At 32.6% G+C, this 72089-nt stretch overlaps 4 protein-coding genes, 1 long non-coding RNA gene and 3 pseudogenes across 5 annotated transcripts in view; 5 read left to right on the top strand and 3 right to left on the bottom strand.

The window, feature by feature from the left end:
* Positions 1-2651: 2651 nt before the first annotated feature.
* On the top strand, positions 2652-7270 carry LOC128159352 (N-acyl-phosphatidylethanolamine-hydrolyzing phospholipase D-like). Its single transcript, XM_052822411.1, has 6 exons — positions 2652-2881; positions 3475-3626; positions 4167-4655; positions 4865-5013; positions 5451-5565; positions 5652-7270. Exons 2-6 carry the CDS (start codon positions 3477-3479, stop codon positions 5772-5774), a joined length of 1026 nt encoding a protein of 341 aa, XP_052678371.1. The 5' UTR covers positions 2652-2881; positions 3475-3476; the 3' UTR covers positions 5775-7270.
* A 5275-nt stretch (positions 7271-12545) lies between these two features.
* Positions 12546-18906, top strand: LOC128159353 (uncharacterized). The gene is made up of 5 exons (XM_052822412.1): positions 12546-12604; positions 12833-13003; positions 13813-13938; positions 15567-15684; positions 18658-18906. Exons 1-5 carry the CDS (start codon positions 12550-12552, stop codon positions 18896-18898), a joined length of 711 nt encoding a protein of 236 aa, XP_052678372.1. The 5' UTR covers positions 12546-12549; the 3' UTR covers positions 18899-18906.
* Positions 18907-25443: 6537 nt separating this feature from the next.
* On the top strand, positions 25444-31384 carry LOC128161254 (protein asteroid homolog 1-like). The gene is made up of 2 exons (XM_052824496.1): positions 25444-25528; positions 29520-31384. Exon 2 carries the CDS (start codon positions 29588-29590, stop codon positions 31247-31249), a length of 1662 nt encoding a protein of 553 aa, XP_052680456.1. The 5' UTR covers positions 25444-25528; positions 29520-29587; the 3' UTR covers positions 31250-31384.
* A 2200-nt stretch (positions 31385-33584) lies between these two features.
* LOC128161256 (protein asteroid homolog 1-like) lies at positions 33585-40956 on the top strand (annotated as a pseudogene).
* A 2901-nt stretch (positions 40957-43857) lies between these two features.
* LOC128161255 (uncharacterized) lies at positions 43858-45150 on the bottom strand (annotated as a pseudogene).
* Positions 45151-49752: 4602 nt separating this feature from the next.
* On the bottom strand, positions 49753-52880 carry LOC128160280 (uncharacterized). Its single transcript, XR_008240265.1, has 3 exons — positions 52814-52880; positions 52534-52671; positions 49753-49876 (listed from the first exon to the last, which is right to left on the bottom strand). It is a non-coding gene; the product is annotated as an uncharacterized LOC128160280 (long non-coding RNA).
* Positions 52881-54729: 1849 nt separating this feature from the next.
* Positions 54730-57505, bottom strand: LOC128160279 (protein asteroid homolog 1-like; annotated as a pseudogene).
* Positions 57506-71079: 13574 nt separating this feature from the next.
* Positions 71080-72089, top strand: part of LOC128157912 (protein asteroid homolog 1-like) — an 11965-nt gene continuing 10955 nt past the window's right edge. Inside the window, exon 1 of the mRNA XM_052820570.1 lies at positions 71080-71242. The gene's annotated coding sequence lies outside the window, so the exon portion shown is untranslated. The remainder of the gene's footprint in view (positions 71243-72089) is intronic.

Below are 72089 nucleotides of genomic sequence, written 5' to 3'. Positions count from 1 at the left end.
TTTCTTTTTAATAATGATCATTAAAATCAGTGAACAATAAATTGCGTGTCTGTGTTATTTCTCATTTTGTTCCCTGTTGTAATCTTTGTTTTAATTATTTTTCTCTATGACATCAATTTTTTTAAAAATCTTTTTATTTTGGACGCTAAATAAGCGTTGTTGACATGTGTGCCATTGCCCTTTTTAGTGTGTGATATCCAATATTATTTAAAGGTTTGACCACATATGCAACTATAACAAATACATGTACATGTATATATTTTAACAGTTTAGATTTTTCTTTTATTTATTCATTAAAAATGACGTGGTTGCAGGAAGATCTAATATTATTTAGACTATTCTTTTTAAATGATTTTTTGTCGCCTATCTAACGTATGCATTGATTGGATCAATATGACAGTAAATTAAGCATTGAACTTGCATGTGTATTTACTGAGCAAAAAAAATATCAAATAAAAAACTAATCAGCCGAAGAGTCACCGTAAACACTGACACTGAATACTTCCTACAAATTACATCCAGTACACATGCCTGATACACCTCTATACGCTGGAAATTTATAGCCCGAGATCGATGTGACGTCATACTTAACTTTTTTATGCGCTCGACAGTTTCCGTAAATTGTCTGACAAATTCGGGGAAGGAAATGACGTCATATGTCAGCAAAAGTTCAGATAGGTACAGCGTTTTTGGGAGTTGATGTTAATCAACTCTCCTATGCAGTTACTCAGGCAAACCGAAAGTGAAACAGTGTTGGACCTAAGCACAAATCAACAACGCTGACAACATCTATTCTAATCAATAAACTCGATGTAATGAGTTCTTAAGCATTGTTCTTCAAGGAAACTCATTTATAGATACCTTGTAAATAGTCAGATTTTAAATGGTACGAACAATTTAGATATTTTTTGAAATCGTACATTTTATGTATTCCTACGCCAGAGTTCAATATAGTCTCGTTCAACCAGACGCTCGGCTGCCTCCGTAAATCTCCGACAAGCATAGAGTCTCTCTTGCTTGTCGGAGATTAACGGATACAGCTGAGAGTCTGGTTGAACGAGAGTAGAGTTCAATTTTGCTTGCATCCATACAACCTTTCATAACTATTTCGATTACTAATACGTAGTTTGATGGAATAATTATTTGAATATTAAACAACATGATTGATATTGGATTTTCACGAAATCCCTGTAGAATTTATGTTATAAAAATGTGCGTAATTTAAATACTTATAGGAATTTACTTGCCAGGCAAAATAAAATATCGTTGATTTTAAAATAACAATCGATAAAATCAACTCCCGTCAATACTTCAGTACTTTGATTTTTTACTAAGCATATGTGTAGTTCACTAAAACTTTTTCACGCGGGTCCACACAATTTTCTTTGAACAATGTGCATATTTCAATTCGAATTTCTTCCGTTCGCACACATTATCTATGGAGCTCGCTACGCGAGCGGCGCTTCGTGCTGCCTCGCTGCGCTCGCTATTACAAATTATTTTAAAAAGACAACACTTTAATTTAACTTTTCTTTTAAGAAAACAAAGAGTCATACATCACAATAAAAAGGGCAGAAATCGAATTTTAACTCACCTAACTCTTCTTCATAGGAAACTGACAACCTTGATTCTGCTACGAGAGAGAGAGAGAGAGAGAGAGAGAGAGAGAGAGAGAGAGAGAGAGAGAGAGAGAGAGAGAGAGAGATAGGTAGATAGATAGAGAAAAAGATTGAGAGAGAGAGAGAGTTAGTTAGTTAGTTAGTTAGTTAGTTAGTTACATGTAATTAGTTTAAAACTCGGAAGGGAGGAGAGGAAGATCAGATTTGTAGTAAATGTACGTTTAACTCCAAGATAACACAGTACGAGAAGAGAATTATTTTGTGTATACACTTCTTAAAAGTCATTGAACGTAATAATTTTACTGTACTGTGAGGAATGAAGTTTTCATTAAGTAGCAATAAAATGTCCATTGTTTATTATAAATCAATTATGACCTCATATAGATCATTTATGTAAAAACTTCGTTTACAATTGAACAGTGTCCTGCAAGTCTTCTTAATCATAAACACCATAAACTTTATTTTCAAAAATATTTAAGGGTATGTTCAATAAAGATATCATATCTCCAGAAAAAGATTTTTACATTATATACTAATACCCTTGAAATAAATCATAGAAAACTAATTCACATGGAATAGACCCCCCCCCCCCCCCCCCCGATAAATCGCGCTCGATACACATGCGTCAGTTATTTAACATCTTTATCGAGATTTGGTCCAGCTACATTGTAACAATATCAAAAATAATTAAATTTAACAACACTTACTCGGCTGATTAAAAAAAACAACCTCATAAAGCGTTCTAAAATACACATGTTTATACATTATTCATATCATAAAAATATTACGCAAACCTTGCCACTTTTTAATCCACGTTTGAACATTATATTAAAAGTATTTTTTTTTTGGTCAAAATACTACAAGGAAACAACATTTTGGTAAATGGAGATTGGCATTTGTTTGAATAAATTTTAGCATACGAAAAAATAGTTACAAAGCATCTACGAGCTATGAAAACCAACATCTGGATAAATTGAAATTAGTTTTGTTAAATTATAATCCTCCTGTGCTTCCGTACAGGTTGACCTGTACGTTTACATACACCCGAGTTGTTCTAGATAATGGCACCCGGTATGAAAAATCCATGAAAACTGTCGTTAGATATCGCAGATCATCGCATGATGTATGATATTGCGTAATTATCCTGGATTTCCAAACTAACTTTGAGGGTCGCTAATTAGAACGCGGATCGCTCGAAAAAATAGATTTATCATCTTCTGAGGTCTCTAATTATTAGCCTAAAAGCCTGTCAAAATCCTGAGGTAAGTTGATTTTTTGATTATACCATTTGTATGTCTTTCAATAGAACAGGGCAAAACCACAATGATTAGTTTTAATATCGCTTAAATCAACAAATTTTTACCTGTTTACATAACAACTGAAATTTAAGTGAATTATAAGCTACCAGCTGTATTAGCTAATGAAATCAAATATTAAATAACAAATACATTGTTCTATTTCTTTTACAATGTTTATTCACAGAGAGTATTTATCTGTCACATCCGTGTTTTGTGTACAATAAATAGATGTACATTACACGTTTAGCTTGTAATCTGTCAATATAAGGAAGGACATTATGGTGGGCTAGAACACCAATAAATACATTGATTACAACTTCAGCAAAATCAAACCTTCTAAGTCAATATATATATATATATATATATATATATATATATATATATATATATATATATATATATATATATATATATATATCAACCCCAGTCAATATTTGTATAATATTAACTTAGAAGGTTTGATACTGAATTCGACAGTGTGCTATTGTTTATACGAGTATATAAGTGTATGAAAAACAAAACAAAAACAATGCATTAAAATGATGTTATGAATTAAGAAATGGACAGTACAGAGGAGGACTTGATCCGCCCCATATTTAAGAACGGCAGGTACCAGAACCCCTTTGACACCTGGGAAGACACCCCAGGGATGGGAACATTTCTGAAACTCATGAGAAGTGAAGATCACAGCAACATTCCGAGTCAAAGGGTACGTTCAATTAAAGAAGCAAATCATGATTCCAAATCTATAGTCTACAAGAACAGAACACTGAATTTAGTACTGACATCTTACATAAGATAAGGAATCATTCTTTGAGTATTATGAGGTGATAATTTCGGTCGGGGCGTGATCAAATCCAGTAAAGCCCGAAGGGCTTTATGATAGATTTGATCACGCCCCGACCGAAATTATCACCTCATAATATTCAAAGAATGATTCCTTATTACTTATATTTATATAACTTTAAGCCATCGTGCGATTAAATATTAAAATTTAAATAAGCAAACCCCGCTGGCGCCTCCATTTGGCGTCATTTGTATTATGGGTTATATAGTACAAAATCGATTTGTAGTGTTATCACAGGCAAAGACACTGGAAAATGTAAATATAAGAATGTCACTTTTAAACATTTTGAATTTTATTAATGTTTTTTGTGTCGAAAATTATCATATGAAGTATGCAACAAATTAAAGTGTTCAATTTTATTTTATTTAAAAAACCTGTTCTTCTTTATTTGTTTCATCACAGGAATTGGACAAGACTCTCCCCGTAGAGACCCCTGATTTCCAGAAACTGAAAAACCCACCAGAATCGGACATTCAGATCATGTGGATAGGCCACGCCAGCGTTCTAGTACAGATGGATGGACTCACAATTCTCGCAGACCCAATATTTAGTGACAGGTGTTCCCCCGTGCAGTTTCTGGGACCCAAACGATATCGACCCCCACCCTGCAAAGTTAAAGACTTGCCCCACATAGACGCAATCATCATTAGCCACAATCACTACGATCACCTAGATCATGGAAGCGTTAAGAGCCTCAATTCCAAATATGACAACACGATCACGTGGTTCGTTGCCTCGGGAACGAAGGAGTGGATGATCAACGCAGGTTGTAAAAATGTGGTGGAGCTGTCGTGGTGGGAGGAGGCAGAATTCCCAGGGAGACCCGATTTTAAATTCGCTAGTGTACCATGCCAACATCGTTGTGAACGAACCTTGTGGGATTCAATGAAGGTACGTTATTTCATGTGGCAAGATATATAGAAAGTATACAATGATGTACGTTGCATTACGGATTTGCCAGATTATGTAAAATGAAAGTTTATAGTTCAACGAATGTATTCAAGTAAAGCATTTACATTATTTATTATGCCTATTACACATGTACCCAATACACGTGTTTCATGACACGTCATATGATTGTGTTGGTTACATATGCCCAGGCGCTCTGGTGTAGTTGGATTGTAAAAGGACCTCGACACAGCTTCTACTTTGCTGGAGACACTGGTTACTGCAGTGGGTTCAAACAGATTGGCAGAAAATATGGTCCTATCGACTTTGCAGCAATTCCCATTGGCGCATATTATCCAAGGTTAAAATTCTTAATAAATAATCATTAATACTCCCTTTTTTTTAAATAAAAAAAGAGGTTTGGATGGCAGTGACCATTTATATACTGAAATGAGTCAAAGAGTTCTTTATAAAGATATAGAAATATTTAAGATCTAGGTATTTTTCTTCACTAAACAATTATAGTTTATTGAAAGAAATATGAAACTGAAATTTAAAAGTCAGATCTGATGGATGATTTGTTCCCCATCAGCCCCCTAAATGAAATCTTTTTAAAACCAATTCGGAATAAAAATGTTAATTATTCCTCTTAATTATACATGTATATATGTAGTGCAATCAACAATGACATTTAAGTGCGTGTTGTTTGTTGTGTTGAAATTTAGCTTTTGTCTCACTTTATCACATACCTCACAATGAATAATTATATTAAAGGTAGTTCTTAACACTTTGATTCAGATGGTTTATGAGGCCTATGCACGTTGACCCGGAAGAAGCAGTGAAGGTATACGAGGATGTCAAAGCGAGACACGCCCTGGGAATCCACTGGGGAACCTTCAAAATGACACGGGAGGTCAGTTTATCTTCATTACAAATAATTCATATTCCCATTGAAAAGGGAGTTGTTTGTAATTTTTATCTGATTTTCTTATTGGTCAGTTTTACCTGGAGCCCCCAGTCAAGCTTGGAGAAGAGTTGGATAAAAAGAAAATCGACAGAGAGAAATTTTTCACACTTCGTCACGGTCAAGTGCACACGATCGGACAACCAATCCCGTCTTGACAACGGTGACGTCACGCTACTGACGTAAACATAGTATTTATAGGTGATAGAGCACTACCTCTTAGGATATTAACAATATTAAGTTTGTTTAAACACATATATTAGGCTACATGAAAACCATTTTCAAATCTGTATAACCAGATTCATTTAAGAAATCTTAGGAAAATTATTAATGCATTGTGCAGTCAAAGAAACTTCAAAATGCATATAAAATTGTTTTTGTTAATATTTACCATTTTCTTTTTCTCGATAATTTTGTAACTGGGTATTTTTGTATAAAATCATTAGTAATCAAAGTCATAGAGTCAATCGGTGTAAGCATTCCTTGATGCACTGTGTTTTTACTCTGCATGCTTGCGTGTGGTAAACCATGTTTGACCGTCGCCTCTCGGGGAAAAATTATTTAACAAACGAGGGAAAGGGGGGGGGGGTTGTTACTATTTAATAATGTAAAACATCCAAATATTTATTGGACACAACTAACTTACTGTGATATATTTGTGTATAGATATTTTGTAGATTTCCTGACTGATTGATTGATCGATATATCGATGTATCAATTGTTTCAGTCGATTATATAGTTGGATTGTTGATTGATCTTTTTATTGGATGGTACATGTCATTGGTGGTGCGCTAATGCAATTTGGAAAAATTCTGTCAATTTCAATATATGATTCCATACTTATAACTGTATACAGGGAAATTTTCGCCCCCGTTTTATTTTCGCCCTTATCGCCCTCGTTGTCTGGGGATGAATTTAAGACTGGGCGCATGCCAAGGTCGTAAATTATCTCTTTAAACAAACCTATGTCTTGGCGAATATCAAGACAGGGCGAAATCGTTCGCAAGTAAAGAAAGGCAAAAATTACACGGGGCGAAAATAACCTTGTATACAGTAATAAAAACAGAGCAATGTAAATTGAAGATGTAACATATTTTAAATACTAGTGTTTTAGACGTTCATCATGCATGTAATGTGTCTTTGTTAATGAGCACTGTCCGTTTTTCGTATTGAAGCAAGTATTTGACATATTTTACATACTATTTATTTTCTATATTTTTATGTTGCTACATTTTTTTAAAATTTATTTATTTTTTATCATCACCATGACTTACTTGTACATATTTGTGAACTTAAATTTTTAAAGATTCATTTGTTTATACGATGTCATCTTTGTGATCAATTTCCTAGTCACCAGAGGGGGAAGTGAGAGGGTAGCAGAGAGGGTGAAAGATTCATGAAGTAATGATAAAAAAAACTTAATTTTTTTTCACGATTTCATGTATATGTGATTTGTTTTAACGAATACGTGATGATTGAATGGAATAAATTAATTTTTGATCAGATTAAAAACATGACTGAAAATATAACGAAACTTTGTTTTAATTGTTTTTGTTTGCTGATTGTAATTGTGCAGCATTGTCAAATGTTACTTTTAAAATTATGAATTATCACAAATTGTCTTGTAAGCCAGATCGATAAACGAAAATTCTCATCTCGCCTTGGTTTGGTCATTTTTAAAAAAAAAAATACTACAATCTGGATCGTGATTTAAAATGGCCATAGAAAACACTAAAGAATTAAGAATTAAAAAGTTTTATTTTAAAGGACGAAATAATTCATATTTAATGGCAACAAACATCTTAGAAATGAGTACATATGGTAAATATACTTTCATCCGTTGTCCTTAATTCATATGAGTACCATGCAAACTATACATTCAATTTGTGAATCTATTTTAAAGCAAACCAGAGCACAGAATTTTAAATCTTAGTCCTGTATGTCAGATAAAGGGCGGGGGTTGGTGTGCCCAAAGAATGAAATGATGGAGAGAGGCGATAAATTCTTTAACTTTAAAAATCAATAGAAAAATTAACAAAATTGACAAAAAAAAAAACAATTTGTAAAACATTAACCCATTAAGTATAGAATATAATTATGCAATAGTTGAAGAATAAATGAGATTATTATACTTTCATGTTGAATACTAAAATCTGATTGGTTTAGACGCAGTTGATAATCCGTTCTATTACCCTCAGCCTAATTAGTAACACACTTGGCAACGGGTAACACAACGAATTGTTACATGCGCGTAAATTATGCGCATACGGTTGCAGTAAAATTTTCTCTAAATTTAAGACATTCAGTATAATAAAATAAATAGTGCCTGTTTGGGAGGGAAACTGTTGAAATTGACACCCCTTGAAAACCATTGTCAACCTCCGCTTCGGGTCGGTTGACAATGGTTTTATCGAGGTGTCAATTTCAACTGTTACCCTCCCAAGCAGGCACTATTTATATAATGGAAGCTCGCAATCTAGCAATCTACTGAAGCTAGTATAGATAGTATATGTTAAATCACAATAGTCAACGAGCAATGTTACAATAATTATTGGAAGGGGGATTTTCCACACAAAAAAAATTAAAAGTACCAGATATGACAATCTTTGAAATTATAATTATGTAAATCAAATGAATTGTTAACTAAATTTACATATTAATTTTGTTAATTCATCGTGACTGATACTTTAAAAAAGCGACAGTAACTGCTTCAAAACGTCAGGATGATTTTAATTTTTTGGGTTCCATATGCTTTCATGTATGGAGTTTTTATTAAATATTAATACATATGGGCTACATGACTGAAGTTAATAAATAATGAACGAATGTATAATTATGTGTAGCATACATCAATGTGTTATACAAGTAGTTCTTTTAAAATTATACCTATTCGTGTATTTAGTTGGTGTTGATTTTAAAAAACAATCCAACACAAAATACAAACAAAGAAGCAACAACAACAACACGACAAATCACATGGTATACTTTTATTTTTCTTTCCAATATTATATGAAGAGGAGCCGGTAACCTATATTTAAATGTTTCGATTTGTTCTACAACGTCTAAACTTCGTTTATTTTTTTTCTGCTTTTGAAAATCCTTATTCCCATATAAATATGTCGGTTACAAATAACACAATCACAAATTATAAAACGGTTACCAATTCCAAACTTACCATATCATGTTTTGTGTTTCACCTTAAAAACGCACACATACCTTTAGTTAGCCGTACAATTTTGGTTGAACGTATGCCCGGGGTAAAAAAAAAGCTCTGTTGCAACGCTACTTTGGGAAAAAAATACGCATTTCGAAAATGAAAATTTCAAAGTACGTAATATGGGCAGGATATAAGCATAGGGCCACCACTGGATTTGCAACCTTGAAGCAAGGGACCACGGTGTTGAAAATGAAGATAAAAATTGTGCGATTAACAATGATGAATTTTTTGCAGGAATTATTAATATACAAATTGTAACCCCTTTAAAATTGTACCTATTCTTTTAACATTATCCTTAATGCAAGGTGTGCAGTAAACTTCACAAACATTTATCACAATAGAAATGACACAGAAACCGTAACATATTTTTAGAGTTTTTCCGCCTAGCCAGTTAATAGACTAGTGTATATAAGGTTGTCATCTGTGCAAGTATATCCATTGCAGATTGTATCATTTATAATCAGGTAAGTGCATTGAGCTTAATATTTTATGTTTTACATTTCACCGTTTATTCTATTAATTTACTATTGAATTTGTCGAATCAAAGCTTACATTTGAATTATGAATACGATACATTCGTTCTCAATATAAGTTTTTGTGGAAATTTGAACGGAAAATATCGTTCGCTCTTCTGTTTGCCAAAAGTTTTCTAAATTCATGCCTAACATTGAAAAAGCTATGAAGTGTGCATGAACACACTTGGGTTGTTAACTATTTTGATAGCCGAGAGCATGTGAACTTTGCTGTAGGAAATATGGTAACAGAGCACAGTAATTGCAGCCCACCCCAATAACCCATGTTTACCGTGTGTGTGTGTGTGTATATATATATATATATATATATATATATATATATATATATATATATATATATATATATATATATATATATATATATATATATATATATAACTTTAAAACACTGTTTCAAAATATTTCGACCGTGTTACCGGTCTTCATCAGTCGGTGACGACAATATTGCGCATAAAACGTATGAAATATAGGTGAGAGTCTATAGAAAGCACATTGATAGCCGTAATTAGTACATAAACAAGTAATATATACATTGAAAAATATATAGATAACGGGACATAAAATATAGGAACTGTCTATACAAACTACTATTAATGTAGTCTAAAGACAATAATGTTCCCTTTTGTTGATACCAAAAGGCTAATAGGTATTTAATTTTTTCTTCCACAAATTTTCTCTGAATTTTCCGTAAGTTTCATCTTTGTACAATTTTTCGATACCTATTGCAGAATCATCCTCAACTGTATGTTCGTCAGTATAAAAATGCATTGCTACAGGGTCGTTAGTGTCTCTCCTGATCAGTGACAAATTTAGAACATGTCTTTGATATAAATTCAATTTTGTTACACTTTTTACAAAACACCCCATAAACAACATTACTTGACTTGCAATCGATATGATTTTTAACTTGATACGTTTTGCCCTTAGAATCTTGAAATTGGCCAGAACAAATAATATATTTACATATAACACATTTTTTTGTTGCACCACACGGCTCGCATAAGGGTTGTTTTTTTTAAAAAAAGAGGTTATTATGTTTCTTATGGACCAATATGTCTTTCAAGTTTTTGTCTCTCCTGAATGCCACTATAGGTGTGTTATGAAACGCAAGTTTTAGGCGGTCGGAATTTTCGAGAATTTTTTGACGTTTCTTTAATATTTGATGAATATTTGGTAGTCCTCTGGAATAGTTTAACAGAAATGGAACACGGTTACATTTTTTGTTATTTTTTCTGTAGTTCAATAAATCCGAGCGGTTGAGTTTATCCACCTTCACCAGCTGATCCTCGACCTCGTTGTTGGAATATCCACATTTGCGTAAATTAGTTTTAATTTTCTCCCGTTGTTTGAAATATCCCTCATCTGTTGAGCAGATTCGGCGCGCACGGATACCCAGTCAAATGGTATAGATTTTTTTGTAGATTCAGGATGGCTGGATTTTTTATTTAGGTACATGTGTTTGTCAGTGGGTTTACTGTACAGGTCAGTAGAAAGAAATCCCTTTTCAATAGAAATATTTACATCTAGGACCTCTATGCTAGATTTAGAAAAGCGTAGATCAAGCTGAATATTTGGGTGTATACCATTTGCCATTTTATGGAAATGTAGGAGATCGGCTTCTGTCCCTGACAAGATTCCAAATATGTCATCGATATATCTAACATAAAAAGAGGTTGTATGTTACACTGTTCCAAAAGAATACGCCCCCAGTCCCCCATATATATATACATGCATAGTTTCTGTCAAGTTTGGATCCAATAGCAGTTCCTTCTGTTTGAATATATTGTTTGTTGTTAAAACTACAATTGTTATTATCCAGGACAGCATCCATCATCTGTAAAATGGTATTTGTGTCAACTTCTTTTTTCTGTCGTTGATTTACTACTTTTGCTATTACTTCCCGCGCTTCTTGTCTGGGTATACTGGGATACAGCGCTTTCACGTCCATACAAAATAATATTGAGGAATTGGATAATGGTTGCTTTACGGTAGAAAGTTTTCTTAAAAAACCCGTAGTGTCTTGTACATAACTTTTTAACGATCGTTTTGTCTCCCCAAATTGCGATTCTACATATTCTGCAAGCTTCTCTGTTGGATGTTGGCGGCCATTTACTATTGTTCTAAATGGATGGTTTTCCTTATGAATTTTTGGATTTGCCTATAGTTTCCCTGAAGATATTTCTGTAGGTTAAAGATAATGTCGTAACTCAGACCTCAGACGTGATGGATCCTTTTTTATACATATTGTTAATTAGTTTCTTAATTTTGTTAGTGATTTGTTTGCTTTTATCTACTTTAACTTGATCATATGACGCACTGTTAGTCATTTCGTTCTCCAACTGGTCGACGTACTTATTGGTGTCCATCACTACTATCCCAGATCCCTTGTCTGCTGGTCTAATAATTATGCTTTGATCACGTAATAGTCCCCTCATTGCTTTGTCTTCTGAAACAGTTATGTTACTTGAAAATTTTCTATTTAACCCCCGGATAACGTCTTCTTTCACTTGTCTGATGTATTCATCCAACCACTTGTCTCTATCCTCTGGTGTCCAATTACTTCTAGAGAGGAAATGTCATTTTCTTCGTCAATGAAATACTCCTGAAGCCGCATCCTACGTTCCAAAGTGTGCAGATCTGTTAGTAACTGTGTGAAATCAATATTTTTTCTAGTTGGTGCAAATTTTAATCCTTTTTTCAATAAACTCATTTGATCTGCCGTAAGTTTTTTTTGATGATAAGTTAATAACTTCCATTTCACATGTTTCAGCTACTGTTTTTGGTGAACATACTTCCTGTTCATTGGCCTGAGTAGTTATTTCGTCAATATTAGCGTGAATTGATGGTTGGTAATTCTCTTCTTCAGGAGAGGGTGGTTAGTTGCAAATACATGGGCGATGTGAGGTCTTAATTAAAATGATTTCTTTATTCATTGAAAAAGAGACTTTGGATATATATATATATATATATATATATATATATATATATATATATATATATATATATATATATATATATATATATATATATATATATATATAGCTCAATTAATGGCTAAAAAGCAGTTCCATATTTTTAACGCTATTTAAATATGTGTATTTGAAAGACAGCAGGCATTGATTGCCTAACAGAAATCGAGATTAATAATAAAAAATAATTAAAGTTTTCTTTTGCAGTCTCCTGATGGAAACATTTTGCGCTATTGTTGTTCTATGTCTTACATCCGTAGCTATTGCAGGTAATCACCATGATACTCAAAAACGGTTTCAGCAATGCTGCTGAAACTTTTCTTACGAATTATTATAATTGCAAAGCATTTTATTTTAATTAAAAGATTCGGTAACCGAAGAAAAACAATCGTATTGCTAAAAAATCTATGAAATAACATTAGTTCTAGTAACTGAAAGTTTCATTCTTCTTTTTTTTTTTTTACATTTTTTTTTTACAAAAATCTATCATTTTAAAGATTTGGACATATCTAAACGGAGACCTCTTTCAGTGGAATGGCCGAGCGGAACATACACTTTGGTTAAACCTAAATCTGGCTGTCCGCCTGGATGGGGAGAGGGCTGGACCTACCAAGACAACGAGGATAGTGATAATAGGAACAGTTTTTCCTATGTTCCTCATTTTGACGGTACGAATAAAACACATACTGTGGAATCCTTAAATTTCGTGGGGGCCAATTTTCATGGATTGATTTAAATTTCACAGGTTCGTGGGGACGTAATATCGTGTATTCTATTAAACCTACAAAGGAAGTATGACTTTATTACCTTAATTTAATCATTTGTGGAGGATGTTAATTCGTGGATGAGAGGTACCCACAAATTCAACGAAAATGAGCCACCACGAAATCTAATGATTCCACAGTATCAAGAAGGCTGGGTGTTTACCACCAGAGCTAACCAAATTTAATTTTCAGGGAAAATTTGTTTATAGCTTTAAATCTTTTAAGTAAAGAAAAAAATCCTTTAGTTTAACTTTTAAATTTGAGCATTTCTCTATATTTTTATATAGAACGCTTCTTAATCAATACAGTCTTAACTTGGTCACGGCAATCCAATCCTAATAATTCCTGTATGAATTTATTCTCTACTGTACAATTCTAAAGATTATACTTTTGTGTTTAATACTATGTGGGTTTCGCATAAATACAGTATACCAAAAAGAAATAACCTAAAAAAACACCCAATTATCTAATAGAAACCGTAAAGTCGCTGGAAAATAAATAAAAATATGTAATATAAAGAAATAGTTTTTTTAATATATAGAGGTGGTAATTAATTGATTTGATCGTGATTAAATACCATCATAAATTAGATTTGGTCATACCCTGACAACATTTTGATCGCATTATATTCAATGAAAATTTATTCCTTTGATCATGATTTGATGCAATAATTCAATAAGTTCAATTTTTAGTATAAATAAATATATAAACAGGAAGTTTTGGGAGAGACATGAAGTTTTCCTACTGTACAAAGATTGCAAATGTTGGGGATAAAGGAGGCAGGTGGCCAGCGGGGAATTACTGTATCCTGAAACACGGAGAATCCTGCCCGGCAGGGGGTAAGGATTGAAAATCAGTTAGCCATTCATACTGTGACTTTTACTTGCATCCATAGGCCGTGATTTAGGCTTGACGTTTGATATTGAAATAATTATATGAACGTTCTTTTTTAACTCACCTGAGCTGAAAGTTCATAAATCTAAGCTTTTCTGATCACTTTTCGTCCGCAGTTCGTCTGTCTGTAAACTTTTAACATTTTTGACATTTTCGCAAGGACATCTGGGCGAATTTCATCAAAACTTGGTACAATTCATTATTGGGTAAAAGAGATACAAGTTTGTTCAAATGAAGGGCCACGCCCTCTCTCAAGGGGAGATAATTAAGAAATATTTGAAATTTGTAAGTACTTTTGAAATATCTTCTTCTCAAATACATACGACCAGAAAAGCTGAAACTTGTTGGGAACATTTTCAGGTAGTGTAAGTTTGTTGCATTTAAGTTTGTTCAAATCATGGTCCCAGGAAGTAGGGTTGGGCCACACCGGGGGTCGAATTTTTTACATAGAAATATATAGAGTAAATCTTTAAAATTATTTTTTTCCAGAACCAATTGGCCAGAAAAGCCAAAAACTTGTGTGAAATCATCTTTATTCAAATCATCGGGGTAGGATGGGGCCACAATAGATGTGGGTGGGTGAATTTTCACATGGTAATATGGTAATATATTGACAAAATCTTAAGAAATCTTCTCAGAAACTGATCGGCCAGAAAAGTTGAAACTTGTGTGGAAGCATCCTCAGGTAAATAGATTCAAGATTGTTGAAACCGTGATCCTTGAGGTTCAGGTTGGGCCACCATTGGGGGACGAATTTTCACATTGGAGTATATAGAGAAAAGTTCTTAAAAATATTTTTCTAAAATTAAATCCATTTGCCTGAAATAACTGTATCTTTTGTGAAAGCAACCTTAGATAATGTAGATTCAGGTTCGCCAAATCCATGATATTCAGAGGTTTCCGTAGTGACGGGTCAGATTGGGAGGAATTCAAGGTTTACAAAGGAAGATAATTTAAATTTTTCTAAATACGTACATGTTATAACATATGGAATACTTATATATACATGTATGCAAACATTTTGACACATGACCATTTTTTTTTAAATTGTTTAGAATTTTGCTCCAGGACATTTCTTCGACCCTACAAAGGGTTCAAAGTTTCATGAAGATTTATATTCCATGTATAAACAGTTGTTTAAGATCTTTTTTTTTAACTTTAATGTTTAATGTGTGAATGACTATCAAATCACCCTATTACAAAATGCTCAATGTTTTACATAGGAATATTTGGAGGAAAGTTAGAAAATCTTTTTTTAAAAACTTAAGGAACTATTTTACCACATTGGTCTGGTGTTTGTATATAGGTATTGTTGCTTGGGTAGGCGATGTGGCCCATGGACTTCTTCTGTTTTAGTTTTAAGTGTCACCGATTTTTAATGCTTGTATTATGAATGTTAATATACTGAGTATTTGCAAAGTTAGAATAAAAACACATCGTCGCAAACCAGTCCTGTTTATGTATCGTTACTAGTCGTTAACGAGGAGGTTTATTGACTTAATGATCGTGATAAATATGTAAATATCATAAATATAAAGTTAACTGATTATAAACAATGTGATCTTTTTAAAAGGGTTTGATTCTGGTCATGTTCATTGGGATGACGAAGATTCGCACAATAAGAACTCGCATGGAGGAATATTACCAACGGGTTCGTTTGGAAGAGACACCGAAATATATTACTGCTGCAGGTACAATGTCATCTTCACAACGTCAAGGTTTTGTGATTACGGAACTCCACACAATCACAAAACCTTGACGTTGTGAAGATGGTACAATGTATGTACATATATAATTAACCAGCGCAATCCGAGGCACGAACCAATAACAAAATCGGGGGGGGGGGGGGGGGTCAGAGGGTGTGTTTTGGGGTTTTTTCTGAAAAACAAAAACCCATTTAAAGAGGTTCGTTCCTCTGTTTTTGGGTAGCCATTTTGGGCCACCTCTGTTCTGGAAATTATGCATCATATATTGATTCTACCCATAAATTATCTTAAACAAAATAGTAATGGAAAAATACATATGTACAGAGTTTAGTATGGGACTATATTTTGTGGCGGAAGGTTTTTAAGAAGAAAATTAACATTTTTCATAACTTAGTTGTTTTAGAGTACCGTCACTTTAGCTTCCTTATTTTCAATCTAAACAAAATTTCCAGATAGTTTGTGCATTAGGATATCTTCATTTTGTTACGAAAAACATAATGTTACAATTTCCAACATTTCTATTGACACATATTGACAAATTTAACTTATATTTCATAAAAGGCAAGGAAAAATGAATCCCAATTTTTGCTTAAAATCAGCTTATTTCATGCCACATCTCAAATTTTACATAATAGACCCATACTTTTTGTGTTATATTCTGATATTTTAAGATTTTTCTAACAGGTTTATCATGGTTTAAGAAAAGGTTTGAGACTGTTAAATAATTTCATTATATGTTGAAATGGAAATAGATTAAAATAGCGTTTTATCAGTGCAAAAAGGTCAAAATATCAAATAGGTGAAGAAATTGTAACATTTTTCTTTATGATATTTTGAATTTTATTTTTTTTAAATAGCATAAATTTGTATTTGGTGCCATGGTTCAATCCGATTATTAAGTATAGAGGGAAAAGTGATTTACATGTATGTGCAATCTGCACTATCAGTGCAGAAAGGTCATATTAAATAGACCGTAGTGCCAAATGAAGCATATAGGCCACAAACTTTAAACAAAAAACTTTAAAACTTTTAATCCCAGGATCTAACGTCCTTAAAATGACTGTGTAATCATTATAATTTAGTATAATTCGTGTTGGCTCTTGGGAAGCCTTCCATCCACTTTACATCCTCCGCGAAAACTAAATAAAAAAAGTTCTCTCACTGAAACTGAAAACCGACACATCCACGAAATTACGTCCTGGGCATCGAATGAGCAAATTTTGAAATACCCACAACCCTCGGACTTTGGCCCCAACAAAATTAGTAAAACAGTTAAGTGACCGAATTTTTAAGGTAGAACAAGAGTTTGACCCGTGCGTGCACGGGTTGACATTGCATATGATATCGGACAGTTATATACGAAATACTGAGATACATCCACACACTGTATTGTTGACATTTACATAACCAAGCTTTAGGTCTACAATAATGCTATTAATTCTACTTCACTCTGCTTAGTTAGAATAATCTAACTGTGTCTCGGGAGTTGCAGAATCGCTCCGAAACGAATTTGGAGAAAATTAATGAAGCTGCATTAAAAAAAACCAGTAAAATAATTCATAACAAACCATTTTGAGGCTGGAAATACCTAATTTCATCTTAAATTTTTATTCATATTAATGAAGAATTCAACACTTATTCACTATCGTTTTTACTCGTTTCGAATTTACACACTATGTTGACGGGATTTTTATTATCAAATGAACTGATTAAGAGTTATCACCCGTATTTCCTTTGATGAACAGAATATATGACAAATTTTCAATGAAAGTTTACACGTTTTTGTAATATGGTTTCTGAGTTGATCGATGCAAATGTGATATGGAAACATAAACTAAAGGGCCTCCGTGATTCAGCGTGAATGTAATGCGCATGCGCAAGATTGTAAAATCAAAAAAATCCAGATGATTTTCGTTGATTATTAATTAGCGAAGCTTGATTGAGAAAAAATAAAAACAAATTGGTGATCTTTAACCACAATGATGTTAAAAATTTATAAAACAAAAGACATTACTCTTCCACTTTCTCTGTCTTAAAGCCCAAAAATTCGAGTCTATTATTTTAAAGGGGCATGGTCACGATTTTGGTCAAATTCTATTTTTATGGTTTTTTATTTACAATGGCTTGCTTTAGAAATGCATTACCAATGATTAAATAAAATTTTAGAGTCAATTGTAGAGTTATAAGCAAAATACAGGGATCATAATTCTTTGTCATGTAAGCAAGGCTCCTGCCTTGTTTTTGTTAAATAGGTTCAATATACCAGTAAAAATAATTTCAGCTTACTTGTCTATCTTTTTATTTATTTTAAGCATAGATAAACAGTTTCTAACGTTTTACACATTTTTTAAGGTTTAAAACTGAAGTGTTTTCTTCAACATCAAAAATGTAAACAAATGCTTCGTTTACATAGCGAAGAATTTCAAGCTCTGTAACTTGCTTATAACTCAACAAAATAGCACTCAAATTTCGGTTGCCTATTTAAGATGTCTTTCTGAAGCATTGTAAATATTGAAATCGACAAATAGTTTTTGACCAAAATCGTTACCATACCCCTTTAATATAGTAGTATAGATTTGTGCACGGTCGAAACTATATTACATACTTTTGTTTTTATATCAGGCTAATGTGTAAATTAGTAAATTGAGCAAAGGATTTAAAAACAATTTATCTAAAATCAGAACAATGAACTTACCTCCATCCCTATTTAGTGAATGCTTTTCTTTTCGTTTCTTGCAATTATTATGTTTCCCAACACATAAACCGACACATGTTTTTCTTCATTCGAATTTTATTTTCCATTTTGACCGCAAGCTTTTTGTCTTATTAGTTTTTTCGTTTTTTTCATAAATGAGATATTTTCCTAGAAAAAACCCCAGAAATGTTCAAAAGTTCACTAGGATATGAGTATGTGAAGTTTTAAATAAGTGTTACGTCAAGATGTTTATTTTTCCTCAGGAACGATGGTCCATACAACACTGAAATTCAGCTCCCAACGGCTCACTCATTTTATCTGCTGAGATATACCTCCCCTTGTCAGATGGTAAAAGGAATGTACGTCAGAGAAGAGTCCGTATATTTTGATGACGAGGACCACAACAATGAAAACTATGCTACTGGGAAACACCCACTGGGGACTGGAAATGTAAGGAACCAGCGCCTGATGTACTGCTACTATTCCCCGCTGCATACTGAGTAAATAAAATGTGCTTGCTTGTTTGATTCAATTTGTTAGTTTTGTTATTTTTTCGTACCAATTGTTTCAAATATTTCTTCCCAACTTTACTGGTACTGGTTATCGGACTACAATTTACGTTATTTTTTCCGTCGTATTTTTATCTGAATATTTCTGCAGAGAATTTGCAAGTGAAAAAAGTTCATTCCTTACTGGTACTGGTTATCGGACTACAATTTACGTTATTTTTTCCGTCGTATTTTTATCTGAATATTTCTGCAGAGAATTTGCAAGTGAAAAAAGTTCATTCCTTATCTTTTTTTTTTATCATAAGTTATTTAAATATATAAACCATAGTACAGCTGTTTCAAGTGCCCCTTAGAAAACCCCGTATTAATGGTGATTATGATGATTCCTTGGACCAGTTATATACTCTTTGATTATAAAGTAAAACTAGACAACATTAAGAATGTGACCATCTCAAAGGAATTAAATGATGGACAAAAAGAGGTAAAGATTTTTAGAGAATTTTGCTTGAACCTTGACCTATAACTTTTCAGCTGGCATTGAACTTCTAATGCAATCTCAGTACTTCTTACATAAAAGCATTCTTGTTCAATCTCAGCAAGGGTAAGCAAATGGTAAATAAACTGCGGTCTAAAACTGATAATAAAGAGATCCGCTATGACCTTTACATAGACTTTGGTTCACTGCGCGTCATTAAAAGTAAAGTGTTAGCCAAATATGCCTAAGGTGGGAGTAAGTGGAGAGTATATATATAATTATACTCTTAAAAAAGGATTTTTGGATAATCTGATATGACCTTGACACTTGACATACAAACATCATTAAAGGTCACTGCATAGTCTTTGACCAGGGCACCATATGGGTAAAGAATGAGTTACACTGTGGCAAGGGGAGAGAAGATATGCTCCGGACAATGATTTTTATATCATTCTGCTAAAACCTTTACATCTGACCTTGAAAATTTGTTTAAAATCACTACACAACCTTCACGTAAAAGCTTTGTTTATGTGAAGTATGAGTCAAATGGTACTTAGTGGAAAGTATATATGCTCTGATAAAAGAAATTTGTGTGATCTTATATGACCTTGACCTTTGACCTACAAACTTTCTTCAAGGTCACTGAACATTCTCTGACCATAGACATTCTGTAAGTGAAATTGAGCCAGATTGGATTAAGGGGAGAGAAGATATAAGTTTAAAATCATTAATACATGTATATTAATCTTATTTTATATTATAATAATAGATGAGTTTAAAGTCACTGCACACTCTTTACCTAAAGGAATTCTTTGGGTGAAGTATGACCCAGATTGTGCCAAAAGGAGACAAGCTATGTTCCGGACAAATGATCTCGGACGGACAGACGGACGAAAAGACTGACCACTTTATTTAAAAGTAAAACAAACTGCAAGCTATATAGTACTGTTTGTGTCACTACTGTTGCTGTAATGAACAAATTACTCTAGTATTTCCCATATATAATGGAGGAAACTACATGTTTCAGCTGAATCACCAATCCCATCCTGTAGAAAATGGTAAATTTTCTTTACATTGTTTCGATTGGTAAATGCCAAATTTAATGTAAAATAAGAATTTTACAACAGGTTGCAAGCATAGAAAGATATTTGAAGACATTTATGGAGAAACACAAACATTTAAATTGTTTCCATGGTACATGTACATGTAACTAAAGAGAAATTTCAAAATATGATTTCTTCATTTAATTTGAATGCAAATCTTGAACTTTTTGGTATACACTATTATGGTTGTGCAATTTAGAATTTATAAATAAAAAAATTGAGAAGCGTTGCTATGGTAACAAGCTAACAAATAAGGTATATTCTAATATTTTGAGGCATATTTGAATTGTTATTACTGGTTTAAAAACTATATATAACTTATATCAATTGGTGAGAAAAAATTAAGTATGTCCTGAACGTGAAAGTAACTTGAAAAAATCCGGCATTTGCTAAATAAAGAATATTGCCGTTGCCTTATAGAATAAGGACTTTTCAAAAAGTAAGATTTTCTGTGATTTCTACGCAACTTTAATTTCCTTGGCAACAACACTTCTTTGTTGAATTACAAAGTTTTTTGTGGTATACAATAAAACACTAGGTATATTTCTACAAAATCCAACAAAAATAATTGCTAAAAATATCTAAAATCAGGAATTACAGCATATCAAATCGTTTTCAATTTTTCAGTTTTTTCTGTTTCAAGGCCTTGTTGGCATAGCAGCAGGTATCAATTTTCATAAATGAAGTGTATATTGCATGGACATTGATAAGGATATAAAAAAATAAATAATTCACGATTTCAGCTTATAAAAAAATAAAGATTGTTTAAGGTCAAGTTCTAGTAAATGATTCCAGACTTCTTTTTGGTGCCAAAACCATTATGACGTCATAATTGATTTGATGGATTTTCCCGTGTATTTTACGTCTTTAAAGGAATTACGTGGAAAATAAAACAATATTTTGACATTCTATATCTAATTACGGAAAAAGTAATTCCGGTACCTATATTCAATTTTGCATCATTTTAAAGAGAAGGTCAAGAGCTTATTTAATGCAGTTTTTGGAGAAACTGTAGGCATTCTAGATATATTTGTTCAGTCAAAAATGAACAAAATTCCCAGATTTGTTACTTTTATTCTTCAAATTTCATAGAAAATTGTTGTTTCAAACATGATTTTTCATTGTGTTTAACAAAACCCAAGCCTCGGTACACCCTATGAAACGAATACATGTATATTGTTATAAAGCATCATTAAAAGAATTTATATCTTGAATTTCATAAACTTGAAGGCACCTTTCATTTACTAGATCTTGACCTTAATGTCTTTAATAGTTTACATTAGTGGGCAAAACCTTCTGATAAAGTAGGTAAGTTTTGCTATTTTTTCATCTTTAGCCTCGGTTACCATGGCAATAGTTACCCCCAGCACCCAACTATTAGTATCTTTTTGCGTTTTATACCTAAATGTGTCCATGTATGAAATAAAAAGAAAATCGGTTACTATGCGTGGCCAGACCCTTTCATTAATCTTTGATTCTTACATGAAATTGATCTTCAGTGTTATGAAGTTAATAAACGTTTACTTACGTCGTAGCAGACGACTGAGATACCGTTTTTCTGATAAACGTGTTCTAAATACTGGAACTCGTGATTTAGTCGATAACAAGGCCAGCACCACTATAAATATATTTTCTGCCATAATTTTTAAGTAGACGACTATTTAAATAATTGTTTTAATAAATCTTATTCCTTACTATGCATGATAATATCATACACAAAGTCATGTCATAATGTAACGCTATGTGACTCAATACAAAATTAGGCGTTTTCAAACAGGAAATTGATAAGCTCGCATTTACTCAATAATCATGGCATGATGATGAATGTAAGGTATGTTTGTTTATTTGTGATCTGGCTGGGACGTAAGATATTTTTGTGTAGTTATTTATCAAGACCTCTGTCCTAGCGACCCAAGTTCTTCTATTCAAAAAGGACACGTCTATCTGTATGCAAATATTACATTATGACTTGTTGATTAAATATCAACTTGGTTAAATCATTTCACATTAAACAAATTATTAAATATATGTAAGGTCGAGAATAATGTAAACTTTTCTGATCTACGATACTTTGCTCCTACTATATGCATTTTCCTCGCCGATACGTTTTTAAGTTAAGCTCAAGGTGTATTCATTGTCTAAAAAAACTTATAATGAAGGAATACAACTTTCTGAAACCTTCTTTACTAAAACTTAAGTGTATCAGTCTCTTTAGCTATTAGCTATAAATCAGACTATTATTTGTCTTTCTGTATCCAGTAGATGTACTAATTATAGAGATATACCGTTATTATCTCATCGAAAAAAGATTACATCAACAAGAAAACATCTTTTGCATATATGAGTAGATTTGGTGTTGTTTTTATCATAAAACTATTTATAACTTAAAGCCGTACAAAAATCAAAGTTGATTCCTCTACCAATATGTGTACCTTTTTTATTTGGAGAGAAAGGTCTATATATTATACTTCGTTATATCCCCTTTTTCTGTTCAAAGGTTCGTTTTTCTGTCCGTCTGTTTTTCCGTCTTTGTAATTGCCTGTCTATCTGTCTGTCTCAATATGAAATGAAATTGCCGATTCATTTTAGTCGTTGTGGCAGTAAATCTACTATGGCTTCAGAATTGTGTTTGTCCGTTTGTTTAAAAAGTATCCAGGCAGTTGACTTTTCTATGTCTAAAAGAAAACAACATCAGTTTGAATTATCAAGACCACGCAACTCAACATCAACGCAACTTTATGATTCTTTGTTCTATTTTCGCATTTTATTCTTGTAAATGAATGATCTACACAGAAATATGATATTCTTGTGGTATATGACACTTTTATGAATGTAATGGTTATGTCTTACTCAATTATTCCAGGCTTGGCGATACTCTCTCACGGTATATGCCCGAATAATTAATCATCGAAGAAAACCATGGAAAAGGTAATTTTGGTCATAGCCATTTTACAATGATTTTTAAGTGGAGATGTCAAGAAAATCTAGGTTAACACATAACTTTCTTACACATAAAATTTAAAAAAAACATTAAAAATATTATATGAACGGATTTAAATTATACATAAATGTATGACCATAAAAAGCACCTGAAAGGAAAACAAACTCAATGCTACATTAACATCTAGTGTTTAAACCTACATATAATTCATTTATTTCTCTGTTTCCTTAATACAAATCAATATAAATTTTAAAAATGAGTACATGCACTAAGGTTAAAAAGAAAGTTGGAAATCAATGTACACTCTGTTAGCAATTGAAAAGCAGTGATCGATCAACCAGACCTTGTCGATGTTTTTAAAAAACAAACTCAACTGCGTCATGACTGCGCAAAAAATTAGTCTGTTAAATTCCGTTCAACATATTGATTTGTGTTAAAATATAAATGAATTTTTTTTTATAAGAAAATATAAATCATTTTAATTTTACAGAAAGACAGGTCAACATTTCGCCTTTTAAAATAAGTCTACTTGCATTTAGAATGTTGTTACTTGTATGTATGTATTAAATACAACGAGTTTAAATGATGGTACATGTGCAACGTTTATTTCGAATCAATAGAAAGAAATTTGGTCTCTAAAAGACGACGAATCTAAACAAATGCAGTGCATGTTAGCATGACCATATATAATAAAATCTGTTGTTTAAGGACGCTAATAGCTAAAAAGACGAATTTTTTTTTCATATGAATTTGTAAGTTAAACTTTTATGTCGTACATCTATAAAAATCTTAAATGTTTTTTTAGTTAGTTTCTCTAGAAAAATTGAAATATATGTATAAAAGATTATATTGCTTTATAAAAAAATTTCTTTGCTCGCTAAAAAATCAGGAATATATATATATCTTTATGTCAATTGGTTATTTGTTATTATTATGGTAATGGTTATTATGGTAATTATGGTAATTTATTAACCAACTTAAAAATTAGGATTTTACTATTGTCACTATTTCAATTATCTGTTTCTAGAACTGTAGAATATTTAGTGCACTAAAGCATGAACATTTATGTACGTTGTGGTTACTCCTTCCCTCCAATGATATTGCTCAAATAATTATCATTTGTTTCAGAAGAAAACCTTCAAAAAATATTATATGACTTAGCCATTTCAAAATAATTAAAAACGTGGAGCGGTTTAGAAATTTTAGGATAACAAATAACTTTCAAGCAGGTTTATTTTTAAAAAAAAAAAACTAGCATGTGAACCAATTCTTAGAGTACAACAGTCTCAAAAAGCGTCTGAAAAGTCAAAATGCATTTAATTTCGTGTTTTCTTGATAAGAATTCAAAATAAAAATAACAAGTGTACATGTTAAAAAGGCAATAGGGAAATCAATGCACTGTTTTCATATTTTCTCAAAGATGCACTTTATAAACATTTCAAACTCTTGTGTATTTAACATAGCGATCAAATAGAATTAATCAATAAGCATACCCTTTCGATGTTTTATAAAAGAATCAACTGCGTCATGACTGCGCAAATACTCATTATGAATTGAGTTGGATGAATGCATTTTAAAATGTTTATTTATGTCGAATTGCATTGGCCCACAATTTGCTTTTCAAAAATAGCTTGCTTGTATCTATATATATTTAATGAATGTATATTGATTAGAAGGAGTAAGAATTCGCTAGATGTACAAATTTGGATTCAAATCAATATACAGAGCTTTGTATGCTAATGAAAATCTAAACAATTGCAGAGCATGTAAGCATGAGCATAGACAATGAAAATCCGTTGTCATTAGGACGCTCTTAGTTTTAAAGAAAAGATTGTGGATCAAGATTTATTTTCCACATGAATGAGTAAGTTAAACCTTTGTGTCATTTACATATATATAATTTGTTTTCTTTATTTCATATTAAATGTCAAGAACCGATGCATGTACAAACTTGAATAAATATGAAGAACTTTTAATTTCATAACAAAAACAGTGCATGTGCGCATGATTGTTAGAGCATAGAAAACGAAAGTCCGTTGTCAAGGACGCTCATAGTTACATGTAGAGAGAACAGATAGTTTGAAGATCAATGTTTCATATTGATGCGTAAGTTGAACTTTTATGCCACATATATGTCGAAAATATTTTTAAAAAGTTTAAGATAAAGCTTAATAAATCAATTAAAGTTATTACGACTGTTTCTTTAATTGTATTGCTTGCCATAACAGATCAGGAATCTTTTGGTTTATTTATTTACATGTCATATCAATAGAGTACTGTATTGCTAGGTTTTATTCTGGAAGGGCACTGATTTTGGCTTACAAGGTATACCATTAATTTTTGGCTGATATTACTATTGTCATTTCCTTTCACTACAATATATTTTCAGTTTATTCTGAACAGTTGAGAAAATGGATGTATTATAGCAAAAGTCCTACGTCGCCATTACGGGGTGGTGTAATAGGATTTTCAATTCTGTCTACACACCCTTCAATATTTTATTAGAAATAATTACTTTATAAATGTTTTTAAGAAAAAACTTGATTAACAATCAATGTTTGTTTCGTCATTCATATATAAACCGTTATTCAGACAATTACAGTACAGCTCACGAGTATCCCGACACCCACCGTGTAAAAAACACGGTGGAAAACGGTCTGTGTCGCACCGTGTACACGGTGTGACACCGTGTATGTGTATTGGAAAATTCAAGAAAAAGCACCGTGTCGCACGGTGGCCGCCCGTGGAACTCCGTGGCCACTGTGTTACACCGTGGATATTGTTACCTGAGACGTTGATAGAAATAGCGTATGTTTAGAAATAAATAAATTATGGCTAAACAAGGGTTGAAACATATATTTCCTTTTCATATTTAAAAAAAAAATGAATGTCGACTTAAGTTGCACGGACCCAGAAAATTGTCGGGGCTGTCAACGTGAAGTTATTTTTTTGTGATCTGAAAACTCGACGTAAATGGGTACCTTTTAATTCATTTGTTCTTAAATAAATTGAAATAAATTCACCAAATATATTTAATAATCAATTGATATATAATCAAAATTCAAACCAATTTAATTCATCGTGTTTTTTTTCTAAACACGCTTGATGTTGTAACTGACGATCCGATTAAAATATCGGGAGCTTAAACGTCTTACTTTCTGTTATATCTGAAAACACTTTCTGATCTATTAATTAATTTACAGCCTTACTTTAAACCAATTAAAAATGAGAAATGAAAACATTTCAGATCATGTTTGTTTAAAAACATGTTGATGTGCTGTAGTAAATAACAACCCCATATTACCGGTGACTCGAATAATTTGGACTTCAGCTATTTATGTAGCAATAAAGAATTGTACATGTACTAAAAATATACCTGCTTTTCATAAAATAACTTTGAACTTTATTTCCGTACAGCTGGTAATGGCGCCGTGATTTCACATGAAAAAATCACTCGTGCGATACACCTGTACGGAAACTGATCAGATACACAACATTGTCTTTCATCTTGGGTTCTATACACAACAGGTGTTATTGTCTGTCTTGTTAGGTGTCATTGTAATTTACAACTAACTGTGTGTTTATTTGGACGTCTGAACAGGTGTACTCGAGATGCCGTTATTCACACCTTTCCACGGACACCTGTTTGGTAACTCATCACAACCCGTCGTGTGTATGGTCTGAATATATTTTACTTCTACTTTGTTAGTTCCTTGATTTTTCCTTATCTCTAACAAAGAAAAAAATTGTCTGTAGATGTGTACACAAACAATTACACGTAAGACTATCGGCGCGTGGATCCGGAGAACAATTCCGAATTCAGCAACTCTATAAATGCGGGAATTTCACAAAGTATTAACTTGCGATAAGAAATTTTTTACCGGGTGCACATACATGTATGTACGAAAAAACCTGATTGATTAAAAAGATGAATGAGATAATACCGGTAACTTTTTGCAAGCATTTATAACAAACACAACTTTATTTACTTTATAACCAATCTAATATGTGTGATGTGAAATAGCGTTGAAATTTTAACGAAAAAACTTATTACTTATTACTTATTACATCCTATACTTTACAAACTTCTATTCATTGTGTTGAAGTCGTTATTAAAACCATGGATCTAAAATAAATGAATTAAATTAATACAAATAGAACTCTTAAAATTCTAAAATGATTGCACAAAAGACAAAAGACAAAAGTACAGAGAGAGAGAGAGAGAGAGAGAGAGAGAGAGAGAGAGAGAGAGAGAGAGAGAGATTTTACAGCGCAATATTCCAACCCTCATACATGCAGTATAAGAATGAAAAAACTAAACATTTCAAACACTAAATACTTCATTGTTAAACATTTTTCTATTTTGCGGACTTAAAAAAAAACCAATAGAACGACATTTATTCCTTATCATGGAAGGCATGGAAGGAGCACGTGGTCTATCTCGCGGGCTGATTTGATTGACAGGGATAGCACGTGGACTCTGACTGCATAGATTCTATCGCAATTTTAGGGAAAAGGGTTCAATATAAGGGAAACTATAAATCTAACTTATTACACTGAATTACAAGTGAAATGTACTTAAAATTAAACTCATACCAGTATTCTCTCTCTCTCTCTCTCTCTCTCTCTCTCTCTCTCTCTCTCTCTCTCTCTCTCTCGCTATGACGATCATTAAACAATCAAACAGTAATTATTGCAATACTGAGTAGTTTCTTGGAACACTAATAATTTCTAAACTCGAGTTGCTTATAAAGATGAAATAAAAAATTATCAAGTACCGATCCACGGATTCTAAGCGCTATGAATATGTACCGTGCGGTACTACATGGACAAGTACATCACACATATGTATAAAAGAAAGAAAATTTGAAAATATGAATATAAAGCTGTATAATTATATTATTTAGAGAAAGTACAGTTGTTTTCAACAACCAGTTAGATTTGTTATCGTTGAATAGAGTATAAGTGAGAGAAGATCACAGTTATGACTCTATGCACTATTGAAACCGCCAATCTACAGCAACTACGATTACTACAACGTTTAAAAACGGACTGAAACAAAAACAAAAACTTATGGAACAGTGTATTTGAATTTTAAAAAGGAAAATAAAGTGTTAGTGTTTTATTTGATCAAACCTTTATGTGGGCGATATCGATTTTTTTGTTCTTAATATCAACAAAAATCAACCGTAACAATCGCATACGTCTGAAAATTGCGTGCCTTTTATTTATTTCTATTTCGTTGTCTTTTTCTTTAATTCTCTTACGTACATCAATTAATATTTTATTCTTTATAAGTTTTATTCCTAAATCCTCCTTTTTTCACAGGTAAATACCGCGTGTTACACCGTGTTACTGTCCGTGTTGCATCGCGTTGCACCGTGTCGCACCGTGTATTTTCTCGTTCCGTGGCCGTAACAGAGAACAATAGATCAAAGGTACCGACACTTCCACGCTCAGCGTGGACTTTCAAACACGGTGGTCGGTGTTTTTGTCGGGATACTCGTGAGCTGTACTGTATATGCACCTTAGTTGATAATAAATCTATGTCTCCTAAAACAATACAAGCTAACACAAATGACATTTAATTAAACATCTAAGGTTGGGAAAGTGAAATGATGTTAAAAGGAGTTTTAAATTATTATTCAAATTAATGTTGATTTTTTGCGCATTTTAGTTTTGTATACAATTTGACTATATAAAAAGCAATGTATATTTAATCAATATATATATATATATATATATATATATATATATATATATATATATATATATATATATATATATATATATATATATATATATATATATATATATATATATATATATATAGATCTGTAACACTGTTATATGTAATTTTTGTCCTTTTTTCTCACACTCACAGTATTTGCATTGGAATGAAAAAAAAATAAATGACATATCCTAAATGTTTGTCAAAAAATCTACATTTAAGTGCTTAAATTAGATGATTTTACATGTAAGTTTGACTTTTCAAAAATCTTCCAAATTGGCCAAAATTATATTCCCACCAAAATACCCTCAGCTATACGGTACATGTATTTCAATTCATTTACCAATTTTACCTGTATACCTTCAGGTCTCCAAATTAAACATCTCCCTGTTTCAATAATTGTTTAAACGAAAAAAAAACCAACATTGGAATCCATGGGGATCTTAGGATTGACCACCTTCATAAAAAATAATCCACAGATTACGGAGGAATTTTCGCTGCATTCCACTAGGGTTGTCATAGATGGCAATAGCTTGTATCACTTTTTATATAATAAAGACAAGTTGGATTTCCTACACGGTGGAGATTATGATCAGTATGCTAATAAAATCAGAGAGTTTTTTAGCCTCCTTCAATCCTGCAACATTCAACCTTATGTTGTATTTGATGGTGGAAATGAGCCAAATGAAAAGAAATTTCAGACTGTTTTAAGTAGAATTGAACGGCGACTTGAAATGGCTATTCAGTTAACAAAACAACAACATGACTACTGTAGGGTTATGCCAATAATGTCACGCGACACTTTTATAGCTGTTTTGTCGGAAATAACCATACCGTTTGTCGTTTGTGATTTTGAGGCCGACAAAGAAATTGCAAAACTGGCAAATCATTTGGACAGCCCGGTTTTATCTGACGATAGTGATTTCTATATTTTACCTTTATCATCTGGATTTATCCGTTTTGAAAGTCTAAACTTAACTGTGCAAGGAATCAGAGTGGAAAATGGTACTTTGAAACATTGTCTTTCTGCTCGACGATATCGTGTTGACAGATTTGTTAAAGTCTTTCCGTCCTTGGGAAAAGATGTTTTTCCATTATTAGCTGCCCTCCTAGGAAATGACTATGTGGACAAAACAGTTTTTAAATCTTTCTGTTTTTCAATTCGGTCAATTGGAGGAGAAACGCAATTTACGGATCCAACAGAGGAAAAAAAGATTCTCAAAATCATTCTCTGGCTGCAAAGCTTAAAATCATATAGAGAAGGCATTGAGAAAATAGTCTCAAGGTCTAAAGATAAAGACGCTGTTTCATTAGCTATACAAATTACAGAGGAAGCGTTTACACTTAATGCAACAGAAACCGAATTTTCTCTGAGGTCTTACTTCATGGAAAAGGGCAGTACAGTCAGCAACCCAATACAAGGTCGCTATGGATCTATGATTCCGACGTGGTATGTTAGTCAACACAGAAAGGGAATTATTCCCCCAACCTGCATTGACGTTATCACACTACACAGAAAGCTTTTAATTCCCCAAGTGGAAGACCCTAAATCGTCAGTGTCCTCCTATCAGTGTAGCGAAAGTATAAGAAAATATATGTATGGGATTTTACTTTCAGAGGGCGTTGATGAAGTTCAACAAAATGAAGGAGTGACCTCAAAAAGGAAGTGGGTTGTCGAGGAGTTTGATCGCAATGCACACGTAATCATGGTTAAACGTGTCGACTCTTTGGTTACTCTAGCTGAATATGGCAAACTACCAAAACTCTCAGAGATTCCAGACCTTTCAACATGTGAAAAAGAAAATATTCTCCGTCTGGTAATCAATATGCCTTCTTTTAGTATCGATGATATGACTAAAGACCTTGAGCTTGTTCTGGGAATCGTTGTATTTTGGATTAAGAAAGCCAAGCCACAAATCACCGTTTTTCATTTGCAAAGTGTCCTGGTTTGTCTGATAATGTTAAATGTTAAAGTAGTCCGAGTATCGCACTACGTCATAATACGGAATTTACAATATTGGTTCGACTTTTACAAAGCGTTTTTGATACCCGGTATTGATTTTGCTCTACATCGCTGTTGTAAGCAATGGCAATAATAAGCAATTAGAACGGTAATATATGTATTCTATGAGAGATAGAAATGATACATGTTGAGAAACTCGATTCTGTTTAAGTAAAATGAAAAACGAAGTTTCTGATTAACCAGGATCTCAGGTATGCTTATATCTTCTTTATTTTGACCCCCCCCCCCCGAATTTTTCTTTTTCTTTTACTAAAACCGGTTCTAATTTAGAGACAGAAGCTATTTCGATTTTAATCAATCGTCAATTAATTAATGTTTAAATGACATCTAACATTGTTGACAGATATAGGCAAAAAACTGTAGCAAAATGTGATTTTTACGGATTTTTTCGTCAGGGACTACTTGGTTTAGATCTTATAGCGTGAAAAGTAATCCGTCAACATATCATTTAATTTACAAAATCTTTTTTCTAAGATGTCAATCTATAGAATAAACACCATGAATTTAAGTTTGAGTCCATAAAATAGTAAAAAAATTACCAAACGCGATACTAGCATTGCATTTTTTGTATTCTATTTTGATACATCAGGTCCATAAAGCGTACTTACTTACAAAAATTTGCGCAAAATTATTGATGAGATATGGCTTAAATAAATATTTATACTATATTTTGTATGTTCAGTTCTAATTTCCCCAAAATTGGTAATTATTTTTAGGAAAAACGGACGTCTGGCAAATTTCATAATTGTCAATAATTTTCGCAAGGGGGTACACCCGTCTGAGAGGTGATAACAAACAAACTAGCATGTAAACATACATATTTTCTTTTGTATATGTATTGCTAGAATGTATATTTATCATTTAAAGCTAAGCTTTTAATGATTGAGCCCATTTAGTGCCGAGTATAGGTCTACCTTAAATGGGTTCTTTCCAAACATTATGCTACTGGGTGTGAGAAAAATTTGATAGAAACTGCGGTTTTAGGCATGGACACTAAATGCCGAGAAGAAGTCAGTGCCAAGCTTGATTTATTTAACATTGGTCCTAAACACAATAAGAAAAATCCGGTAGAGTGCGATTTGATTCATGGATTTGCACAACTTCAAACTTGCATCATGGCAACTATGCACTTTAATTATCTGTTGATGTGTCCCTTTCCAAGTCCCTTCATACCACATGTATTTTCTGGAACCTTTCTGTACAGTTTTTGTATTGCGCTCCAGAATCAAAGATATCCTGACGTATTTATACATGAACTGCTTTCAAAAGACTCAAGGCTTTCGTGTGTGTACCGGTGTCTCTATGATGCTGTGAATAAAGCTCTTAGTCCAGGTTCATCAAAATACTTCAGAACGTATATTGATCCCGATGAAGACAGAAAAGGCAAAAGATCACAGCGTGTCCGAAAAGGTTCTCAGACACCTAGACTTAAGCATATGTAACAAAGTTACCAGAGAAGAAAAATTGACTGATCATGAAAACCGACAAAAGATATAAGTAATTATTCTTTTTCTACTATAAAATCATTAAAATCACTAATGACTACACTTTCATAGGTTTCGTTGGTACATGTACAAGTTCCAAACTCCAACAGATTTAAATCACCTTTAAATGATTTCCAAAGTGATTATATTCTTGCATTGCGAGTGAAAACAATCTAGGAAAACCATTTATATAAGCATTTTTTAAAGGGACTTGGACACGATTTGAGATCAAAAATTTTATTTTTATTTTTTATGTATAAAATGGTTTATTGGTGCATTTTAAATGATTGACCAAAATATTAAATGTTAAAGTCAAGTTACAAGCGAGATACAGAGGTTAGAATTGATTGTTATGTAAACAAAGCTCGAGTCTTATAGTTGTTTACAAAAAAGTAATGTATAGAATTACCATTTCTTAGACAAAATGGCATGTAAATAACAATTTAAACTAATTCAATATCTATTTGATTGAAATTTACACCAATACAACGAATATGTAAAAAATGACAATATTCGAATTTGTTTAGAAACAAAGAATTGTAAACTCTGTATCTTGCTTATAAATTGATATTTGAGTTTCAAATTTTGACATGGCATTATAAACTTCTATATTTATCAATATAAACATTGAAAATGGAAAAATAAAATTTGAAAATTTTAAGTCAAATCGTGTCAAAGTCCCTTTAAACCATCATAAAAAGCTCGTTTAGTTAGAATTGATTAAAGTTGGCCGTACGTTAAAATTAGCTCCTAATCGTGAAACACTTTAAACATAACACCAATCATTGAATCATACATGTAAGTTTTGGTGGGTTCATGATACGGCAACGCTATTATTGTTATGCCAGTTAAGCTTTCTGTATGATTCACAAAGATGATTTGTGAATATAATAGCACGGTTTAAATGTTGGCTGATGTAATTAATTGTAATTACTTATAATTTAGATTGACTGGATAAAAAATAATCAGCACGCCCAACAAAAACGTAATAACGCGAAAAATAATCAATGATATGTTATGCTTATATATTTACATTATCAAGTGTCTTTGTCTGTGATAACACTACGTATCGATTGTGTACTATATAACCCATAAAACAAATGACGCCAAATTGAGGCGCTGGCGGGGTTCGATTATTTATATTTCAAGATTTAATCGTACGATGGCCTAAATTTATATAAATATAAGTAATAAGGAATCATTCTTTGAATATTATGGTGATAATTTCGGTCGGGGTGTGATCAAATCTATCATAAAGCCCTTCGGGTTTTATTGGATTTGATCACGCCCCGACCAAAATTATCACCTCATAATACTCAAAGAATGATTCCTTATTCCTTATTTCAATACATGTATAATGCCAAATGTTGAAAATGACTTGTTTCCAATGGTATTTAGATTTTATATTTTGTTGTGATAACATAATTTAGATATTTACACAGTTACAGTGTATTAGCAGTATATTTTGTCGTCCACCTACCTTTCATACTGTAAAAGTCCTTTTCCACGCAAGTTGTTCTGTACACGTTTTTAACGTTAAACGATACGCGTGGGTATTAAAAATGCGTTAGCGTAATTTACAACGCTAAATTTGTGATGTTTTGGTATTTTACACGGTTATTAGCTTACCGCGTTACTAGTGTAACTTTACTCGTAAATAACTATTTTAACAGTATTCGTATGTATCATTGCATGTTTCATATCTGATATGATTTTTATTTAATTTTTTTCCAATACAATTTTTGTCAAAATGCAGGAGAGGGGAAAGCGGATTTTCAGATGTATTTTATATGTATTGTTTTTGTTATTCTTTTGAATTGTTTGCATTACTTCATTGGGTAATATTCATGGATAGAAAAGTATTTAGTTTGTTTATATTAACATTTTGTAAAGTATTGCATAATTGAAAAGTAGTTGTCTGCATGGGAATATTATTACAGTTATTTGACTTAAAATGATGATTATGCAAAGATAAAGATATTTATTAAAATAAAATGAGCAACAAATATATTGCTCAAAGCTAACAAAAATGTAGACTGGCTAGTGAAAATAAAGATGTTAAAAGCCTAGTAGTTACTGTACTGTTTTTTTTTCCTGTGCTTTATCTATTAAGTCATGAAGTGTTGTGAATAGTTGCTGAAATTTTTAAGTATTTGAATTTCGATGCAAATTAAAAAGTATAAGTGTCTTATATGTCCCACAGAAGAAATTGTTTTAAAAGATTATTTTGAGTCTGCGTTCTATTCAAAAATATAAAGTAATTATAAGTGCATTTTGAAAAACGCATTTCCATTGATTTTAAATATTAACTTTCTTTTTACTAAACCGACTACGACGGGCAAAAATATGTGAGGGTGGAATAATATGTATTGAATTGATTTGTGTGGAGTTGCGGTAAATAATTTCCCAACTCAATGTGTGAAATATAGAAATGAGTTTTATTGGTCTTTCCGTCAAAATTTGTTACCAGAATGAATCAAATGAACAAAAATTTTGTGGTATCTTCCTCTTCTGTGTTAATTCAAAGAACACACCGAAATACACACTCTCTTGTCAGAGGGCTGCAGGGCTGATACGAATTCGTATTACACCCCTTGCCGAAGTCTGATGATTTCCTCCTTTCTGATTAGGTAGTAATTTATGTTTCAAAACCTTTAAAACAACGTCTGGTGTAATGTATGTTACATGTATAACGTCTTGGTTAAATTGAAGCATTGACAAAGTATTGGGTCTTCTATTACTATATATGTACATTGTAATAAACACAATAATACAATCTTTATTTCATATTACACCCTGTATAAGCACGATACACCAATAAAAGCCAGAGGGCCGAAAGTCCAAAGGCTGATACATGGTGCAAGATGGAAAAGGGTATGTATTACTCTCTCTCTCTCTCTCTCTCTCTCTCTCTCTCTCTCTCTCTCTCTCTCTCTCTCTCTCTCTCTCTATATATATATATATAAGTAAAACTGATGCATCATAATTATGAGCCGGTCCTATAATATCACGGTTGTATTTAATCATTTTATCGAAAAATCTATCAATACGGATATATTTCCAGAAACTAATGTTATTGCTAGATTCCTGCAATAAAAGGCCTGTCACGGACAGGTCTTTTATTGCTATGTATTTAAATGGGATTCAATCGATATTTTTCAGTTATTCCATAAAGCACTAAATTGTATTAAAAGACTGTATAATGATTTGTCAATAAGCTCATATCTGTCCTCCAACAAAACAAATATAATCCTTCAATTGCACTAAACTCATTAACGAATAATTAATTTCAATTGTACTTTAAAATGTGATGTAGGTAGACATCGAATAGATCAATACCATAATAATTGTTCTTAGTGAGATTAATTAAATGTAAAATGTTTAAGTGCAGTTTTTAACATATCGTTGAAATTTAAATGTCTTTTATCAATTTATTTTCTCAATGATCAGTAGTTAAGGAAATCAGATTTAATAAACTGGAATGGCAAGTAATTAATTGAAGCATACCAACTTTCAATAACTCTAAAAAAATATCTTACCTAAATGCAAACTGTTAATGAGTATTATTGAAGATTTTTGTTTAAAAAAGTTCTTTCTGTGATCAAGTAAAATACTGAATAGATTTACCAATCTAGTCTGAAATTGATGGATGTATAAGAAGCGCATCGAATATAATTGAAAATGAAAATCTGTAAAGAAATAGTTAAACATGTACTTGTAACGTCAGTTGAATAAATCCTTACAAAATGCAATGATCATTTATGCAGTTCAAGTTTTGCTAAAAAAGAAAGGGTATGAGTATACAAGCACATAAGGCAGTGTCTCGATTAAAGAAAATCCTGCGTCATTACTGCACAAACTTTCGTTCTGAGTTGCATTTCTGCATTCATGCTTAAAATGAAATGGATTTCAAACATAATACTGTAAAGATATCATTCATTTTGATTAAAAATAAACCAGTTGGCACTTAGCGAAGTCTGTCAAACGCCTCGTCCTTTATTCATATCAGTAATTTAAAATGAATTTGATTTAGTGTTGTATTAAGTTTGCCCGTACTCTTTCCGAATTCAACGCAAAGTCCGAGGAATATTGTATCAAACCCGTTTTAGTTTTGATTCTCTTATATGATAATTCGCAAAATATTGTTTTTGAGAAAGTGCTACCGTAAAGCACGAAATTGTATTAAAGACTGTATTATAATCTGCAACAAAAACTCGTGTTTTTTTCTCTCACATTGTACTCTTCTTCGCTCTGTTCTTCTTACTTTAACAAAACAATTTTATTCTTCCAATTGCATTAAACTCATATACAAAAAATACATTTCATTGTATTAAAATATATCATATAGGTAGATATAGAATAGATCAATATCTTACTAATCATACTTAATGAGATTAATTAAATATGAAGATGTCTATGTACGGCTTTTGACACGCCGTTTAAATTTGAATGATTTTATCCATTTCTCTTCTCAATGATCATTACTTGACGAAATCAGTTCTAATGAACTAGATTGAAAAGTTAGTCATTAAATCAAACCAATCTTGAATAATTCTAAAAAATAATACCTAATCTGAATGCAAACTGTTATCGATTTTAATGAATTCTAAAAAAAGTAGTTTTTGGTTTTAAAATTCTGTGATGCTTTAAAATACTCAATAGATATACCTAGTCGGACATTGATGGGTCTATGAGAACCGCATTGAATGTTATTAAGAAAGAAAATCGGATGAAGGAATAGTAATAACATTAGTTGAATAAATCCTTACAAAGTGCATTGATCATTTATGCAGCTCAATTTTTGCGAAATAACACAGGTTATGAATATACAAGCATTAACATGAATTGGATATGTCTTTGTCAAGGCAGTGTCTTGATAAAAGAAAACACTGCGTCATTACAGCACAGACTTTCGTTCTGAGTTCAATTGCGTGCGTTCAGGCTTAAATTGAAATGGATTGCAAACATGTCACTGAAAAGATCTTAATATTCATTTGATTAAAGAAAGAGCGGCTAGCATTTAACAAAATTTGGCAAAGGACGCGTCTTTCATTAATATCTGTTATTGAAAAAAAGTTGATTGGTGTTGTATTTAGTTGGCCTGTACTCTTTCCGAATTCGATCTAAAGTTCGAGGAGTCTTATATCAAACCCAGTTTAGTTTTGAAGTTTTTATACGATTTATTGGTATAATATTTTTATTCTTTATTTTTTGAGAAAAAATTACCGTCCTATGATTAGAATTTGCGAAATCAATTTCAAAAAAAATTTATCATCAAGTGTATCATATATTCTTTTTTAGGTTCGAACATTTAAAATTTACTGGAAAGGTCATAATATGATAGCATAAACTCCCGCGTGACAAGCAACAACAAAACACGCTTATCATGGCATTCCCGACAGGAGTGTTAAATTTGCAAAGCCTAATTAAACAAATGGTAAAATGCATATTATGTCATGCTTGAAAAGAAGAACAAAATATATGCAAACAAAATTAAGAAGCACAATCTAACATAAAAATAAAATTTCTTAGCATCTTTTGCTTGGCTTTGATCATGAAAAGTGTTTATTGGAAAACTTCCAACTTTCTATTCAAATTAAGAAAATCGTTCTAGTCAAAGCTTAAGATTGTTTTGGGAACACATAGCAGGGTTCTGGATAATGGAACTAGTAAATTGATTTATACATTTGAAAAAAATCAAACAAATAAGTTTCAAACCTTCATTATTAAAATATAATTTTCGTTTATTTATGATGTAAGATTGTTACGGACGGTAATTCTGAATAAGTGCAGTACATGCACTGATGGCCATTCGTAATGAAAGCCCGTTGTCAAGGAAGTTGATCGTTAGAAAAAGCATATACCGGTAATGGACTATGGCAATTTGTAACGTGTTTCCTTCTTATTAGGACAATATTTGCTTGTCTGTTTTGAATGCCTCTTTTGAAGAAAATAGTAGCCATTATAATTATATGATTATTTTTTATCTGAAACGAAGGTTTTACTGCATTCGTCGTTTTGCCTTGCAAAAAAAAATATTTCGTTGATTACTAGTATGTTTTACATTTTGTGTTTTTCTTTTTTTTCAGAATCCCCGTTTGAGACATTTTTATCAGAAATGTACAGTTGTTAATACATAATATTAGTTCACTTTACGACGGTGAAACATGGGAATTAAAGGATTGAAAACGTTCATGAAAAGTAATCCACAGCTTATGAAAGAAATTCGACTGCATGACACAGAGGTAGTCATAGATGGAAACAGTTTGTACCACTTCATCTTTTATAGTAATCAATTGGATTTTCTTCACGGTGGAGATTATGACCAGTACGCATATAAAATAATTAAAGTCCTTAACCTTCTCAACTGTTGCAACATTCAGCCTTATATTGTGTTTGATGGAGGAAATGATCCAAATGACATGAAATTCCAGACAAGTCATAAAAGGATGAAACAGAGGCTCGAGATGGCTATGCAACTGGCAAAAGGACATAAGGGAGACTGTAAAGTTATGCCTATCCTGGCGTTTGACACTTTTCGAGCAGTTTTGAAAGAAATTATGATTCCGTTTGCAGTTTGTGACTGAGGCTGACATAGAAATCGCAAAACTTGCAAATAAGTTGAACTGTCCGGTTTTATCTGATGATAGTGATTTTTATATCTTTCCTTTAACAGCTGGATTTATACCTTTTAAAAGTGTAAGTTTCACGGAGCAGGAAACCAGAATGGAGAATGATAGTTTGGAAAACTTTCTTTCTGCTCGAAGATATCATGTGAACAATTTTGTACATTTCTTTCCATCTTGAGGTAGAAAAGTCCTCCACTTGATAGCTGCCCTCCTAGGAAATGACTATATTGACACACAAATATTTAAACCATTTTATTCTTCAATCTGGAGGTATGAAGGCTATACACCGTTTAGTATTCCAACAACTGACAAAGGACCCTCAAAGTTATTCTGTGGTTACGAGGGTTGAAAACATATGAGGACGGACTTTCAGCAATCACATCAAGAGCGTTAACTTCACAACATCTAGAAACTATCCTATCTGCTCTTAAAAGAACTAAGACGGCATTTACTTTTAATGCATCAGATTCTACTCTGTTTCCACACTTTAAGCAAAATAGCAGTGCAATTGAAAAATCAATACGAGGGCAAAATGGTTCGATGATTCCGGAATGGTATGTTTGTTACCATAGACAAGGAATTCTTCCGCCAAGTTCCTTAGACATAATAACATTGCGAAGAAAATTTTTGATCCCTCAGGTGGAAGACCCAAATTCAGCATCCTCCTATCGGTGTAGTGCAAAACTTAGAGAATATATGTACGGAATACTGCTTTCAGAAGACATTGTGGACGAAGGATTGGCAACAGACAGGATTTCTGATGTCGAAGAGTATGATCGAACAGGGCATACACTTTTGAAAAAAACTATTCATGCTTTTAGAACTCTGACAGGATATGGCGAACTCCCAAAGCTTTCAGTAATGCCAAACCTGTCGTCATCGCAAAAAGAAAATATTCTTCGTCGGATAATCAATATACCGTCTTTTAGCATCGATTATATGACCAAGGACCTAGAACTTGTTCTAGGAATAGTTTTATTTTGGATTAAGAGAGCCAAGCCACATGTAACTATTTTTCATTGCACAGCATACTGGTCTGTCTGATAATGTTGAAATTAAAATGGGTTCTTTTTCATCATGGTACAACTGGATGTGAGAAAAATTTGATAGAAGATACAGTTCTGGACATGACCGGTGAATCTTCAAAAGAGGTTTTTTTCAAACTCAATCAATTTAGTGCCAAAACTGACCACAACAAAGAACACCCAGTTGACTCTGGTGTGATCCATGGATTTGCACAATTCTAGACTTGTCTCATGGGTACTATGCAGCTAAACTCTCTTTTGATGTGCCCGTTTCCAAATCCATGCATACATTATCTATTTTCAGGGACATTTCTGTACAATGTTTATCTCGAGCTTAAGAAACAAGAATCTGCTTACTTATTTATACATAAAGATCTTTTAATGGACTCAAATCTTGCACAAATACATCAATGCCTTTTTGATGCTGTGATTAATGTTCTTGACTTAAAGGGAATAGCTGCCGCATCCAGATATTTTGAAGAGTGTACGGATCGTACAGAAAAAAAGAAAGAAGACAAAAGAAAACAGCGTGTTCAAACAAGTTCCCAGAGTACCGGAAACAGATTTAGCGTTCTTTATATGAGAGAAAGTGACGAAGACTAAGAGTTTATCTGAAGGGGGGGTTATATCATTATTAATCTTAAAAAATACATTGCTTGTGCAAATACGAATATATGACATGAAAAAAAGTATTATGAAAATTGGATTATATTCACTTACATCTTATTATATTTTGATCATATTCATTTGTTGAGTTTACATATAGTCATGTTATTACATGTACATGTACATTGTGACGGGTGAATTGGTAATTCTCTAAAAGAGGGTACAGATAACCATAAAATACGTTCCTGACATGTTATGCTAAAGTTAAGCTTATTCACAGATATTTTCTATAATCACATAGTCGACCAGAATAAATTGAAGAAAATGGAAGAGAAGCCAGCCCCTCCTACGATAAATGCTGTAGAACATATATAGTACACTTGAGATATATTAAAGCTGACATGAACTCATAAAAGCGTTTGGTCGCCATATTAGTTTTGATCGCTCCTCTACTGCCACTGGGGTGTCCACACTTCATTTCATATCTACACATAATAAAAACACCCTTCAATTGCATTGCAGCGCACCGAGCAGGCTGACGCCAGGTTTATTTTTCAAACACATAAACAAGCCATTGGACAAGGCATTAATATTGAGTAACAAAAAATTACAATATGTGCATCCATAATACTATGGTATAACATGATTTAAGCCTCCTCCGCCGCCCAGGAAAAACCATAGATAAAAAACAACCAGATGATGTTTTGAAAATACAATGGAAACCTGTGTATCCGCGGCCAAATGCGGAGTCAGCAAACATGCGAGTGGCGGAACCTCACTCTTTGAATAATTTATAGAAATAGGAAATATAAAATACACCTATGTATATATATATATATATATATATATATATATATATATATATATATATATATATATATATATATATATATATATATATATATATATAGATAGATATATATATATATATATATATATATATATATATATATAGTTAAAAAACAAAACAAAAAACACGACTTGCTTGGGACGGCGTGCGCTAGAAAGTGAACCTTACTGACAACCCATGAATCAATTCGAACACCTACACTCAATACTGAAATTTCATTGGCTAAATACTCCATAACAAGGTAAACTTAGTAACCCCACACTTTCGTAATTGTTTACATGTCGTCAGGACAATTATATTTCGCTATACTTCGTAACGCGAAAAAATTCTAGTCCACACTTCATTTCATATCTACACATAATAAAAACACCCTTCAATTGCATTGCAGCGCACCGAGCAGGCTGATCCTAGACATTACCAAAGAAAGGGAGAGAAAAGAAGAGAAAAAAATAATAATCATAATAACAATTGTTTTGACACATATAACCTTTTTTCTACAGAATCCTTCACATAAACATTTTTGCTAGACACCGATTTCCATCGCCCGTGTCTTTGTAAACATCTTTCATTGACATTAGCATTTGCAGCAGCAGTTGCCCCTCCTGATCTAAGGGAGTGTAGACCGATATTTAAACCCGGAGCTACAGTTTTTAAAAGATTAACAATATTTTGCTTTGCTGCAGTATAACTAAGCTTTTTATTTTTTGTCACTAATTTGGAAATACCATTGCTTCTTAAAGCGGGCTTAAAAATAAATTGATCAGAACACATATCAATTTCCGCCTCCTTTGTATAACGTAAAAACATGTCATATGGGCAAGCACTAGTAAAACCTTTTCCGATAAGTACTTCGTTTCCATCTCTGTATTGATCATTTTTGCATTTTTCAATAAAAATTTGCAAATAATTTTGTTCAACAATGACATCTTTACATTTCAAGGAACTTAGTTCGTCAAATCTTAAAAAACCTGCAAAACCTATCAAAATCATAGCTAAATTTCTAAGCATAAGAACATCCGTAGTATCTGTATGCGAATCGCACAGTGTCTGTAGCATCTGACGGTCGACGGGATCCTTTCTGCGCACTGGTCTACCCGTTAATCGTTTAGCCGACTCTTGTAGTGATTTCACAAAGGAATTATCTGTGGGATCTGGATAAACACTGATTTCATGCATCCATTTTATTGAATAAATTGTAGTGTTTACTGTAGAATACGAAGCACCAGAATCTAACAGATAAGTAATATATAAAGCAACATGAATTGGCTGTGCTGGAATCTCACTGTGTCCGTGGTCATTTATGAACTTCTTCCATCGTTGAAAACCATGTTTGTAGGTCTTGTTGGTACTGTCACTCTTTGATGATAAAAGGTACCCACACATGTGCTCGCTGAAAGTCCCCAGTTTGCTGTCCAATGAAACGCCGCTATCGGTAACTGCTTTGTTAATATGTGACTGTACTCCTAGTCCTGGAAAAAATAAGTCATCACCAAAATGAAATATCTTAATATTATGAACATGTATTTATTTCTAAAACTGTATTCTCAATACCAACATCTTAAACTTCAGTGGAAATTTTGCAAAAACTGATTTATTACTCTTGCCATGCGTTATTCAATTTCTCTCAAACATTTGCTGTTATTTTTACCTGAGCTTCCCAGCTAGCCTTGCTTGATATGCAGTAATACAAAAATCTTGTTTTCATTCTAACAATATCACCAAAAACAACTTTCATGGAAATAATTTGACCAACAATTTTTGCTAAAAATTTTGCACGAAAATACAATACATTTTTCTGTACCTCACCATGTATAGTATCTAAACACAAATTTAGACGATAAATTCTGTCGTTGCTGATGTGAACTTGACCTTTCTCTTTATTCCAATGCAAACCTAACCAATCACAGTTTTGACTTGGAATCCAATTACATTTGTCGTCTGCAAACAAGAAACCCAAATTTTGAAAAAGCATTTTTATTGAATAACTTACGTTTGATGTCACTTCGAAACTGCTGCCTGCAGCTATACCGTCGTCTACAAATGTTATAATTTTTATTCCTTCTGATCTTAAATGCCTCACCGGTTCTCTAAGAACTTTTGAAAAAATGTACCCTGCTGTGGAAATGCCAAATGGTAAAACATTGTATACGAAATATGAAATTTTGCCATTTTCTTTCCATGAGAAACCTAAATATTGTCGGTGTTCCTCATAAATTTCTATATGGTGATAGGCTGATTTTAAGTCAAAAGTAAAAATAAAGTCTCCCATTTTAAGCATTTCTTTTGCAGTGACAGCATCTTCTTATCTAAACTTAAACTTGTGCAAATGAGGATTCACGTGCCTGCAATCCAGTACCAACCTTCGCTTACCGTTTCTATTTTTGGCCACCGTCAAAGGATTTACAACTGTAGGTTTTTCCCTTACCCGTGACACACATCCCTTTTCTATCAAAATCCTTATCTCACCTGTGACGAATTCTGGTTCATTTTTAGCTGACCTATTGTTGTTTAATTCAATAGAAGAAGGATTTGTTTTGAATGGAATTTTATATCCTGACTTTATAATATCTAATATTGTTTTACCTGTCCCAATTTTCTCCCATTCGCTGTAACGTGATCTTAAACGACCAGCTGGAGATATGATACTACTTATATCATTAAAAAGCGCCAAATTTGAAATAGGCAAAATTTTTTCTAATTTTCACTTATCTTGTTTGCTTTGTCATCTTTCTTCGTACAATCCCGACTCCAATGTCCCTTAGCTCCGCAGTCAAAACATCTGCCGGGTTTTCCACTGCTCGTTGATCTTTCATCTGTCTCCATACGGGAGACGGTCGCTGGTTTCTTCTGATAGGGTTCGAATCTCTGACGTTTTCTCCCGTTGAAAACTTTCCGCTCGGCTCTCATCTGTGCTCTGTACATCTTCTTCTCATCGTCCGAATCGTCTGCTATGGGGTTGGCCTGATACTCCTGGACTACTTTCCAACCAAGCTGAGACGAATCTGCCAACTTAATCACTTTCTGGCGATTTTTAACCATTTCAATACCTTCAGCAATACTGCTCTTTGCCGACTCCACTCCATCGTCACTCCTGCAGTTTAAATGTTCCCTGGCCTCCTTTAACTTCGTGAGCACTTGGGCTTCATACTTATACTGATTCTCGTTTCCTTTTTTACGAAACACATAATGTTCATTCAAATTGTTCTTAATTTTGCATATTTGAGACGCGGAAATTTGTTGAATATTTTGTTGAAAAACTGACAAACGACTGTCCATCATATTTTGCAAACTACTTAACAATTCGGACTGCTGACGTGAAACAACTCTGTTTACTTCTGATGAAATTGAGCTTTGTATTTGTCTGGCGTCCATGACGAAAAACACGGCTTGCTCGGGACGGCGTGCGCTAGAAAGTGAACCTTACTGACAACCCATGAATCAATTCGAACACCTACACTCAATACTGAAATTTCATTGGCTAAATACTCCATAACAAGGTAAACTTAGTAACCCCACACTTTCGTAATTGTTTACATGTCGTCAGGACAATTATTTTTCGCTATACTTCGTAACGCGAAAAAATTCTAATATATACCGGTCGAGAAAGTTACGGTCGGTTGCTTTCCGATCGAGGCATTCAAGTTACATGGACTTCTAAATGCACGAACTACATATTGTAGTAAAATCTTTGTAGTAAAGAATAAAGGAAACAGCAATCAATAAAATACAAAATATATTTATTCTTTGAAGGAATTTCCAAGGTATCCGTACTTTTTTGCACAAATAGTGCTGCCTTACTTCACATGCACATCGAACATACATGCACGCGTGTCGTTAATACAGAGTGCATAACGTCTGCATCTTTTTGAAAACCCCGGCGGCACCTTATCCAACACAGTAGATGAATGATAGTAAATTCAAGAAAGTAACAACGTTACATCGTTTCCATCGGTTTCTAAAAAAAAAATCCATGCGATCATTGACATTGCTCGATCTGCCACAGTGCGTGGTTGCGCATGTGCAATGTTATAACATACACAGGAAAACGGTCTACAATTATCGAGGATTTTTGAAGTATCTGTGCCTGGATTTCAGTTTGTCTTGTTTCATCGTTCATTGGATATTCCTTTCCAGTGCAGTGGTTGTCATATAATTTTTGTTCAAAACGCGTTTCTACACGTCTTTTCGTCCAAGGTAACGTGTTCGGGTGAATGAAATACCTGAATGCGAAGAAGCATGAATAGTGTTTTCGGCCTTATATAGGGGGTGTGTAGCGATGAGCAGAACAATAGAAATCAACAACTAATATGGCGAGTAGTCGGAGATGAAAGGGAAATAATGCGTATTTATGAATTCATGTCAGCTTTAATGCCACAATTTTATGCTTAACATTACTTAAATTGAACAAACCCAGAAAACGCATCAGTGATCAGGATGATTCGGGTTTGCTTTTCGGGTTGAATAGACTGAATCAATTATTCATCATCCGTCATTATCCTATATTGTATATTGATATAAGTTGTAGAACTTGCTTATCAATCGTTGTAAAATAAATAAAGTTCAGTTTTATTTTTCAGTCATGATCCTTATTCCACCATACAATAAGAAAAAGTGTTAAACGAAAATTAAGGATTATGTTGTTTATTTGCTGTAAAATCTAACTGAATAATACAACAGTTACTTATAGTAAGAATTTTATTTTGTTGCCGCAATTTTTATTATACATTTTTATATAACCTACAATTTATCCTGCTTTTTGTTCTTTGCATGTACAATCTGTTAAATGTCACTACAGATTGGATAATAAACTTGTAGTATGCACATATGTATATTATTCATATCTGGATTTATCTAAACTAGACATGTGAAATGTTAAACTGAGATATGCATTCCCATAGCAGGGAATGTATTTAAGGCAGAAAATTCACTATATTGGAGCTCCGCCTCCAACCCGGCCGCTCAATGCTAGTAGAGTTGGTTTCAGAGGTCTTGAGTTCAAGCCCCGGCCGGGACGGAGGTGAGGTGAGGCTAATTTCTCTAGTTTTTTTTTTTTTTACCGATATCTCTGTCTGTTTTATCTGTAGAATCATCTGATTTCTTCTCTAAACGTTCTTCTTTTACTTTGAATAACCATCTTTTAAAAGTTTTGATTTTAATGAGTTTTGAGTTATTGAACAAAATGTGATGCATAAATGGTTTTTGAGAGAGTATACATATTCATGTTGTTTATACCCATGAGATACAAAGTCATATATATACAAGATATTAAATCTGTAATACCGAAGTTCAAGCAAGTCAAACATCCGAGCCAACAAGTCGTTCTTACAAGATACCAAGTCGGAAGAACGAGGATACATGTTGTAATTACGAGTCAAACGACATAAATCAGAACAAGTCGTATATATGAGAGAATTTGTTGCATATCGGGGATCATATTACAATGTATTAAGACTCGGTCGTAACTTCAAGATAGTAATCGTACAAGCCACATAGACTCAGTCGTATTTAAAAAATAGTTTTCGAATAGTCAAGGTATATGTTATATGTACAAGACAATTTCCTTACATTTTTTTCTTACGAGTCAATTTGTCTTACGAACATTATACGAGAAATTTAAATATACGAATGACAATAATGTCTTTAAAAGGGCGTAATTCGTACTATAACATAATTATATCAAAAGTCTAAAATTTCGCCATACATGGGGTTCAGTTTTAATTAGTTTTAATAATTGAAATGAAATTTTTCATTATTCCATAAATAATATGTAAACCATTTTTTTTATTGAAAAATTTATTTGTTTACGTCAATTGTTTTGTTTTGCATTACGGATTCCCTTACATTCCACTGATAAGAGCTAAGTAAACATTTTTTACTGGGATTATTGAGTTCCGTTGGAGGGATTGGTTGTTATGGGTAACATGCGATGCGTGCATGTTTCATACATGCATTGATACAAACAGTTTTTAAATCAGGTGTATTCTGGAACGCAACATGCATCCCTAAAGCTGTAACATTATTTTAACTCCATATTTTCATACGCCATAGCTGGAATTACATACTTGAGCAATTATTTAGGTATAGAAATGACAGCAGAAAATGTAACAGATTTATCGAAGTGTCCCCTTCTAAATTGTTTTTTTCACAATGCGTGTGTATAAAACGATGGCAACGTCGGAATATACCTAGTTCGTGTTATCAGGTACAAATTAAGGTGAGTTGATTTCATTCATATTATTTTAATTAAAGAGGGTTGGATGATCTTGGCCATTTTTAGGCCATATGTACCTCCATGTAAAGAGCTATGTATAGAGATATAGTAAACTGCTTAAGATTTCAAAGCTATTATATTCGATTTTTTTACTGAACGTTAGTATAGGGCCAAAAAAATCATAAGCCAAAGTTTAAAGCAGAAATTTTACTGAAAATGAATTTAGCATTAAGATCGAGTTTGTACTACATTCACGTATGAAACATTACGAGAATATTAGCTAAATTGAGAACTGGTTGCAATAAACACACTGAGTTAATTATTTTCATCTTTGCAGTCTCTAATGGAAAAACGTGGAATTTGTCTTGTCCTTTGCTTGATTGCAGGCGTCACATTTGCAGGTAATTGCATTTAACTTAATATGACGGTTTTGAAAAATTAATGTTTTTTCTATAACTGTATAGCAAAGTCATATATGCTCAGGGTCAGAGAATAATATATAAACTCTTGTATATCTCCTTTCCGTTTATCAGTGGAATGGCCGATTGGAACTTACACATTGGTAAAACCAAGGTCTGGTTGTCCGCCTGACTGGCTAGAGGGCTGGACCGACCAAAATAACGAGGATAGCCATAATAGCAACAGTATATCATACGGACACCATTTTGCCGGTACCAGTTTTTAAAAGTCGTTGCATGTATATGTTTCATAATATTAATCGATATCTATTAGATGTAGACTGAGTTCTCTAAATGATAGTTTATCAGTTCATTAAAACAAACATTAATTGCTGTATGTATCTGTGAGAGATTGATACATGTAATATATCGTCAACATGCATTAGGCGCTATTCCTAATTAAGGAAGCTGGATTGTCAACAAATTAAATCATCAGATCTATCTAAAATTGTAAGAAATCGTAATTTTAACCTAATAATTATTGTTTAGTAAAAATAATTCAATTATATTTTTTTTGTTATATACAGATCATCCATCCGAACTTTTTTAAAGACCATAGGCTGCTGACCTGCAGCTAGTTTCAAATTACTACGTATATGACGGTATACCGTCGAATCATTTTTATTCGTGGGGGTCAATGTTCGTGGGTAGCCAAAAATGTACTATTCACTCGGCTCTGGAGTAAGTTCCATGTTTCAGTCCATAATATCCATTTAATAAAACGAAATGTATTTTCGATCAGCGGTCAGCCATTTTGTAATGATGTGTTATTCCACTTAAAGAATAATAAGGCAGTTAGATATACATGTACAATGTATATAACTACTAATTTACGTCCCCCCGAACGTAAATATAAGCATGTGTTATATAATAATCATTAAAATTATCCCAATTACACTACCAACAAAATTAGGTCCACCAAAATCCAGTACATTTTTGGCTACCCACGAACATTGACCCCCACGAATAAAAATGATTCGACGGTATACCGTCATATACGTAGTAATTTGAAACTAGCTGCAGGTCAGCAGCCTATGGTCTTTAATAAAGGTCGGATGGATGATCTGGGAGCTACAGTTTTGAAAAGTTGCAAAATACGGCGCACAAAAATTTGCGCTGGTTTTGTAATGATTAACCCTATTTTTAGACAAATTTTATTTTTAAATTTTACAGATATTGTATTACTGATATCATTGCAATACTCGTCTTAGACTCTCAGTATGCATACGGAGAGATTTAGCTGAATACATTTTAGCCATAAAATAATAAAAATACTTAGTGCATTGTAACCAATTTAGAGTTTACAAACCATACCCATTGGACACGACTCCCCATGCTGTAGTATACAGTAGTTCCCGTCTGGCCACAATCCGCCGTTCATGCCGATGTTTGGATTTTTTGTACAGTAGTAGAACTTCATGTTTCTTCCGAAACTTCCTGTGGTTTATTTCATTACATTTTACTTATATTTTTAGACCACAAGATATGAATAAAATTGAATTTTGTAAATAACATAGCAACCGACGCAAGGAATTGTTTTGGTACACAGTGACGTTTCAAATAACACAACTATCATAACTAGTAATCAGTTTAAAAATTTGGGTATAATTCTTCGAAAAATTAAAAGTGTTTCATGTCGAATTTCTCAATAAATCTGAGAATTTAATATGAAAATGTTATGATAAATTCTAATAATTATCAAATGATATTGATAGTTCATAAAATGAATCTGAAATTGTAAAATTATTAGAATTTATCATAACATTTTCATTATTCATTATGAATATCGTTGCTGGAAATCGCCAGTTTATGTCTGACACTTCGATGTAGATGCCTATGTTTTTATGATAGAACGGTGCGGAAACGTCAAAGTGGAATATTAAGAGGGCTCAATGGCCGTGGACTGTATTGATCTCCTTTAGAGAAAAGAGCTCTATATAAAAATATACAGACCCTGAAACGTACTACTACACCACACGCTCGCTGCACGCTCGCTACCCGCTCGCTAAACGGTTCACACGAAACGCTGAACGGTTTACACGAAACGCTGCACGCTTTGCCCGAAACGCTAAACGATTTACACGAAACGCTGAACGGTTTACACGAAACGATTCTCGCACGAAACGATTTGCTCGCTTTCCACACGCTTTGGACACGCTTTTATTCTGATCGATTCGGGTCCTCTCGGATTTTTACCCTGACTCTGTTAGTAAGAATTAATTTTAAGAAAACACGAAATAATAGAAATACTGATTTTAGAAACATATATGTACAGAAGTATTGAATTTATTAATTAAATTAATTTGGTACTTATATTTAAAGCAAAAAATTTTTTATTCACAGAATTCGCCAAAAATATTACTTCTATAAATATATTTATAGCTCAAAAGAAATATCCATGATTCTTATTAGTGTCGTAAATAATAAAAATTCCAGAGAAAAAAGTTACCGTAACACAATATGCAATACCAAAAATAAAATCCGTATGATTACAAACTGAAATCGGTTTTTCAGTATTGGATTTGTTTTTTCTTCTCACGTTAATATTTTTATTGGTTTCAGAGAATACGATGTAAAAATACTTACTGTAAATAAACCTGTAATTATTTACATTGATAATTTTGAAAGTTATGTAAAATGAAATTAGTCACATAAGTTAGAAAATGCTATAAAACAACCGATTATTTTTTTATGTCGAATCATTCGCGTAAATAAATGTTCCGTACATAATATCACAGAAAAAAATCAATGGATTAAACAATAAAGAAAGTTGTCATTACTATTTCGCATTTCGGAAAGAACAAAAAATAAAAAATGATTTAGATTTTTGTCTCAATATTCGTATACATAACCGGCGCCCCGCATAACGGCGTACAATATACAGTGTATCTATCATGATTTATTTGAATTAAGTCCCATTATAATTAATTGCATGTGTACATTTTAGGAAAATTTCAGTGTGTTAATTACTTGTAGTTTTCCGTTATCAGTGTTTAAATAATTAGAATAATAACTTGTAGAACTATTTTTAATCGGGATTCAGAAGAATTTACTTCCCGCATTTCATAGAAATGAACAGTATATTTTCTTTCTATGTTTACATTTAATTTTGTTCAAATTAATGTTAAATAATCTATCATTGAAATTGTGTGCATCATCAAATACTGATTCCGACTACCTTTAAGTCATTAAATTTCTATTGGCTATTGACAAAAAAAAGAGACGCATGACCATCCAATGAAAACGAATACACAGAGTTTGATTGACAGGTTCAGCCAGGTGCAGGTCTACCCGATGTCCGAGAATATGTGTATTGGTTGTATACAGCCGAATAGTCTCAGTCTTCTTTTAATACGCGTACTTTTCTTTTGTTTGTTAAAAATTAATTCAATTTTGTAAAAAGATAAGTATATCATTTCTTATACATGTAGATTTTTTTCACAAGAATATCTCAAAGGAGTTTTGCCAATCACAAACAGTTTAGAGTAATGTTTAACACGAGCGCTTATTTGAAACAATTAAATTGTCAGAGAGTTCCGAATGAAATCTGATGAACGTTTCACACGGTTCTCGCACGCTTTGCCCGAAACGATTTACACGCTTTGCCCGAAACGCTGCACGCTTTGCCCGAAACGCTAAACGGTTTACACGAAACGCTTCACGATTCACACGAAACGCTAAACGGTTTACACGAAACGCTAAACGGTTTACACGAAACGTTTCTCGCACGAAAGTCGCACGCTTTTTTGGTGTAGTAGTACGTTTCAGGGTCTGTAGGAAAATACCCAAATTTAAAAAAAAATAATTGAATTATGTTTACTAAACAATAATTATTAGCTAAAATTGCGATTTCTTACAATTTTAGATAGATCTGATGATTTAATTTGTTGACAATCCAGCTTCCTTAATTAGGAATAGCGCCTAATGCATGTTGACGATACATTACATGTATCAATCTCTCACAGATACATACAGCAATTAAAGTTTGTTTTAATGAACTGATAAACTATCATTTAGAAAACTCAGTCTACATCTAATAGATAGCGATTAATATTATGAAAAAACATATCAATGCAACGACTTAAAAATGGTACCGGCAAAATGGTGTCCGTATGATATACTGTTGCTATTATGGCTATCCTCGTTATCTTGGTCGGTCCAGCCCTTTAGCCAGTCAGGCGGACAACCAGATCTTGGTTTTACCAATGTGTAAGTTCCAATTGGCCATTCCACTGATAAAAGGAAAGGAGATATTCAAGAGTTTATATATCATTCTCTGACACTAAGCATATATAATTTTGCTATTCAGTTATAGGCAAATTAAACATTAATTTTTCAAAACCATCATAGATCAATCAAATTAAATGCAAATACCTGCAAATGTGACGCCTGCGATCAAGCAAAGGACAAGACAAATTCCACGTTTTTCCATTAGAGACTGCAAAGATGAAAATAATTAACTCAGTGTGTATATTTCGACCAATTCTCAATTTAGCTAGTATTATGATAATCGTAATGTTTCATACATGCATGTACTACAAACTCGATATCAATGCTAAATTCATTCTCAGTGAAATATCTGCTTTAAATTTTGTTTTTTGATATTTTTGCCTTAAACTAACATCTAGTAAAAAAAAAACCCCGAATATTTTAGCTTTGAAATCTTAAGCAGTTTACCATATCTCTATACATAGCTCTTCTTTACATGGAGGTACATATGGCCTAAAATGGCCGTGATCATCCAACCCTCCGTAGTTAATATAATATGAATGAAATCAACTCACCTTAATTTGTACCTGATAACACGAACTAGGTATATTCCGATGTTGCCGGCGTTTTATACACACGCATTGTGAAAAAACAATTTAGAAGGGGACACTTCGATAAATCTGTTACATTTTCTGCTGTCATTTCTATACCTTAATCAATAATTGCTCAAGTATGTAATTTCAGCTATGGCGTATGAAAATATGGAGTTAAAATTATGTTACAGCTTTAAGGATGCATGTTGCGTTCCAGAATACACCTGATTTTAAAACTGAACGGTGTGAAGAGTTGTTTGTATCAATGCATGTATGAAATATACACGCATCGCATGTTACCCATAACAACCAATCCCTCCAACGGAACTCAAAAATCCCAGTAAAAAATGTTTACTTAGCTCTTATCAGTGGAATGTAGGGGACTCCGTAATGCAAAACAAAACATTTGTCGTATAAACAAATAAATTTTTCAATGAAAAAAATGGTTTACATATTATTTATAGAATAATGAAAAATGTCATTCAATTATTTAAACTAATTAAAACTGAACCCCATGTATGGCGAAATTTTAGACTTAATATAATTATGTTATAGTACGAATTACGCCCTTTTAAAGACATTATTGTCATTCGTATATCTAAATTTCTCGTACAATGTTCGTAAGACAAATTTACTCGTAAGAAAAAAATGTAAGGAAATTGTCTTGTACATATGACATATACCTTGACTATTCGAAAACTATTTCTTAAATACGACTGAATCTATGTGGCTTGTACGACTACTATCTTGAAGTTACGACCGAGTCTTAATACATTGTAATATGATCCCCTATATGCAACAAATTCTCTCATATATACGACTTGTTCTGATTTATGTCGTTTGACTCGTAATAACAACATGTATCCTCGTTCTTGCGACTTGGTATCTTGTACGAACGACTTGTTAGCTCGGATGTTTCACTTGCTTGAACTTCGGTTTTACAGATTTAATATCTTGTATATATGACTTTGTATCTCATGGGTATAAACAACATGAATATGTATACTCTGTCAAAAGCCATTTATGCAGCACATTTTGTTCAATAACTCAAAACTCATTAAAATCCAAACTTTTAAAAGATAGTTATTCAAAGTGAAAGAAGAACGTTTAGAGAAAAAATCAGATGATTCTCCAGATAAAGCGGACAGAGACATCGGTAAAAAAAAAAACTAGAGAAATTAGCCTCACCTCACCTCCGCCCCGGCCGGGGCTTGAACTCATGACCTTTGAAACCAACTCTACTAGCATTAAGCGGTCGGGTTGGAGGCGGAGCTCCAATATAGTGAATTTTCTGCCTAAAATACATTCCCTGCTATGGGAATGCATATCTCAGTCTGACATTTCACATGTCTAGTTTAGATAAATCCAGATATGAATAATATACATATGTGCATACTACAAGTTTATTATCCAATCTGTAGTGACATTGAACAGATTGTACATGCACTTAAGAACAAAAAGCAGGATAAATTGTAGGTTATATAAAAATGTATAATAAAAATTGCGGCAACAAAATAAAATTCTTACTATAAGTAACTGTTGTATTTTTCAGTTAGATTTTACAGCAAATAAACATTTTCGTTTAACACTTTTTCTTATTGCATGGTGGAATAAGGATCATGACGGATGCTGAATAATTGATTCAGTTCATTCAACCCGAAAAACAAACCCGAATCATCCTGATCACTGATGCGTTTTCTGGGTTTGTTTAATTAAAGTACTGTTAAGCATAAAATTGTGACATTAATATATCTCAAGTGTACTATGTTCTACAGCATCTATCGTAGGAGGGGCTTCTCTTCCATTTTCTTCAATTTATTCTGGTCGACTATGTGATTATAGAAAATATGTGTAAATAAGCTTAACTTTAGCATAACATGCCAGGAACGTATTTTATGGATACCCGTACCTTCTTTTAGTGAATTACCAATTCACCCGTCACAATGTACATGTACATGTAATAACATGACAATACGTAAACACAACAAATGAACATGATCAAAATATAATAAGATGTCAGTGAATATAATCCAGTTTTCATAATACTTTTCTTCATGTCATATATTATTCGTATTTGCACCAGCAATGTATTTTTTAAGATTAATAATGATATAACTCCCCTTCAGATAAGCTCTTAGTCTTCGTCACTTTCTCTCATATAGAGAACGCTAAATCTGTTTCCTGTACTCTGGGAACTTGTTTGAACACGCTGTGTTCTTTTGTTTTTTTTTCCTTTTTTTCTATATGATCCGTACACTCTTCAAAATATCTGGATGCGGCAGCTATTCCATTTGCGTCAAGAGCATTAATCACAGCATCAAAAAGGCATTGATGTATTTGTGCAAGATTTGATTCCATTAAAAGAACTTTATGTATAAATATGTCAGCAGATTCTTGTTTTTTAAGCTCTAGATAAACATTGTACAGAAATGTCCCTGAAAATAGATGATGTATGCATGGATTTGGAAACGGGCACATCAAAAGAGAGTTTAGGTGCATAGTACCCATAAGACAGGTCTGGAATTGTGCAAAGCCATGGATCACACCAGAGTCAACTGGGTTTTCTTTGTTGTGGTCAGTTTTGGCACTATATTGATTGAGTTTGAAAAAGACCTCTTTTAAAGACTCACCGGTCATGCCCAGAACTGTATCTTCTATCACATTTTTCTCACATCCAGTTGTACCATGATGAAAAAGAACCCATTTTGATTTCAACATTATCAGACAGACCAGTATGCTGTGCAAATGGAAAATAGTTACATGTGGCCTGGCTCTCTTAATCCAAAATAAAACTATTCCTAGAACAAGTTCTATAGATCCTTGGTCATATAATCGATGCTAAAAGACGTTATATTTATTATCCGACAAAGAATATTTTCTTTTTGAGATGACGAAAGGTTTGGAATTACTGAAAGCTTTGGGAGTTCGCCATATCCTGTCAAAGTTCTCAAAGCATGAACAGTTTTTTTCAAAAGTGTATGCCCTGTTCGATCATACTCTTCGACATCAGAAATCCTGTCTGTTGCCAATCCTTCGTCCATGATGTCTTCTGAAAGCAGTATTCCGTACATATATTATCTAAGTTTTGCACTACACCGATAGGAGGATGCTGAATTCGGGTCTTCCACCTGAGGGATCAAAAATTTTCTTCGCAATGTTATTATGTCTGAGGAACTTGGCGGAAGAATTCCTTGTCTATGGTAACAAAGATACCATTCCGGAATCATCGAACCATTTTGCCCTCGTATTGATTTTTCAATTGCACTGCTGTTTTGCTTAAAGTGTGGAAACAGAGTAGAATCTGATGCATTAAAAGTAAATGCCGTCCTAGTTCTTTTAAGAGCAGATAGGATAGTTTCTAGATGTTGTGAAGTTAACGCTCTTGATGTGATTGCTGAAATTCCGTCCTCATATGTTTTCAACCCTCGTAACCACAGAATAACTTTGAGGGTCCTTTTGTCAGTTATTGGAATACTAAACGGTGTATAGCCTTCATACCTCCAGATTGAAGAATAAAATGGTTTAAATATTTGTGTGTCAACATAGTCATTTCCTAGGAGGGCAGCAATCAAGTGGAGGACTTTTCTACCTAAAAATGGAAAGAAATGTACACAATTGTTCACATTATATCTTCGAGCAGAAAGAAAGTTTTCCAAACTATCATTCTCCATTCTGGTTTCCTGCTCCGTGAAACTTACACTTTCAAAAGGTATAAATCCAGCTGTTAAAGGAAAGATATAAAAATCACTATCATCAGACAAAACCGGACAGTTCAACTTATTTGCAAGTTTTGCGATTTCTATGTCAGCCTCAAAGTCACAAACTGCAAACGGAATCATAATTTCTTTCAAAACTGCTCGAAAAGTGTCAAACGCCAGGATAGGCATAACTTTACAGTCTCCCTTATGTCCTTTTGCCAGTTGCATAGCCATCTCGAGCCTCTGTTTCATCCTTTTATGACTTGTCTGGAATTTCATGTCATTTGGATCATTTCCTCCATCAAACACAATGTAAGGCTGAATGTTGCAACAGTGGAGAAGGTTAAAGAATTTAACTATTTTATATGCGTACTGGTCATAATCTCCACCGTGAAGAAAATCCAATTGATTACTATAAAAGATGAAGTGGTACAAACTATTTCCATCTATGACTACCTCTGTGTCATGCAGTCGAATTTCTTTCATAAGCTGTGGATTACTTTTCATGAACGTTGTCAATCCTTTAATTCCCATGTTTCACCGTCGTAAAGTGAACTAATATTAGGTTGTAACAACTGTAGATTTCAGATAAAAATGTCTCAATCGGGGGTTCTGAAAAAGAAAAGGAAAAATATAGAATGTACATCATTAACATAATCAACGAGTACTTTTTTGGAAAGCAAAACAAGGAATGCAGTAAAAACTTCGACTGTTTCACATAAAAAATAATCATATGCATATAATTATATTATAATGGTTATTATTGTCTTCAAAAGAGCATTCAAAACATAGAAACAAATATTGTCCAAAGAAGGATCAACTTCCTTGACAACGGGCTTTCATTTCAAATGGTCATCAGTGCATGTACTGCACTTATTCAGAATTGCTGTCTGTAACAACCTTACATCATAAATAAACGAAAATTATTTTTTAATAATAAAGGTTTGAATCTAATTATCTGATTTTTCAAATGTATAAATCAATTTACAAGTTTCATTATCCTGAACCCTGCTATGTGTTCCCAAAACAATCTTAAGCTTTGACTAGAACGATTTTCTTAATTTGAAGTGAAAGTTGGAGGTTTTCCAATAAACACTTTTCATGATCAAAGCCAAGCAAAAGATGCTAAGAAATTTTATTTTTATGTTAGATTGTGCTTCTTAATTTTGTTTGCATATATTTTGTTCTTCTTTTCAAGCATGACATAATATGCATTTTACCATTTGTTTAATTAGGGTTTGCAAATTTAACACCTATGTCGGGAATGCCATGATAAGCGTGTTTTGTTGTTGCTTGTCACGCGGGAGTTTATGCTATCATATTATGACCTTTCCAGTAAATTCTAAATGTTCGAACCTAAAAAAGAATATATGATACACTTGATGATAAATTTTTTTTGGAAATTGATTTCGCAAATTCTAATCATAGGACGGTAATTTTTTCTCAAAAAATGAAGAATAAAAATATTATACCAAGAAATCGTACAAAAACTTCAAAACTAAACTGGGTTTGATATAAGACTCCTCGAACTTCAGATCGAATTCGGAAAGAGTACGGGCCAACTAAATACAACACCAATCAACTTTTTTTCAATAACAGATATTAATGAAAGACGCTTCCTTTGCCAAATTGTGTTAAATGCTAGCCGCTCTTTCTTAAATCAAATGAATATTAAGATCTTTTCAGTGACATGTTTGCAATCCATTTCATTTTAAGCCTGAACGCACGCAATTGAACTCAGAACGAAAGTCTGTGCTGTAATGACGCAGGGTTTTCTTTTATCAAGACACTGCCTTGACAAAGACATATCCAATTCATGTTAATGCTTGTATATTCATAACCTGTGTTATTTCGCAAAAATTGAGCTGCATAAATGATCAATGCACTTTGTAAGGATTTATTCAACTAATGTTATTACTATTCCTTCATCCGATTTTCTTTCTTAATAACATTCAATGGGGTTCTCATAGACCCATCAATGTCCGACTAGGTATATCTGTATAGTATTTTAAAGCATCACAGAATTTTAAAACCAAAAACTACTTTTTTTAGAATTCATTGAAATCGATAACAGTTTGCATTCAGATTAGGTATTATTTTTTAGAATTATTCAAGATTGGTTTGATTTAATGACTAACTTTTCAATCTAGTTCATTAGAACTGATTTCGTCAAGTAATGATCACTGAGAAGAGAAATGGATAAAATCATTCAAATTTAAACGGCGTGTCAAAAGCCGTACATGGACATCTTCATATTTAATTAATCTCATTAAGTATGATTAGTAAGATATTGATCTATTCTATATCTACCTATATGATATATTTTTATACAATGAAATGTATTTTTTGTATATGAGTTTAATGCAATTGGAAGAATAGAATTGTTTTGTTAAAGCAAGAAGAGCAGAGCGAAGAAGAGTACAATGTGAGAGAAAAAACACGAGTTTTTGTTGCAGATTATAATACAGTCTTTAATACAATTTCGTGCTTTACGGTAGCACTTTCTCAAAAACAATATTTTGCGAATTATCATATAAAAGAATCAAAACTAAAACGGGTTTGATACAATATTCCTCGGACTTTCCGTTGAATTCGGAAAGAGTACGGGCAAACTTAATACAACACTAAATCAAATTTATTTTAAATTACTGATATGAATAAAGGACGAGGCGTTTGACAGACTTCGCTAAGTGCCAACTGGTTTATTTTTAATCAAAATGAATGATATCTTTTCAGTATTATGTTTGAAATCCATTTCATTTTAAGCATGAATGCAGAAATGCAACTCAGAACGAAAGTTTGTGCAGTAATGACGCAGGATTTTCTTTAATCGAGACACTGCCTTATGTGCTTGTAAACTCATACCCTTTCTTTTTTAGCAAAACTTGAACTGCATAAATGATCATTGCATTTTGTAAGGATTTATTCAACTGACGTTACAAGTACATGTTTAACTATTTCTTTACAGATTTTCATTTTCAATTATATTCGATGCGCTTCTTATAGATCCATCAATTTCAGACAAGATTGGTAAATCTATTCAGTATTTTACTTGATCATAGAAAGAACTTTTTTAAACAAAAAACTTCAATAATACTCATTAACAGTTTGCATTTAGGTAAGATATTTTCTTTTAGAGTTATTGAAAGTTGGTATGCTGCAATTAATTACTTGCCGTTCCAGTTTATTAAATCTGATTTCCTTAACTACTGATCATTGAGAAAATAAATTGATAAAAGACATTTAAATTTCAACGATATGTTAAAAACTGCACTTAAACATTTTACATTTAATTAATCTCACTAAGAGCAATTATTATGGTATTGATCTATTCGATGTCTACCTACATCACATTTTAAAGTACAATTGAAATTAATTACTAGTTAATGAGTTTAGTGCAATTGAAGGATTATATTTGTTTTGTTGGAGGACAGATATGAGCTTATTGACAAATCATTATACAGTCTTTTAATACAATTTAGTGCTTTATGGAATAACTGAAAAATATCGATTGAATCCCATTTAAATACATAGCAATAAAAGACCTGTCACGGTCTAGTTAGACCGTGACAGGCCTTTTATTGCAGGAATCTAGCAATAACATTAGTTTTTGGAAATATATCCGTATTGATAGATTTTTCGATAAAATGATTAAATACAACCGTGATATTATAGGACCGGTGTAATGAAGAATAATGACCCCCGTAGAATAATGACCGGGGGTCATTTTTCGACGTAGAATAATGACCCCCCCCCCTTAGCTGAAGAATAATTGGATTTTTCTGAAGAAAAAAGACCCAGGGGTTATTTTTCTTCATGTTAAACATGAAGAAAAATGACCCCCATAGAAAAATGACCCCCCCCCGTATTGGTTACCCCGTAAATAAATCGCTGTATATAGTTTTTCATATTCGTAGCAAGCACACACAAAACACTCTTACATTGCCACAAATTGATTGTTAAACAGTTACGTCACTTCTCTCGTCGACATACGGCGGGAAATGACGCAAATAAAGAAAGATTCATACACAATGAGGATATTGTGTGATAATTAACGAACAATAATCATGAAAGAATAATTGTTGTAATAATATAAGCAACTTTCATTGGTGAATGAATTGTCAATCTTAGAATGATACATGTATATATCTTTATGGAAAAATACTAAGGGGGCAGGTATATGAATACTTCTTATTTACATTTCATGAGGAAAGTGATTTTTAAAAAATCATTTTGCGTTTGTTTTGTTTTCTTCTACGTAATACATAAACATCATATTCAAAACATTTGTTGTTATGTTGTATTTGTGATCATGAATAGACTTTATTCTTTTATAGCAAATGTGTGAAGAGTACCTGACTATAGTATATCTTAGTAGATAATAAACACTGATCGATTATAGTAATAAAAGTTTGTTTCTAAAAGCGTTGATAAAAGGTTAGGGCCTATGTTAGGGGTTTATATCCCCCTTGATTTTGATCACACGATCTTTATTGTATCCAAAGTGATAGTGGAAATCCTCAATGCAAGGATAATTCATGAACAATATGAAGAATATAGAAGATGCGACGGCGAAGCGTGAAGATGCGAAGACGAAGAAGTGATACTACTATATGATTTAACTATATTATAAATGAAACGATAGATAGATGTGGTTGTTGTTAAATGATATAACATGATTCCTATGATTTAGTATTGTATGATATGAAACACTATTGTTTAATAGGAAACAATACAATATCATATGTTATATTGTGTAACGTTATATGATACGATATAATATTGTATCATTTTTTAATATTTTATGATATGATATTGTATCATGATATTGTTATGAATAGGATTGTATATTATGACACAATATTGTATAATATTATATTGTATTATTAATTAATAATTTAATCACATGATACTATTACATATGATATTGCAATATAAAATATTGCATCCTATGATATAATATTATATATTCTATGATATTGTATCATACAGTATTGTATAATATGATCTTGGTTTCTTTAATATAGAATTATATCAAATGAAATTGTATATATGGTATTGTAATATTATAAAATATCGTATCATATCATTGTGTAATATGATATTGGTTAATATGATATATTATCATATGACATGAAATTGTATTTTATGATGTTGTTATATATATTATTGTATCATATGATACAATATGTTTAATTTAATTGTATTATATGCTGTTTTATTTTATCCAATGATATTGTATCATTTGATATCATACAATGTTGTATCAAATTATATTGTATCATATAATACAATATCATATTATTTATCAAATATGATACAGTATCATACATATAGATTATTACATGGCAATTTTTATATCGCATCCTATATTAGCCCTCGGTCGCGGTATATCAGCCCTTTAGCCTGGGGCTGATATACCGCGACCGAGGGCTAATATAGGATGCGATATAAAAATTGCCATGTTATGATTTTTATATCATATACTTATAGCGAGCGCAGCTCACCGGCGCGCAGCGCCGGCGAGCGAAGCGAGCTCTATGAACCAGTGTGTGCGGGAAAAAGAACGAGCTAAACCTACAGTTCATCAAACAAAAATTTTTGTCTACGTCCCTTATGCTCTCTAATGTTTTCACCCGTGGTGCTATGCCAAAAATGGCCGACTTTTAATTCGTAATTTACGGTGACTTAAAGTTTAAAGACACGTTTTGAGTACCGCATATGCTTTGGCGAGACTCAAAAGATTTGTTACATGCTTCCATACCTTCGTGTTGAGTCAAGAAACGTAAACAAAGACGAACAAAGTCATGGATGACGTCACAGTGCACTCGTGCTATATTTCCCGCGATAAATTTAGAGGTGGATCAAACATCTGACATGATCTGTAATGAGTGTACTGGCTATTTCAGTATAGACTGCGACACCTGCCTCATTGACATATGATTTGTTTTTAATCTTTTTTTTAATACAGAGATTAAATATATATATATATATATATATATATATATATATATATATATATATATATATATATATATATATATATATATATATATATATATTTGCAAGAGCCATACTTTACTGTCAATATCGATCCATTTTTAAGCTAATTGTGCATGCATGTACAGTAGTATATGAGTAGGGAGGAAATAAACAATAGGACATTTTGAACTAAATAAAAAGGAATAAAATGAAAACAAAATCAGGTAAAAAAAATTATGTAGATATTGCATATAGTCAGACCATTAAATTTAAAAGTTGGAAACTACACACCTACAAACAGGTACCGGTCGGTCTCTCTCTCTCTCTCTCTCTCTCTCTCTCTCTCTCTCTCTCTCTCTCTCTCTCTCTCTCTCTCTCTGGGTAGTGGGTTGCGCTGTATGTATCATAACCATTAAAATTCACTGGGTCGGAAGCAAATTGAAAGTGTGTGGGGGGGGGGGGGCTTGACTAATCCTCAGAAATATTGGAAAGAAACTAATTCCTAAAATCTTGAAAATCCTAATCCGTGGGTGCGGGGGGTATACCTATAGTTATACCTCCTACAGGAAATTTGACAATCCTATAGGATTTTTAGAAAGTCCTATGGGAATTATATTTCCTATAGGAGATTATCATTTCCTGTAGGAATTTGATTCAGACATGTAGTTTTTCTACAGGATATTAAGTTTTCCTATAGGATTTTATCAAATCCTACCGGAATTGAAATTCCTATAGGAAGTTCTTGTATTCCGATAGGAAATTTCAAATTTCTAATAGGAATATTGTTTTTCCTATGGGAATTTATTTTTGAAAAGTAAATATCTCACCAGACAGGTGAGATATATGCAGCTTTGAAGGGTGCAAAAATGCCACCTTGGCACTGGCAGAGTTATCTGGCACAGTGTTTATAATATTCATATAATTTATTACATATTGCTTTGAGGGCGACAATACCGGAATGTTTGCACCGAGATGACAGGAAATCACTAGCGTGATATGTCACCCGATGCCGAAGGCAGAGGGCGACATAACACAAAAAGGCTTTTCTGTTACCGATGAACACACATTCTAGTACTGTTATCCATGAAGACATGTAATATAAGTTAGAAAACATTTAAAAAATCAAAATCAGTTTACAAACAAACTAATTCATTTACAAGTGTATTAAAATTAGACGAGCACATATATCTTACAAACCAATAAACTAAACTTTATATATTTTACAACGATTGATAAACAAGTTATAATACAACTTAAATGTATATTTATATCTCTCGTTCATCACGACTCAAATTTCCATAGGAGACGATTAGGCTGTTTCTTTAGCTAACGTACTAGACCGGGTTGCTCAAAACACTGGTTAACTTTAACCACTGGTTAACTTAACCAGTGGTTAAAGTTAGTATCCACTGGTTTACTAACCAGTGGTCAAAGTTGTGTTGCTCAAAACGAATTTAGCCAGTGGTTAACTAACCACTGGCTACTGTTGTTTAACCAGTGGTTAGTATCCCACAATGCACTTACTTTGTCCGTCTGTCAAACATGGCTGCCAAAAAAGAAGTGAGAACTTTTCACCCGACGAAATTTTATTCATAATTGAACAAGTTGAGAAACATATCGATATTATCCAGAGTAAACAGACAAATCAGGTAACCAACGCAAAAAAATGACTGTTGGAGAAAAATTAAAGTAAGCTCTTCAATCTTTTCATGTTTGAAATTCTCAGAACTGAAAAATTGACATTTTCAATTTCTTGTTTCTTTACTTGACAGACTGGGAAAAGGGTTATAAGGGGTGTTTCAACAACATATTGCATTATTGTGTAGCATTACCGAGCCCCCAGACCTGAGGACGTGTGTGTATATACAAGTACACGTGTGTCTGTCACCTCATTGTTCCCAGTCTGGCTACCGTGCACTGCAAATTGTCAAGAAGGGCTGTATACAGTATATAGCTATTATATAATCACTGACCGACCATTCAGATCTGAGGAAGTGTGTGTATATATACGAGTACACGTGTGTCTTTCATCTCTTTTTACCTATCTCGCTACCGTGAACTGCAAATTGTCAAGAAGGGCTGTGTACAGTAGCTATTATATAATCACTGACCGAGTGAAATAATGTAAACATCGTCTCCTTTGAAAACTGTAGCTTCAATCAGCTAGTTGTTAATCATGTGTCTTCAAGTTTTTTGATCAATTGATCTAGTATACGTAGTATAAAACATTAATGAATTTAAAATCAATTTGACAGCTAAGTTAATCTAAATAATTATAGAAAATTTGTTTAATATAAAAGTTAATCAGAATTGAATGTTTCCTTATTAAGAAATTAATTCCCAGTTAAACTAATAGTAACATTTATTTAAAAATCAATGCAATCGCTCTCTCTCTCTCTCTCTCTCTCTCTCTCTCTCTCTCTCTCTCTCTCTCTCTCTCTCTGTATAAACTCCATAGGCTAAATGTATAGAAAACACTAGTTCTACATTTACATTTATGTTGTGTATGTTCTGACCAGGGCTGCGGAATAATAAAGAATAGGTAATAAAAATTAGGATTGCATGTTTTCTTATTAGGAAATTCCCGGGTAAACTATATAATTAATAAATTTAATTCAAAGTCAATGCAAACTCTCTCTCTCTCTCTCTCTCTCTCTCTCATTACTAATCAGGGTTTTTTTTAAAAATATCTCAATATCTATAAAACCTCCTACATGTGTAAAAAACACATTTACATTTTCTGACAGATTTCTGTTCACTGGCAATTAATTTAATTATCTTTGATATCTTCCACTTTGCAGTAAAAAGAGATATGACAATTAGATTTTGGAAATTAATGAAATTGATTATGAGATTAAAACAGCAGTTTAAATTCAATTCAAGAGTCCAATAAGCCGGTCAGAAACGTATTGAACAAACATACTAAAATATTTCTTAGACAAACTTATATAAGCTATTGAAGCTTTATTTTGGTATTCACGGGAAATTAATGAAGGTATAACCAAGAACTTGGTTAGAACAAAGTAAAAAGGTGTACTCTCGTTACATAGCTGGTTATAAATTCTATATTCTGACTGATTTATTGATTTTAGGTCGCTCTTATATGTTTAGATATATACAAAACCATGTGCCGTGCTTGATCCTAGTTTGTAGTGTGTTGTTTATTACCAAGAATCATATGATTCATAGGCTTAAGATATTCATAAGTAAAGTGAACATATATCTGTAGACAATTTTAAAAACTGAATAATTCATTCTATGTTCACTCTATGTTGTATTGTTATGTCTGTTTTTCAAATATTAGGGAGGAGCGATGTTCCCGAGCTCCAAAGGACTATATGCCCTGAGGGCTTGCACACCTAATATAAAACATAATTCCCGCCCTCACCTGAGGTTTACCACCCGGTGAATCTCAAATCTTTAGTTGTTAGCATGAATTTTGAAGTGTCAATAAATTATCAACTAAAACATGTGATTTCTAAAATTACGATAACAGTGTGTCTTGTGATTCGGCGCTGTTGAGTGCAAATATGGACTTATAGCTCAAAATATAACACATGTGATTTCAATAGTTGAATTAAGAAAATGATATTAAAAATAACCCAGTCAAAAGCCGTACAGGGGATGTCAGGGGCATGCACAGGGGCAGACAGTGGCTTACAGGGGATGACAGGGGCGTGCAGGGGGTGACAGGGGCTTACAGTGGCACACAGGGGATGTGAACAGGGGCGCACAGGGGATGACAGGGTATACAGGGGCTCTGTACAGTGGCACACAGGGGATGTACAGGGGATGACAGTGAAAACACAGGGGGTGACAGGGGAAGACAGGGGATTTTCATACGGACAGGGGTTTTTAGAGCCAGTAGTGTTACGAGCACATGTTTATTAACTTAATTTTTTAAAGATTTATTTGTACATACGATGTCATCTTTGTGATCAATTTACTAGTCGTCAGGTGAAAGAGTTATGAACAAATGATGAAAATGTTTTATTAACATTTACAATTAATGTTGTAATGACTTCAGGATGATTACCATGCCATCATACTTAGTATGGATTAATATTCGGTCAGATTTAAAACATGACTTAAAATATAACCAAATGGATTTCTTTAATTGTTTGTTGTTTTTTAACTGTTATTGCGCAGTGTTGTCCATGTTGACATTCTTTGAAATTAAGTGGCAATAGAAAAGAAAAACCAAGTATTCCTTTTAAAGGAATGATCGGCAATAATGATATATTGATAGCTAGAAGCAATCAACATGATCAGTTTGGTGTAAAATAATTATTTAAAGTACTGTATTTTTCATCAGCAAAGTGGACCGAAAACCCTTGGCTAGCGAAGATGTGTATTTTTACAAAATATAGAATATTTTGAATCTGTACACCATAATTTCATCATTATAAACCGTCAACAAATTTAATTTTGAAATAAATTTGGGGAAAACCGTTCGTAAACTCCTTGTATAGATTTATATTTTTAACGTAAGTATTAAATTTTAATGTATCTTCAGAATACTGAATAGGGCTCTTCAAAATTAACACGTATGCAAAGAAAGAGTTGTATTAAATAATTTAATGCGACTGAAAAACATTGAATGCCATCATAACTTGCTATTGAGGTAGCATTATAACGTAACTTTGTTTATAAATCAAGCCGTCTTCCTAGCTACTATTATGCAACATCAATAGATCGAGGTCAGTTCATGGAGCATCTTCTTATGATTGAGGTCAGTTCATCGAGGTCATCTGCATTACTGAATGAATATTTCAATCGAAATTCTTACGCGTGAGACAAAATGTGCATTCTTGAATTAACAGGTCGAACTGTATTTTATGTATGTTTGCATCTCTTAAGGTAAATGAATTGAAATAAAACTGAGTAAAATATTATTTAATTACTAAAGCAAACTTCAAGTTTTTATAAGAACTACTTATGCAAGCGGAATGTGTGCACACGTGGAAGCATTTGCCGGATGCCTCATATGGACACAATAGTGATCGGCCGAAGGCGATCACAAAAATTAAAAAAGTCAAGTTAATATTGTATAAGATCAAATAATTGATATTTGATGGAAACGTTTGAACTTGTTTATGTTCTAACTAATAAAGATAAATAATCACGATTGAATAACTTAGAAATGACTGTACACGTCAAATGGAAGAAGTACTTTCATCGGTTGTCATTATTCCATATGAATAGCATGAAAGCTCTATATGTCATCTGTACACAGACTATTAAATCGTAGTTCTGTCTGTCAGATAAAGAGAGAGAGAGAGAGAGAGAGAGAGAGAGAGAGAGAGAGAGAGAGAGAGAGAGAGAGAGAGAGAGCAATGCCCCCACCAAACCCCCCCCCAACCCCCAACCCCAACCCCCAAAAAAAAAATCAAAAAAATAGATAAAAGAACTCTTCATAATGCGATGGAGATTTCAACTTGTAAAATGAATATAAAATATTTCATGGAAGAATAACTAAGTATAGGAAATAAGCAATCAGATTTGAAAAAAAGTAGTCTTAATGTATGGAAACTAGAAAAGAATAGCATTTTACTAAAACTAGTATACATATACATATTACGATATCGTAGGTCGTACAATATAGTCAAAAGGAAATATCACATTAGAAGAGAAAGTATCTAAAAGGTAACAGGAACACTATTTTAAAGTAAGATTCATGTAAATTGTGTAACTCGTTAACTCAACTTTACATATTTTGTCTGGGTTCCATGCGCTTTTATGTATTCATGGAATTTGATTTAAATGTAAATACATATCAGCTGTTAATCTAAAATTATTAACGAACGAAAGAATATACTATATATATGTGTGTTACATATATTACATGTAATGTGTTATGCAACTATTAAGATTGTCGTCTTTCAATGTAATTATAGATATTCCATGTACATGTCATAATTTGGTGTATCGAAAAAAACAAAAACAAACAACAAAACATCAGTGCATGGTCTTTATTAATTTTCTGTGCGTAATTGTGATTAGGAGGCGGTTACTTATACGTACATGTTTCAACTTGTTCTACATCATTTCTTTATTTTTTCTGCTTTTGAAAATCCCCATGCCCTGAATATGCGACGGTTATAACCTCAGAACGGTTGTAAATTCAAATTTTGCAATGTAATGTGTTACACCTTAAAACTCAAACCTTCTTTTAAAGGGACATGGTCACGATTTTGGTCAGAAATTAATTTTTCGATTTTAATGTTTACAATGCTTTATTAAGGCATTTTTAATAGGCATCTTAAATTTTAGTGTTATTCGTTGGGTTATAAGCGAGTTACAAAGCTTGCGATCCTTGCTATGTGATCAAAGCTTTTGTTTACATTTTGAATGTTGAAATGTAAAAATTCCAGTTTAAGACCTAAAATGAATGTGTTAAACGTAAGGAACTGTTAATTTATGCTGGAAATGAATTACAACATAGACAAAGCAGGTTTAAAACGATTTTTTACTAGTATATTGAATATATGTACTAAAAAAACAGGGCACGAGCCTTGTTTACATGACATAGATTTGTGAGCCATGTATCTTGCTTATAACCCTACGACTGACTCTCAAATTTCATTTGTTCATTAGAAATGCATTCATTAAGCATTGTAAATAATAAAAACAGAAAATAGAATTTGAACAAAATCGTGACCATAACCCTTTAAGTAGCCGTACAACTTGAATTAAAACCTATATTTGGTGTAGAGAAAAAAGACTGTTGCAAGGCACTCTCTCTCTCTCTCTCTCTCTCTCTCTCTCTCTCTCTCAATCCGTTTTCTGTGTTATTTAATGTAAATAAAATTTGCCGACGACAAACGGCTAAGTGAAAGTAACCTTGGCGTTGGGAATTTGGCATGACATTACATCAAATGGATTCAATCACAGGATGAATCTCTGCCATTCAGTCAACTGAATCTTAACGGAATGGTCTGGAAAGGTGACTGAATGGCACAGCTATGCCATTCAGTCACCTTTCAGTTACCGATCAGTCACATTTCAGTTAACTGAGTGACAGAGATTCATCCTGTGAATATTCGTCTACCATGGATTCATAGTCTGAACATACTTTCTGTATTTATTTTTAGCCTTCCCGATTTCCTGTAACTATTCTAAATTCTCATATCAAATTTCGAATTCAAGTTTTCAAATTAGACTGTCATTTTTCTTTGAAATCTGCGTTTTTTCTAAGATCCACACTATTTACTTTTTAGACCGTGTCGCTTGAAAATACATGTGCAAAGATATATCCAAGCATTTGACTCTTCTTTACGTGTACTGTAGGGCAGTTTTATTAGTTTGAATTACTAAGAACGCCACAACTACTCATTTACTTGTTAAGTTCTTTTAAATAAATCTTGTACATGAATGAATCACACAGAAATATCTGACATTATTGTGATATATGGCATTTTTATGGATTCCATGGTCACCCCTTATCCACAGATGTCTTTTTCAGTGATATTGTCTCACTGTATATGCTCCAATAATCACCAATCGAAGAAAACCATGAAAAGGGTATTTTTTGTCCTAGTTATTTCACAATAACTCATAAGTGAAGCATTTAAGAAATTTTAGGTTAACTTTCTTATACATGTATTAAAAAAAATAGTACATGAACGGATTCTGTAAATACGTGTCTTAAAATAACGTCTGAAAGGACAAAATACTTAAACAATTAAATTGCTTCTTTAAAATAGATTTTTCGAACACACATATATATATAAGGCGTTCTTAATTCAAATCAACATGAATTTTAAACGGAGTGTACATGTACCACGGTTGGAAGAAAATTGGAAATCAATACACAATTGGTATCTTCTCATAGATACATAAACTTTGTAAACTTTTTTTCTTCAAAATTCTCCTTCCTTTATTAAACTAGCAATTGAATTGCCTTTAATCGATAAACCAGACCTTTTGATATTTTTCAAAGGAATCAACTGCGTCATGTCTGCGCAAATAATCAACATGAATTCAGTTTGATGAATGCCTTTCAACAAATTGATTTAATTTGAATTGTATATAAAAAAGGTTCCTAAATTTAAATCATTTGAAACTAAAAAAAATACTGGCCATCAGTTCGCTTTTAAAATTAGTCTACTTTCATTTTAAATATTGTGCATGTATTATAAAAGGGGAAAAACTTGTGGTAGATGTACACAGTTTAAGATGAATCAATATAAAGAACTTTTGTTTCTTGACGACGAATCTAAACAAATGCAGTTCATGTAATCATTAACATAGTTTATAAAACTCGTTGTTTGGTACGTTCATGGTTATTTAGACGGAGATTATTTTTTTCATGTGAGATTGTAAGTATAAGTTTTATTCATAGATCATTCTGTAGAAAATCTTTAGAATTTTTCAAATTAGTTTCTTTAGATAAAAACAGATAGATAAATAAAAGTTATTATAACTGTTTCCTTCTTAAAATTACTTTTCTCGATAACAATATCAGGAATATATTGTTTATAATCTTCACAATGTCAAGGTTTGTATGGAGTTTCGAAATCACAAAGCCTTGACGTTGTGAAGATTATAGTTTATCTTTATGTTGATAAGGTACCTGTTATTGCAGTGTATTTACATGTACCACTGTTGTATACGTAAAACTTTCAGGACTCCAAAGCAAAATATTTTTTTTCTCTGTTTCTACAATTAAAGAATCTTGAGTCACTCAACCATAAATGTGTATGTACTGTAGATTCCTAATTTTACGCAAGTACTTAATTCCGCAATCAGGCGTTTACCATCTAATCGCGACAATATATAAAATCGCGAATTCCAATTTTTTATTAAAGTTTCCTGTTTTTTACAATATATGTTCAAAAATTAAAGCGAGAGTTTAAAATTTGTGAGATGTGCTTCTCGCAGTTTTACGCAGATATTAATTCCTCGCGTTTAAATAGGAATCTAAAATATGTTTTGGTTACCCATTACCCCCGGAGTTCAGTCCGAATGCTATTGCGTTAATCTTTTTGCTCGAATAATCATTATTTGTTTCACAGGAAGACCTTGAAAAAGGTAGTTATGGCCCCAGCCATTTCACAATAATTTAAAAGTGGAGCAGTTCAAAAATTTAAGGGTCCTAACACCTTTATTTCAGAAACTAGTATATGATTACAGTCTGAAAATGCAACTGTCTGAAAAATCGTTTGA

This window comes from Crassostrea angulata, chromosome 8 (genome assembly GCF_025612915.1).
Source record: "Crassostrea angulata isolate pt1a10 chromosome 8, ASM2561291v2, whole genome shotgun sequence".
Classification (NCBI taxonomy): Eukaryota; Metazoa; Mollusca; class Bivalvia; order Ostreida; family Ostreidae; genus Magallana; species Magallana angulata.
This window is presented reverse-complemented; position numbering and strand designations above follow the sequence as displayed.

What these genes read in the sequence shown, in the direction of transcription:
- LOC128159352 (XM_052822411.1), top strand. Translation starts at nt 3,477, where the DNA reads ATGGACAGTACAGAGGAGGACTTGATCCGCCCCATATTTAAGAACGGC. An exon ending in GCAACATTCCGAGTCAAAGG is followed by an intron (nt 3,627 to 4,166) that starts GTACGTTCAATT and finishes GTTTCATCACAG; the next exon opens with GAATTGGACAAGACTCTCCC. An exon ending in ATTGGCGCATATTATCCAAG is followed by an intron (nt 5,014 to 5,450) that starts GTTAAAATTCTT and finishes ACTTTGATTCAG; the next exon opens with ATGGTTTATGAGGCCTATGC.
- LOC128159353 (XM_052822412.1), top strand. Translation starts at nt 12,550, where the DNA reads ATGGAAACATTTTGCGCTATTGTTGTTCTATGTCTTACATCCGTAGCT. An exon ending in AGAATCCTGCCCGGCAGGGG is followed by an intron (nt 13,939 to 15,566) that starts GTAAGGATTGAA and finishes TCTTTTTAAAAG; the next exon opens with GGTTTGATTCTGGTCATGTT. An exon ending in GAAATATATTACTGCTGCAG is followed by an intron (nt 15,685 to 18,657) that starts GTACAATGTCAT and finishes ATTTTTCCTCAG; the next exon opens with GAACGATGGTCCATACAACA.
- LOC128161254 (XM_052824496.1), top strand. Translation starts at nt 29,588, where the DNA reads ATGGGGATCTTAGGATTGACCACCTTCATAAAAAATAATCCACAGATT.